Below are 72,089 nucleotides of genomic sequence, written 5' to 3'. Positions count from 1 at the left end.
AAGCAAACTCATACAAGCATGTCCCATTGGGAACTCACTGAATTCGCCTAGAAATTTTGATTCCATTCGTGAAAATTTTTCTATATCCCGAACAGTCCACTTATTACTACTGCGGCCTACTGGGAACTAACCGAATTCACCATGTTACTCAGATTCGGCTCACCAAATTTTGATAAATCTTGAAAAGTACACATAGTACAAGAGCAGGCGACTGGGAACTAACTGAATTCACAGAGAAACAGTGTTTCAGTTCGTTAAAACGTTGCTCTATCTTGAATAACAAGCTTATTACATGCGAATCCTATTGGGAACCTACTGAATTCACCATGATACTTAGATTCCGTTCCACAAAATGTTGCTCTATATTGAAAAGCAAACTCATACAAGCATGTCCCATTGGGAACTCACTGAATTCGCCTAGAAATTTTGATTCCATTCGTGAAAATTTTTCTATATCCCGAACAGTCCACTTATTACTACTGCGGCCTACTGGGAACTAACCGAATTCACCATGTTACTCAGATTCGGCTCACCAAATTTTGATAAATCTTGAAAAGTACACATAGTACAAGAGCAGGCGACTGGGAACTAACTGAATTCACAGAGAAACAGTGTTTCAGTTCGTTAAAACGTTGCTCTATCTTGAATAACAAGCTTATTACATGCGAATCCTATTGGGAACCTACTGAATTCACCATGATACTTAGATTCCGTTCCACAAAATGTTGCTCTATATTGAAAAGCAAACTCATACAAGCATGTCCCATTGGGAACTCACTGAATTCGCCTAGAAATTTTGATTCCATTCGTGAAAATTTTTCTATATCCCGAACAGTCCACTTATTACTACTGCGGCCTACTGGGAACTAACCGAATTCACCATGTTACTCAGATTCGGCTCACCAAATTTTGATAAATCTTGAAAAGTACACATAGTACAAGAGCAGGCGACTGGGAACTAACTGAATTCACAGAGAAACAGTGTTTCAGTTCGTTAAAACGTTGCTCTATCTTGAATAACAAGCTTATTACATGCGAATCCTATTAGGAACCTACTGAATTCACCATGATACTTAGATTCCGTTCCACAAAATGTTGCTCTATATTGAAAAGCAAACTCATACAAGCATGTCCCATTGGACTCACTGAATTCGCCTAGAAATTTTGATTCCATTCGTGAAAATTTTTCTATATCCCGAACAGTCCACTTATTACTACTGCGGCCTACTGGGAACCAACCGAATTCACCATGTTACTCAGATTCGGCTCACCAAATTTTGATTAATCTTGAAAAGTACACATAGTACAAGAGCAGGCGACTGGGAACTAACTGAATTCACAGAGAAACAGTGTTTCAGTTCGTTAAAACGTTGCTCTATCTTGAATAACAAGCTTATTACATGCGAATCCTATTGGGAACCTACTGAATTCACCATGATACTTAGATTCCGTTCCACAAAATGTTGCTCTGTATTGAAAAGCAAACTCATACAAGCATGTCCCATTGGGAACTCACTGAATTCGCCTAGAAATTTTGATTCCATTCGTGAAAATTTTTCTATATCCCGAACAGTCCACTTATTACTACTGCGGCCTACTGGGAACTAACCGAATTCACCATGTTACTCAGATTCGGCTCACCAAATTTTGATAAATCTTGAAAAGTACACATAGTACAAGAGCAGGCGACTGGGAACTAACTGAATTCACAGAGAAACAGTGTTTCAGTTCGTTAAAACGTTGCTCTATCTTGAATAACAAGCTTATTACATGCGAATCCTATTGGGAACCTACTGAATTCACCATGATACTTAGATTCCGTTCCACAAAATGTTGCTCTATATTGAAAAGCAAACTCATACAAGCATGTCCCATTGGGAACTCACTGAATTCGCCTAGAAATTTTGATTCCATTCGTGAAAATTTTTCTATATCCCGAACAGTCCACTTATTACTACTGCGGCCTACTGGGAACTAACCGAATTCACCATGTTACTCAGATTCGGCTCACCAAATTTTGATAAATCTTGAAAAGTACACATAGTACAAGAGCAGGCTACTGGGACCTAACTGAATTCACAGAGAAACAGTGTTTCAGTTCGTTAAAACGTTGCTCTATCTTGAATAACAAGCTTATTACATGCGAATCCTATTGGGAACCTACTGAATTCACCATGATACTTAGATTCCGTTCCACAAAATGTTGCTCTATATTGAAAAGCAAACTCATACAAGCATGTCCCATTGGGAACTCACTGAATTCGCCTAGAAATTTTGATTCCATTCGTGAAAATTTTTCTATATCCCGAACAGTCCACTTATTACTACTGCGGCCTACTGGGAACTAACCGAATTCACCATGTTACTCAGATTCGGCTCACCAAATTTTGATAAATCTTGAAAAGTACACATAGTACAAGAGCAGGCGACTGGGAACTAACTGAATTCACAGAGAAACAGTGTTTCAGTTCGTTAAAACGTTGCTCTATCTTGAATAACAAGCTTATTACATGCGAATCCTATTGGGAACCTACTGAATTCACCATGATACTTAGATTCCGTTCCACAAAATGTTGCTCTATATTGAAAAGCAAACTCATACAAGCATGTCCCATTGGGAACTCACTGAATTCGCCTAGAAATTTTGATTCCATTCGTGAAAATTTTTCTATATCCCGAACAGTCCACTTATTACTACTGCGGCCTACTGGGAACTAACCGAATTCACCATGTTACTCAGATTCGGCTCACCAAATTTTGATAAATCTTGAAAAGTACACATAGTACAAGAGCAGGCGACTGGGAACTAACTGAATTCACAGAGAAACAGTGTTTCAGTTCGTTAAAACGTTGCTCTATCTTGAATAACAAGCTTATTACATGCGAATCCTATTGGGAACCTACTGAATTCACCATGATACTTAGATTCCGTTCCACAAAATGTTGCTCTATATTGAAAAGCAAACTCATACAAGCATGTCCCATTGGGAACTCACTGAATTCGCCTAGAAATTTTGATTCCATTCGTGAAAATTTTTCTATATCCCGAACAGTCCACTTATTACTACTGCGGCCTACTGGGAACTAACCGAATTCACCATGTTACTCAGATTCGGCTCACCAAATTTTGATAAATCTTGAAAAGTACACATAGTACAAGAGCAGGCGACTGGGAACTAACTGAATTCACAGAGAAACAGTGTTTCAGTTCGTTAAAACGTTGCTCTATCTTGAATAACAAGCTTATTACATGCGAATCCTATTGGGAACCTACTGAATTCACCATGATACTTAGATTCCGTTCCACAAAATGTTGCTCTATATTGAAAAGCAAACTCATACAAGCATGTCCCATTGGGAACTCACTGAATTCGCCTAGAAATTTTGATTCCATTCGTGAAAATTTTTCTATATCCCGAACAGTCCACTTATTACTACTGCGGCCTACTGGGAACTAACCGAATTCACCATGTTACTCAGATTCGGCTCACCAAATTTTGATAAATCTTGAAAAGTACACATAGTACAAGAGCAGGCGACTGGGAACTAACTGAATTCACAGAGAAACAGTGTTTCAGTTCGTTAAAACGTTGCTCTATCTTGAATAACAAGCTTATTACATGCGAATCCTATTGGGAACCTACTGAATTCACCATGATACTTAGATTCCGTTCCACAAAATGTTGCTCTATATTGAAAAGCAAACTCATACAAGCATGTCCCATTGGGAACTCACTGAATTCGCCTAGAAATTTTGATTCCATTCGTGAAAATTTTTCTATATCCCGAACAGTCCACTTATTACTACTGCGGCCTACTGGGAACTAACCGAATTCACCATGTTACTCAGATTCGGCTCACCAAATTTTGATAAATCTTGAAAAGTACACATAGTACAAGAGCAGGCGACTGGGAACTAACTGAATTCACAGAGAAACAGTGTTTCAGTTCGTTAAAACGTTGCTCTATCTTGAATAACAAGCTTATTACATGCGAATCCTATTGGGAACCTACTGAATTCACCATGATACTTAGATTCCGTTCCACAAAATGTTGCTCTATATTGAAAAGCAAACTCATACAAGCATGTCCCATTGGGAACTCACTGAATTCGCCTAGAAATTTTGATTCCATTCGTGAAAATTTTTCTATATCCCGAACAGTCCACTTATTACTACTGCGGCCTACTGGGAACTAACCGAATTCACCATGTTACTCAGATTCGGCTCACCAAATTTTGATAAATCTTGAAAAGTACACATAGTACAAGAGCAGGCGACTGGGAACTAACTGAATTCACAGAGAAACAGTGTTTCAGTTCGTTAAAACGTTGCTCTATCTTGAATAACAAGCTTATTACATGCGAATCCTATTAGGAACCTACTGAATTCACCATGATACTTAGATTCCGTTCCACAAAATGTTGCTCTATATTGAAAAGCAAACTCATACAAGCATGTCCCATTGGACTCACTGAATTCGCCTAGAAATTTTGATTCCATTCGTGAAAATTTTTCTATATCCCGAACAGTCCACTTATTACTACTGCGGCCTACTGGGAACCAACCGAATTCACCATGTTACTCAGATTCGGCTCACCAAATTTTGATTAATCTTGAAAAGTACACATAGTACAAGAGCAGGCGACTGGGAACTAACTGAATTCACAGAGAAACAGTGTTTCAGTTCGTTAAAACGTTGCTCTATCTTGAATAACAAGCTTATTACATGCGAATCCTATTGGGAACCTACTGAATTCACCATGATACTTAGATTCCGTTCCACAAAATGTTGCTCTGTATTGAAAAGCAAACTCATACAAGCATGTCCCATTGGGAACTCACTGAATTCGCCTAGAAATTTTGATTCCATTCGTGAAAATTTTTCTATATCCCGAACAGTCCACTTATTACTACTGCGGCCTACTGGGAACTAACCGAATTCACCATGTTACTCAGATTCGGCTCACCAAATTTTGATAAATCTTGAAAAGTACACATAGTACAAGAGCAGGCGACTGGGAACTAACTGAATTCACAGAGAAACAGTGTTTCAGTTCGTTAAAACGTTGCTCTATCTTGAATAACAAGCTTATTACATGCGAATCCTATTGGGAACCTACTGAATTCACCATGATACTTAGATTCCGTTCCACAAAATGTTGCTCTATATTGAAAAGCAAACTCATACAAGCATGTCCCATTGGGAACTCACTGAATTCGCCTAGAAATTTTGATTCCATTCGTGAAAATTTTTCTATATCCCGAACAGTCCACTTATTACTACTGCGGCCTACTGGGAACTAACCGAATTCACCATGTTACTCAGATTCGGCTCACCAAATTTTGATAAATCTTGAAAAGTACACATAGTACAAGAGCAGGCTACTGGGACCTAACTGAATTCACAGAGAAACAGTGTTTCAGTTCGTTAAAACGTTGCTCTATCTTGAATAACAAGCTTATTACATGCGAATCCTATTGGGAACCTACTGAATTCACCATGATACTTAGATTCCGTTCCACAAAATGTTGCTCTATATTGAAAAGCAAACTCATACAAGCATGTCCCATTGGGAACTCACTGAATTCGCCTAGAAATTTTGATTCCATTCGTGAAAATTTTTCTATATCCCGAACAGTCCACTTATTACTACTGCGGCCTACTGGGAACTAACCGAATTCACCATGTTACTCAGATTCGGCTCACCAAATTTTGATAAATCTTGAAAAGTACACATAGTACAAGAGCAGGCGACTGGGAACTAACTGAATTCACAGAGAAACAGTGTTTCAGTTCGTGAAAACGTTGCTCTATCTTGAATAACAAGCTTATTACATGCGAATCCTATTGGGAACCTACTGAATTCACCATGATACTTAGATTCCGTTCCACAAAATGTTGCTCTATATTGAAAAGCAAACTCATACAAGCATGTCCCATTGGGAACTCACTGAATTCGCCTAGAAATTTTGATTCCATTCGTGAAAATTTTTCTATATCCCGAACAGTCCACTTATTACTACTGCGGCCTACTGGGAACTAACCGAATTCACCATGTTACTCAGATTCGGCTCACCAAATTTTGATAAATCTTGAAAAGTACACATAGTACAAGAGCAGGCGACTGGGAACTAACTGAATTCACAGAGAAACAGTGTTTCAGTTCGTTAAAACGTTGCTCTATCTTGAATAACAAGCTTATTACATGCGAATCCTATTGGGAACCTACTGAATTCACCATGATACTTAGATTCCGTTCCACAAAATGTTGCTCTATATTGAAAAGCAAACTCATACAAGCATGTCCCATTGGGAACTCACTGAATTCGCCTAGAAATTTTGATTCCATTCGTGAAAATTTTTCTATATCCCGAACAGTCCACTTATTACTACTGCGGCCTACTGGGAACTAACCGAATTCACCATGTTACTCAGATTCGGCTCACCAAATTTTGATAAATCTTGAAAAGTACACATAGTACAAGAGCAGGCGACTGGGAACTAACTGAATTCACAGAGAAACAGTGTTTCAGTTCGTTAAAACGTTGCTCTATCTTGAATAACAAGCTTATTACATGCGAATCCTATTAGGAACCTACTGAATTCACCATGATACTTAGATTCCGTTCCACAAAATGTTGCTCTATATTGAAAAGCAAACTCATACAAGCATGTCCCATTGGACTCACTGAATTCGCCTAGAAATTTTGATTCCATTCGTGAAAATTTTTCTATATCCCGAACAGTCCACTTATTACTACTGCGGCCTACTGGGAACCAACCGAATTCACCATGTTACTCAGATTCGGCTCACCAAATTTTGATTAATCTTGAAAAGTACACATAGTACAAGAGCAGGCGACTGGGAACTAACTGAATTCACAGAGAAACAGTGTTTCAGTTCGTTAAAACGTTGCTCTATCTTGAATAACAAGCTTATTACATGCGAATCCTATTGGGAACCTACTGAATTCACCATGATACTTAGATTCCGTTCCACAAAATGTTGCTCTGTATTGAAAAGCAAACTCATACAAGCATGTCCCATTGGGAACTCACTGAATTCGCCTAGAAATTTTGATTCCATTCGTGAAAATTTTTCTATATCCCGAACAGTCCACTTATTACTACTGCGGCCTACTGGGAACTAACCGAATTCACCATGTTACTCAGATTCGGCTCACCAAATTTTGATAAATCTTGAAAAGTACACATAGTACAAGAGCAGGCGACTGGGAACTAACTGAATTCACAGAGAAACAGTGTTTCAGTTCGTTAAAACGTTGCTCTATCTTGAATAACAAGCTTATTACATGCGAATCCTATTGGGAACCTACTGAATTCACCATGATACTTAGATTCCGTTCCACAAAATGTTGCTCTATATTGAAAAGCAAACTCATACAAGCATGTCCCATTGGGAACTCACTGAATTCGCCTAGAAATTTTGATTCCATTCGTGAAAATTTTTCTATATCCCGAACAGTCCACTTATTACTACTGCGGCCTACTGGGAACTAACCGAATTCACCATGTTACTCAGATTCGGCTCACCAAATTTTGATAAATCTTGAAAAGTACACATAGTACAAGAGCAGGCTACTGGGACCTAACTGAATTCACAGAGAAACAGTGTTTCAGTTCGTTAAAACGTTGCTCTATCTTGAATAACAAGCTTATTACATGCGAATCCTATTGGGAACCTACTGAATTCACCATGATACTTAGATTCCGTTCCACAAAATGTTGCTCTATATTGAAAAGCAAACTCATACAAGCATGTCCCATTGGGAACTCACTGAATTCGCCTAGAAATTTTGATTCCATTCGTGAAAATTTTTCTATATCCCGAACAGTCCACTTATTACTACTGCGGCCTACTGGGAACTAACCGAATTCACCATGTTACTCAGATTCGGCTCACCAAATTTTGATAAATCTTGAAAAGTACACATAGTACAAGAGCAGGCGACTGGGAACTAACTGAATTCACAGAGAAACAGTGTTTCAGTTCGTGAAAACGTTGCTCTATCTTGAATAACAAGCTTATTACATGCGAATCCTATTGGGAACCTACTGAATTCACCATGATACTTAGATTCCGTTCCACAAAATGTTGCTCTATATTGAAAAGCAAACTCATACAAGCATGTCCCATTGGGAACTCACTGAATTCGCCTAGAAATTTTGATTCCATTCGTGAAAATTTTTCTATATCCCGAACAGTCCACTTATTACTACTGCGGCCTACTGGGAACTAACCGAATTCACCATGTTACTCAGATTCGGCTCACCAAATTTTGATAAATCTTGAAAAGTACACATAGTACAAGAGCAGGCGACTGGGAACTAACTGAATTCACAGAGAAACAGTGTTTCAGTTCGTTAAAACGTTGCTCTATCTTGAATAACAAGCTTATTACATGCGAATCCTATTGGGAACCTACTGAATTCACCATGATACTTAGATTCCGTTCCACAAAATGTTGCTCTATATTGAAAAGCAAACTCATACAAGCATGTCCCATTGGGAACTCACTGAATTCGCCTAGAAATTTTGATTCCATTCGTGAAAATTTTTCTATATCCCGAACAGTCCACTTATTACTACTGCGGCCTACTGGGAACTAACCGAATTCACCATGTTACTCAGATTCGGCTCACCAAATTTTGATAAATCTTGAAAAGTACACATAGTACAAGAGCAGGCGACTGGGAACTAACTGAATTCACAGAGAAACAGTGTTTCAGTTCGTTAAAACGTTGCTCTATCTTGAATAACAAGCTTATTACATGCGAATCCTATTGGGAACCTACTGAATTCACCATGATACTTAGATTCCGTTCCACAAAATGTTGCTCTATATTGAAAAGCAAACTCATACAAGCATGTCCCATTGGGAACTCACTGAATTCGCCTAGAAATTTTGATTCCATTCGTGAAAATTTTTCTATATCCCGAACAGTCCACTTATTACTACTGCGGCCTACTGGGAACTAACCGAATTCACCATGTTACTCAGATTCGGCTCACCAAATTTTGATAAATCTTGAAAAGTACACATAGTACAAGAGCAGGCGACTGGGAACTAACTGAATTCACAGAGAAACAGTGTTTCAGTTCGTTAAAACGTTGCTCTATCTTGAATAACAAGCTTATTACATGCGAATCCTATTGGGAACCTACTGAATTCACCATGATACTTAGATTCCGTTCCACAAAATGTTGCTCTATATTGAAAAGCAAACTCATACAAGCATGTCCCATTGGGAACTCACTGAATTCGCCTAGAAATTTTGATTCCATTCGTGAAAATTTTTCTATATCCCGAACAGTCCACTTATTACTACTGCGGCCTACTGGAAACTAACCGAATTCACCATGTTACTCAGATTCGGCTCACCAAATTTTGATAAATCTTGAAAAGTACACATAGTACAAGAGCAGGCGACTGGGAACTAACTGAATTCACAGAGAAACAGTGTTTCAGTTCGTTAAAACGTTGCTCTATCTTGAATAACAAGCTTATTACATGCGAATCCTATTGGGAACCTACTGAATTCACCATCATACTTAGATTCCGTTCCACAAAATGTTGCTCTATATTGAAAAGCAAACTCATACAAGCATGTCCCATTGGGAACTCACTGAATTCGCCTAGAAATTTTGATTCCATTCGTGAAAATTTTTCTATATCCCGAACAGTCCACTTATTACTACTGCGGCCTACTGGGAACCAACCGAATTCACCATGTTACTCAGATTCGGCTCACCAAATTTTGATAAATCTTGAAAAGTACACCTAGTACAAGAGCAGGCGACTGGGAACTAACTGAATTCACAGAGAAACAGTGTTTCATTTCGTTAAAACGTTGCTCTATCTTGAATAACAAGCTTATTACATGCGAATCCTATTGGGAACCTACTGAATTCACCATGATACTTAGATTCCGTTCCACAAAATGTTGCTCTATATTGAAAAGCAAACTCATACAAGCATGTCCCATTGGGAACTCACTGAATTCGCCTAGAAATTTTGATTCCATTCGTGAAAATTTTTCTATATCCCGAACAGTCCACTTATTACTACTGCGGCCTACTGGGAACTAACCGAATTCACCATGTTACTCAGATTCAACTCACCAAATTTTCATAAATCTTGAAAAGTACACATAGTACAAGAGCAGGCGACTGGGAACTAACTGAATTCACAGAGAAACAGTGTTTCAGTTCGTTAAAACGTTGCTCTATCTTGAATAACAAGCTTATTACATGCGAATCCTATTGGGAACCTACTGAATTCACCATGATACTTAGATTCCGTTCCACAAAATGTTGCTCTATATTGAAAAGCAAACTCATACAAGCATGTCCCATTGGGAACTCACTGAATTCGCCTAGAAATTTTGATTCCATTCGTGAAAATTTTTCTATATCCCGAACAGTCCACTTATTACTACTGCGGCCTACTGGGAACTAACCGAATTCACCATGTTACTCAGATTCGGCTCACCAAATTTTGATAAATCTTGAAAACTACACATAGTACAAGAGCAGGCGACTGGGAACTAACTGAATTCACAGAGAAACAGTGTTTCAGTTCGTTAAAACGTTGCTCTATCTTGAATAACAAGCTTATTACATGCGAATCCTATTGGGAACCTACTGAATTCACCATGATACTTAGATTCCGTTCCACAAAATGTTGCTCTATATTGAAAAGCAAACTCATACAAGCATGTCCCATTGGGAACTCACTGAATTCGCCTAGAAATTTTGATTCCATTCGTGAAAATTTTTCTATATCCCGAACAGTCCACTTATTACTACTGCGGCCTACTGGGAACTAACCGAATTCACCATGTTACTCAGATTCGGCTCACCAAATTTTGATAAATCTTGAAAAGTACACATAGTACAAGAGCAGGCGACTGGGAACTAACTGAATTCACAGAGAAACAGTGTTTCAGTTCGTTAAAACGTTGCTCTATCTTGAATAACAAGCTTATTACATGCGAATCCTATTGGGAAACTACTGAATTCACCATGATACTTAGATTCCGTTCCACAAAATGTTGCTCTATAATGAAAAGCAAACTCATACAAGCATGTCCCATTGGGAACTCACTGAATTCGCCTAGAAATTTTGATTCCATTCGTGAAAATTTTTCTATATCCCGAACAGTCCACTTATTACTACTGCGGCCTACTGGGAACCAACCGAATTCACCATGTTACTCAGATTCGGCTCACCAAATTTTGATAAATCTTGAAAAGTACACATAGTACAAGAGCAGGCGACTGGGAACTAACTGAATTCACAGAGAAACAGTGTTTCAGTTCGTTAAAACGTTGCTCTATCTTGAATAACAAGCTTATTACATGCGAATCCTATTGGGAACCTACTGAATTCACCATGATACTTAGATTCCGTTCCACAAAATGTTGCTCTATATTGAAAAGCAAACTCATACAAGCATGTCCCATTGGGAACTCACTGAATTCGCCTAGAAATTTTGATTCCATTCGTGAAAATTTTTCTATATCCCGAACAGTCCACTTATTACTACTGCGGCCTACTGGGAACTAACCGAATTCACCATGTTACTCAGATTCGGCTCACCAAATTTTGATAAATCTTGAAAAGTACACATAGTACAAGAGCAGGCGACTGGGAACTAACTGAATTCACAGAGAAACAGTGTTTCAGTTCGTTAAAACGTTGCTCTATCTTGAATAACAAGCTTATTACATGCGAATCCTATTGGGAAACTACTGAATTCACCATGATACTTAGATTCCGTTCCACAAAATGTTGCTCTATAATGAAAAGCAAACTCATACAAGCATGTCCCATTGGGAACTCACTGAATTCGCCTAGAAATTTTGATTCCATTCGTGAAAATTTTTCTATATCCCGAACAGTCCACTTATTACTACTGCGGCCTACTGGGAACCAACCGAATTCACCATGTTACTCAGATTCGGCTCACCAAATTTTGATAAATCTTGAAAAGTACACATAGTACAAGAGCAGGCGACTGGGAACTAACTGAATTCACAGAGAAACAGTGTTTCAGTTCGTTAAAACGTTGCTCTATCTTGAATAACAAGCTTATTACATGCGAATCCTATTGGGAACCTACTGAATTCACCATGATACTTAGATTCCGTTCCACAAAATGTTGCTCTATATTGAAAAGCAAACTCATACAAGCATGTCCCATTGGGAACTCACTGAATTCGCCTAGAAATTTTGATTCCATTCGTGAAAATTTTTCTATATCCCGAACAGTCCACTTATTACTACTGCGGCCTACTGGGAACTAACCGAATTCACAATGTTACTCAGATTCGGCTCACCAAATTTTGATAAATCTTGAAAAGTACACATAGTACAAGAGCAGGCGACTGGGAACTAACTGAATTCACAGAGAAACAGTGTTTCATTTCGTTAAAACGTTGCTCTATCTTGAATAACAAGCTTATTACATGCGAATCCTATTGGGAACCTACTGAATTCACCATGATACTTAGATTCCGTTCCACAAAATGTTGCTCTATATTGAAAAGCAAACTCATACAAGCATGTCCCATTGGGAACTCACTGAATTCGCCTAGAAATTTTGATTCCATTCGTGAAAATTTTTCTATATCCCGAACAGTCCACTTATTACTACTGCGGCCTACTGGGAACTAACCGAATTCACCATGTTACTCAGATTCGGCTCACCAAATTTTGATAAATCTTGAAAAGTACACATAGTACAAGAGCAGGCGACTGGGAACTAACTGAATTCACAGAGAAACAGTGTTTCAGTTCGTTAAAACGTTGCTCTATCTTGAATAACAAGCTTATTACATGCGAATCCTATTGGGAACCTACTGAATTCACCATGATACTTAGATTCCGTTCCACAAAATGTTGCTCTATATTGAAAAGCAAACTCATACAAGCATGTCCCATTGGGAACTCACTGAATTCGCCTAGAAATTTTGATTCCATTCGTGAAAATTTTTCTATATCCCGAACAGTCCACTTATTACTACTGCGGCCTACTGGGAACTAACCGAATTCACAATGTTACTCAGATTCGGCTCACCAAATTTTGATAAATCTTGAAAAGTACACATAGTACAAGAGCAGGCGACTGGGAACTAACTGAATTCACAGAGAAACAGTGTTTCAGTTCGTTAAAACGTTGCTCTATCTTGAATAACAAGCTTATTACATGCGAATCCTATTGGGAACCTACTGAATTCACCATGATACTTAGATTCCGTTCCACAAAATGTTGCTCTATATTGAAAAGCAAACTCATACAAGCATGTCCCATTGGGAACTCACTGAATTCGCCTAGAAATTTTGATTCCATTCGTGAAAATTTTTCTATATCCCGAACAGTCCACTTATTACTACTGCGGCCTACTGGGAACTAACCGAATTCACCATGTTACTCAGATTCGGCTCACCAAATTTTGATAAATCTTGAAAAGTACACATAGTACAAGAGCAGGCGACTGGGAACTAACTGAATTCACAGAGAAACAGTGTTTCAGTTCGTTAAAACGTTGCTCTATCTTGAATAACAAGCTTATTACATGCGAATCCTATTGGGAACCTACTGAATTCACCATGATACTTAGATTCCGTTCCACAAAATGTTGCTCTATATTGAAAAGCAAACTCATACAAGCATGTCCCATTGGGAACTCACTGAATTCGCCTAGAAATTTTGATTCCATTCGTGAAAATTTTTCTATATCCCGAACAGTCCACTTATTACTACTGCGGCCTACTGGGAACTAACCGAATTCACCATGTTACTCAGATTCGGCTCACCAAATTTTGATAAATCTTGAAAAGTACACATAGTACAAGAGCAGGCGACTGGGAACTAACTGAATTCACAGAGAAACAGTGTTTCAGTTCGTTAAAACGTTGCTCTATCTTGAATAACAAGCTTATTACATGCGAATCCTATTGGGAACCTACTGAATTCACCATGATACTTAGATTCCGTTCCACAAAATGTTGCTCTATATTGAAAAGCAAACTCATACAAGCATGTCCCATTGGGAACTCACTGAATTCGCCTAGAAATTTTGATTCCATTCGTGAAAATTTTTCTATATCCCGAACAGTCCACTTATTACTACTGCGGCCTACTGGAAACTAACCGAATTCACCATGTTACTCAGATTCGGCTCACCAAATTTTGATAAATCTTGAAAAGTACACATAGTACAAGAGCAGGCGACTGGGAACTAACTGAATTCACAGAGAAACAGTGTTTCAGTTCGTTAAAACGTTGCTCTATCTTGAATAACAAGCTTATTACATGCGAATCCTATTGGGAACCTACTGAATTCACCATGATACTTAGATTCCGTTCCACAAAATGTTGCTCTATATTGAAAAGCAAACTCATACAAGCATGTCCCATTGGGAACTCACTGAATTCGCCTAGAAATTTTGATTCCATTCGTGAAAATTTTTCTATATCCCGAACAGTCCACTTATTACTACTGCGGCCTACTGGGAACCAACCGAATTCACCATGTTACTCAGATTCGGCTCACCAAATTTTGATAAATCTTGAAAAGTACACATAGTACAAGAGCAGGCGACTGGGAACTAACTGAATTCACAGAGAAACAGTGTTTCATTTCGTTAAAACGTTGCTCTATCTTGAATAACAAGCTTATTACATGCGAATCCTATTGGGAACCTACTGAATTCACCATGATACTTAGATTCCGTTCCACAAAATGTTGCTCTATATTGAAAAGCAAACTCATACAAGCATGTCCCATTGGGAACTCACTGAATTCGCCTAGAAATTTTGATTCCATTCGTGAAAATTTTTCTATATCCCGAACAGTCCACTTATTACTACTGCGGCCTACTGGGAACTAACCGAATTCACCATGTTACTCAGATTCAACTCACCAAATTTTCATAAATCTTGAAAAGTACACATAGTACAAGAGCAGGCGACTGGGAACTAACTGAATTCACAGAGAAACAGTGTTTCAGTTCGTTAAAACGTTGCTCTATCTTGAATAACAAGCTTATTACATGCGAATCCTATTGGGAACCTACTGAATTCACCATGATACTTAGATTCCGTTCCACAAAATGTTGCTCTATATTGAAAAGCAAACTCATACAAGCATGTCCCATTGGGAACTCACTGAATTCGCCTAGAAATTTTGATTCCATTCGTGAAAATTTTTCTATATCCCGAACAGTCCACTTATTACTACTGCGGCCTACTGGGAACTAACCGAATTCACCATGTTACTCAGATTCGGCTCACCAAATTTTGATAAATCTTGAAAAGTACACATAGTACAAGAGCAGGCGACTGGGAACTAACTGAATTCACAGAGAAACAGTGTTTCAGTTCGTTAAAACGTTGCTCTATCTTGAATAACAAGCTTATTACATGCGAATCCTATTGGGAACCTACTGAATTCACCATGATACTTAGATTCCGTTCCACAAAATGTTGCTCTATATTGAAAAGCAAACTCATACAAGCATGTCCCATTGGGAACTCACTGAATTCGCCTAGAAATTTTGATTCCATTCGTGAAAATTTTTCTATATCCCGAACAGTCCACTTATTACTACTGCGGCCTACTGGGAACTAACCGAATTCACCATGTTACTCAGATTCGGCTCACCAAATTTTGATAAATCTTGAAAAGTACACATAGTACAAGAGCAGGCGACTGGGAACTAACTGAATTCACAGAGAAACAGTGTTTCAGTTCGTTAAAACGTTGCTCTATCTTGAATAACAAGCTTATTACATGCGAATCCTATTGGGAACCTACTGAATTCACCATGATACTTAGATTCCGTTCCACAAAATGTTGCTCTATATTGAAAAGCAAACTCATACAAGCATGTCCCATTGGGAACTCACTGAATTCGCCTAGAAATTTTGATTCCATTCGTGAAAATTTTTCTATATCCCGAACAGTCCACTTATTACTACTGCGGCCTACTGGGAACTAACCGAATTCACCATGTTACTCAGATTCGGCTCACCAAATTTTGATAAATCTTGAAAAGTACACATAGTACAAGAGCAGGCGACTGGGAACTAACTGAATTCACAGAGAAACAGTGTTTCAGTTCGTTAAAACGTTGCTCTATCTTGAATAACAAGCTTATTACATGCGAATCCTATTGGGAACCTACTGAATTCACCATGATACTTAGATTCCGTTCCACAAAATGTTGCTCTATATTGAAAAGCAAACTCATACAAGCATGTCCCATTGGGAACTCACTGAATTCGCCTAGAAATTTTGATTCCATTCGTGAAAATTTTTCTATATCCCGAACAGTCCACTTATTACTACTGCGGCCTACTGGAAACTAACCGAATTCACCATGTTACTCAGATTCGGCTCACCAAATTTTGATAAATCTTGAAAAGTACACATAGTACAAGAGCAGGCGACTGGGAACTAACTGAATTCACAGAGAAACAGTGTTTCAGTTCGTTAAAACGTTGCTCTATCTTGAATAACAAGCTTATTACATGCGAATCCTATTGGGAACCTACTGAATTCACCATGATACTTAGATTCCGTTCCACAAAATGTTGCTCTATATTGAAAAGCAAACTCATACAAGCATGTCCCATTGGGAACTCACTGAATTCGCCTAGAAATTTTGATTCCATTCGTGAAAATTTTTCTATATCCCGAACAGTCCACTTATTACTACTGCGGCCTACTGGAAACTAACCGAATTCACCATGTTACTCAGATTCGGCTCACCAAATTTTGATAAATCTTGAAAAGTACACATAGTACAAGAGCAGGCGACTGGGAACTAACTGAATTCACAGAGAAACAGTGTTTCAGTTCGTTAAAACGTTGCTCTATCTTGAATAACAAGCTTATTACATGCGAATCCTATTGGGAACCTACTGAATTCACCATGATACTTAGATTCCGTTCCACAAAATGTTGCTCTATATTGAAAAGCAAACTCATACAAGCATGTCCCATTGGGAACTCACTGAATTCGCCTAGAAATTTTGATTCCATTCGTGAAAATTTTTCTATATCCCGAACAGTCCACTTATTACTACTGCGGCCTACTGGGAACCAACCGAATTCACCATGTTACTCAGATTCGGCTCACCAAATTTTGATAAATCTTGAAAAGTACACATAGTACAAGAGCAGGCGACTGGGAACTAACTGAATTCACAGAGAAACAGTGTTTCATTTCGTTAAAACGTTGCTCTATCTTGAATAACAAGCTTATTACATGCGAATCCTATTGGGAACCTACTGAATTCACCATGATACTTAGATTCCGTTCCACAAAATGTTGCTCTATATTGAAAAGCAAACTCATACAAGCATGTCCCATTGGGAACTCACTGAATTCGCCTAGAAATTTTGATTCCATTCGTGAAAATTTTTCTATATCCCGAACAGTCCACTTATTACTACTGCGGCCTACTGGGAACTAACCGAATTCACCATGTTACTCAGATTCAACTCACCAAATTTTCATAAATCTTGAAAAGTACACATAGTACAAGAGCAGGCGACTGGGAACTAACTGAATTCACAGAGAAACAGTGTTTCAGTTCGTTAAAACGTTGCTCTATCTTGAATAACAAGCTTATTACATGCGAATCCTATTGGGAACCTACTGAATTCACCATGATACTTAGATTCCGTTCCACAAAATGTTGCTCTATATTGAAAAGCAAACTCATACAAGCATGTCCCATTGGGAACTCACTGAATTCGCCTAGAAATTTTGATTCCATTCGTGAAAATTTTTCTATATCCCGAACAGTCCACTTATTACTACTGCGGCCTACTGGGAACTAACCGAATTCACCATGTTACTCAGATTCGGCTCACCAAATTTTGATAAATCTTGAAAAGTACACATAGTACAAGAGCAGGCGACTGGGAACTAACTGAATTCACAGAGAAACAGTGTTTCAGTTCGTTAAAACGTTGCTCTATCTTGAATAACAAGCTTATTACATGCGAATCCTATTGGGAACCTACTGAATTCACCATGATACTTAGATTCCGTTCCACAAAATGTTGCTCTATATTGAAAAGCAAACTCATACAAGCATGTCCCATTGGGAACTCACTGAATTCGCCTAGAAATTTTGATTCCATTCGTGAAAATTTTTCTATATCCCGAACAGTCCACTTATTACTACTGCGGCCTACTGGGAACTAACCGAATTCACCATGTTACTCAGATTCGGCTCACCAAATTTTGATAAATCTTGAAAAGTACACATAGTACAAGAGCAGGCGACTGGGAACTAACTGAATTCACAGAGAAACAGTGTTTCAGTTCGTTAAAACGTTGCTCTATCTTGAATAACAAGCTTATTACATGCGAATCCTATTGGGAACCTACTGAATTCACCATGATACTTAGATTCCGTTCCACAAAATGTTGCTCTATATTGAAAAGCAAACTCATACAAGCATGTCCCATTGGGAACTCACTGAATTCGCCTAGAAATTTTGATTCCATTCGTGAAAATTTTTCTATATCCCGAACAGTCCACTTATTACTACTGCGGCCTACTGGGAACTAACCGAATTCACCATGTTACTCAGATTCGGCTCACCAAATTTTGATAAATCTTGAAAAGTACACATAGTACAAGAGCAGGCGACTGGGAACTAACTGAATTCACAGAGAAACAGTGTTTCAGTTCGTTAAAACGTTGCTCTATCTTGAATAACAAGCTTATTACATGCGAATCCTATTGGGAACCTACTGAATTCACCATGATACTTAGATTCCGTTCCACAAAATGTTGCTCTATATTGAAAAGCAAACTCATACAAGCATGTCCCATTGGGAACTCACTGAATTCGCCTAGAAATTTTGATTCCATTCGTGAAAATTTTTCTATATCCCGAACAGTCCACTTATTACTACTGCGGCCTACTGGAAACTAACCGAATTCACCATGTTACTCAGATTCGGCTCACCAAATTTTGATAAATCTTGAAAAGTACACATAGTACAAGAGCAGGCGACTGGGAACTAACTGAATTCACAGAGAAACAGTGTTTCAGTTCGTTAAAACGTTGCTCTATCTTGAATAACAAGCTTATTACATGCGAATCCTATTGGGAACCTACTGAATTCACCATGATACTTAGATTCCGTTCCACAAAATGTTGCTCTATATTGAAAAGCAAACTCATACAAGCATGTCCCATTGGGAACTCACTGAATTCGCCTAGAAATTTTGATTCCATTCGTGAAAATTTTTCTATATCCCGAACAGTCCACTTATTACTACTGCGGCCTACTGGAAACTAACCGAATTCACCATGTTACTCAGATTCGGCTCACCAAATTTTGATAAATCTTGAAAAGTACACATAGTACAAGAGCAGGCGACTGGGAACTAACTGAATTCACAGAGAAACAGTGTTTCAGTTCGTTAAAACGTTGCTCTATCTTGAATAACAAGCTTATTACATGCGAATCCTATTGGGAACCTACTGAATTCACCATGATACTTAGATTCCGTTCCACAAAATGTTGCTCTATATTGAAAAGCAAACTCATACAAGCATGTCCCATTGGGAACTCACTGAATTCGCCTAGAAATTTTGATTCCATTCGTGAAAATTTTTCTATATCCCGAACAGTCCACTTATTACTACTGCGGCCTACTGGAAACTAACCGAATTCACCATGTTACTCAGATTCGGCTCACCAAATTTTGATAAATCTTGAAAAGTACACATAGTACAAGAGCAGGCGACTGGGAACTAACTGAATTCACAGAGAAACAGTGTTTCAGTTCGTTAAAACGTTGCTCTATCTTGAATAACAAGCTTATTACATGCGAATCCTATTGGGAACCTACTGAATTCACCATGATACTTAGATTCCGTTCCACAAAATGTTGCTCTATATTGAAAAGCAAACTCATACAAGCATGTCCCATTGGGAACTCACTGAATTCGCCTAGAAATTTTGATTCCATTCGTGAAAATTTTTCTATATCCCGAACAGTCCACTTATTACTACTGCGGCCTACTGGGAACTAACCGAATTCACCATGTTACTCAGATTCAACTCACCAAATTTTCATAAATCTTGAAAAGTACACATAGTACAAGAGCAGGCGACTGGGAACTAACTGAATTCACAGAGAAACAGTGTTTCAGTTCCTTAAAACGTTGCTCTATCTTGAATAACAAGCTTATTACATGCGAATCCTATTGGGAACCTACTGAATTCACCATGATACTTAGATTCCGTTCCACAAAATGTTGCTCTATATTGAAAAGCAAACTCATACAAGCATGTCCCATTGGGAACTCACTGAATTCGCCTAGAAATTTTGATTCCATTCGTGAAAATTTTTCTATATCCCGAACAGTCCACTTATTACTACTGCGGCCTACTGGGAACCAACCGAATTCACCATGTTACTCAGATTCGGCTCACCAAATTTTGATAAATCTTGAAAAGTACACATAGTACAAGAGCAGGCGACTGGGAACTAACTGAATTCACAGAGAAACAGTGTTTCATTTCGTTAAAACGTTGCTTTATCTTGAATAACAAGCTTATTACATGCGAATCCTATTGGGAACCTACTGAATTCACCATGATACTTAGATTCCGTTCCACAAAATGTTGCTCTATATTGAAAAGCAAACTCATACAAGCATGTCCCATTGGGAACTCACTGAATTCGCCTAGAAATTTTGATTCCATTCGTGAAAATTTTTCTATATCCCGAACAGTCCACTTATTACTACTGCGGCCTAAAGGAACTAACCGAATTCACCATGTTACTCAGATTCAACTCACCAAATTTTCATAAATCTTGAAAAGTACACATAGTACAAGAGCAGGCGACTGGGAACTAACTGAATTCACAGAGAAACAGTGTTTCAGTTCGTTAAAACGTTGCTCTATCTTGAATAACAAGCTTATTACATGCGAATCCTATTGGGAACCTACTGAATTCACCATGATACTTAGATTCCGTTCCACAAAATGTTGCTCTATATTGAAAAGCAAACTCATACAAGCATGTCCCATTGGGAACTCACTGAATTCGCCTAGAAATTTTGATTCCATTCGTGAAAATTTTTCTATATCCCGAACAGTCCACTTATTACTACTGCGGCCTACTGGGAACTAACCGAATTCACCATGTTACTCAGATTCGGCTCACCAAATTTTGATAAATCTTGAAAAGTACACATAGTACAAGAGCAGGCGACTGGGAACTAACTGAATTCACAGAGAAACAGTGTTTCAGTTCGTTAAAACGTTGCTCTATCTTGAATAACAAGCTTATTACATGCGAATCCTATTGGGAACCTACTGAATTCACCATGATACTTAGATTCCGTTCCACAAAATGTTGCTCTATATTGAAAAGCAAACTCATACAAGCATGTCCCATTGGGAACTCACTGAATTCGCCTAGAAATTTTGATTCCATTCGTGAAAATTTTTCTATATCCCGAACAGTCCACTTATTACTACTGCGGCCTACTGGGAACTAACCGAATTCACCATGTTACTCAGATTCGGCTCACCAAATTTTGATAAATCTTGAAAAGTACACATAGTACAAGAGCAGGCGACTGGGAACTAACTGAATTCACAGAGAAACAGTGTTTCAGTTCGTTAAAACGTTGCTCTATCTTGAATAACAAGCTTATTACATGCGAATCCTATTGGGAACCTACTGAATTCACCATGATACTTAGATTCCGTTCCACAAAATGTTGCTCTATATTGAAAAGCAAACTCATACAAGCATGTCCCATTGGGAACTCACTGAATTCGCCTAGAAATTTTGATTCCATTCGTGAAAATTTTTCTATATCCCGAACAGTCCACTTATTACTACTGCGGCCTACTGGGAACTAACCGAATTCACCATGTTACTCAGATTCGGCTCACCAAATTTTGATAAATCTTGAAAAGTACACATAGTACAAGAGCAGGCTACTGGGAACTAACTGAATTCACAGAGAAACAGTGTTTCAGTTCGTTAAAACGTTGCTCTATCTTGAATAACAAGCTTATTACATGCGAATCCTATTGGGAACCTACTGAATTCACCATGATACTTAGATTCCGTTCCACAAAATGTTGCTCTATATTGAAAAGCAAACTCATACAAGCATGTCCCATTCGGGACTCACTGAATTCGCCTAGAAATTTTGATTCCATTCGTGAAAATTTTTCTATATCCCGAACAGTCCACTTATTACTACTGCGGCCTACTGGGAACCAACCGAATTCACCATGTTACTCAGATTCGGCTCACCAAATTTTGATAAATCTTGAAAAGTACACATAGTACAAGAGCAGGCGACTGGGAACTAACTGAATTCACAGAGAAACAGTGTTTCAGTTCGTTAAAACGTTGCTCTATCTTGAATAACAAGCTTATTACATGCGAATCCTATTGGGAACCTACTGAATTCACCATGATACTTAGATTCCGTTCCACAAAATGTTGCTCTATATTGAAAAGCAAACTCATACAAGCATGTCCCATTGGGAACTCACTGAATTCGCCTAGAAATTTTGATTCCATTCGTGAAAATTTTTCTATATCCCGAACAGTCCACTTATTACTACTGCGGCCTACTGGGAACTAACCGAATTCACCATGTTACTCAGATTCGGCTCACCAAATTTTGATAAATCTTGAAAAGTACACATAGTACAAGAGCAGGCTACTGGGAACTAACTGAATTCACAGAGAAACAGTGTTTCAGTTCGTTAAAACGTTGCTCTATCTTGAATAACAAGCTTATTACATGCGAATCCTATTGGGAACCTACTGAATTCACCATGATACTTAGATTCCGTTCCACAAAATGTTGCTCTATATTGAAAAGCAAACTCATACAAGCATGTCCCATTGGGGACTCACTGAATTCGCCTAGAAATTTTGATTCCATTCGTGAAAATTTTTCTATATCCCGAACAGTCCACTTATTACTACTGCGGCCTACTGGGAACCAACCGAATTCACCATGTTACTCAGATTCGGCTCACCAAATTTTGATAAATCTTGAAAAGTACACATAGTACAAGAGCAGGCTACTGGGAACTAACTGAATTCACAGAGAAACAGTGTTTCAGTTCGTTAAAACGTTGCTCTATCTTGAATAACAAGCTTATTACATGCGAATCCTATTGGGAACCTACTGAATTCACCATGATACTTAGATTCCGTTCCACAAAATGTTGCTCTATATTGAAAAGCAAACTCATACAAGCATGTCCCATTGGGGACTCACTGAATTCGCCTAGAAATTTTGATTCCATTCGTGAAAATTTTTCTATATCCCGAACAGTCCACTTATTACTACTGCGGCCTACTGGGAACCAACCGAATTCACCATGTTACTCAGATTCGGCCACCAAATTTTGATAAATCTTGAAAAGTACACATAGTACAAGAGCAGGCTACTGGGAACTAACTGAATTCACAGAGAAACAGTGTTTCAGTTCGTTAAAACGTTGCTCTATCTTGAATAACAAGCTTATTACATGCGAATCCTATTGGGAACCTACTGAATTCACCATGATACTTAGATTCCGTTCCACAAAATGTTGCTCTATATTGAAAAGCAAACTCATACAAGCATGTCCCATTGGGAACTCACTGAATTCGCCTAGAAATTTTGATTCCATTCGTGAAAATTTTTCTATATCCCGAACAGTCCACTTATTACTACTGCGGCCTACTGGGAACTAACCGAATTCACCATGTTACTCAGATTCGGCTCAGCAAATTTTGATAAATCTTGAAAAGTACACATAGTACAAGAGCAGGCGACTGGGAACTAACTGAATTCACAGAGAAACAGTGTTTCAGTTCGTTAAAACGTTGCTCTATCTTGAATAACAAGCTTATTACATGCGAATCCTATTGGGAACCTACTGAATTCACCATGATACTTAGATTCCGTTCCACAAAATGTTGCTCTATATTGAAAAGCAAACTCATACAAGCATGTCCCATTGGGAACTCACTGAATTCGCCTAGAAATTTTGATTCCATTCGTGAAAATTTTTCTATATCCCGAACAGTCCACTTATTACTACTGCGGCCTACTGGGAACTAACCGAATTCACCATGTTACTCAGATTCGGCTCACCAAATTTTGATAAATCTTGAAAAGTACACATAGTACAAGAGCAGGCTACTGGGAACTAACTGAATTCACAGAGAAACAGTGTTTCAGTTCGTTAAAACGTTGCTCTATCTTGAATAACAAGCTTATTACATGCGAATCCTATTGGGAACCTACTGAATTCACCATGATACTTAGATTCCGTTCCACAAAATGTTGCTCTATATTGAAAAGCAAACTCATACAAGCATGTCCCATTGGGGACTCACTGAATTCGCCTAGAAATTTTGATTCCATTCGTGAAAATTTTTCTATATCCCGAACAGTCCACTTATTACTACTGCGGCCTACTGGGAACCAACCGAATTCACCATGTTACTCAGATTCGGCTCACCAAATTTTGATAAATCTTGAAAAGTACACATAGTACAAGAGCAGGCGACTGGGAACTAACTGAATTCACAGAGAAACAGTGTTTCAGTTCGTTAAAACGTTGCTCTATCTTGAATAACAAGCTTATTACATGCGAATCCTATTGGGAACCTACTGAATTCACCATGATACTTAGATTCCGTTCCACAAAATGTTGCTCTATATTGAAAAGCAAACTCATACAAGCATGTCCCATTGGGAACTCACTGAATTCGCCTAGAAATTTTGATTCCATTCGTGAAAATTTTTCTATATCCCGAACAGTCCACTTATTACTACTGCGGCCTACTGGGAACTAACCGAATTCACCATGTTACTCAGATTCGGCTCACCAAATTTTGATAAATCTTGAAAAGTACACATAGTACAAGAGCAGGCTACTGGGAACTAAATGAATTCACAGAGAAACAGTGTTTCAGTTCGTTAAAACGTTGCTCTATCTTGAATAACAAGCTTATTACATGCGAATCCTATTGGGAACCTACTGAATTCACCATGATACTTAGATTCCGTTCCACAAAATGTTGCTCTATATTGAAAAGCAAACTCATACAAGCATGTCCCATTGGGGACTCACTGAATTCGCCTAGAAATTTTGATTCCATTCGTGAAAATTTTTCTATATCCCGAACAGTCCACTTATTACTACTGCGGCCTACTGGGAACCAACCGAATTCACCATGTTACTCAGATTCGGCTCACCAAATTTTGATAAATCTTGAAAAGTACACATAGTACAAGAGCAGGCGACTGGGAACTAACTGAATTCACAGAGAAACAGTGTTTCAGTTCGTTAAAACGTTGCTCTATCTTGAATAACAAGCTTATTACATGCGAATCCTATTGGGAACCTACTGAATTCACCATGATACTTAGATTCCGTTCCACAAAATGTTGCTCTATATTGAAAAGCAAACTCATACAAGCATGTCCCATTGGGAACTCACTGAATTCGCCTAGAAATTTTGATTCCATTCGTGAAAATTTTTCTATATCCCGAACAGTCCACTTGTTACTACTGCGGCCTACTGGGAACTAACCGAATTCACCATGTTACTCAGATTCGGCTCACCAAATTTTGATTTATCTTGAAAAGTACACATAGTACAAGAGCAGGCGACTGGGAACTAACTGAATTCACAGAGAAACAGTGTTTTAGTTCGTTAAAACGTTGCTCTATCTTGAATAACAAGCTTATTACATGCGAATCCTATTGGGAACCTACTGAATTCACCATGATACTTTGATTCCGTTCCACAAAATGTTGCTCTATATTGAAAAGCAAACTCATACAAGCATGTCCCATTGGGAACTCACTGAAATCGCCTAGAAATTTTGATTCCATTCGTGAAAATTTTTCTATATCCCGAACAGTCCACTTATTACTACTGCGGCCTACTGGGAACCAACCGAATTCACGATGTTACTCAGATTCGGCTCACCAAATTTTGATTAATCTTGAAAAGTACACATAGTACAAGAGCAGGCGACTGGGAACTAACTGAATTCACAGAGAAACAGTGTTTCAGTTCGTTAAAACGTTGCTCTATCTTGAATAACAAGCTTATTACATGCGAATCCTATTGGGAACCTACTGAATTCACCATGATACTTAGATTCCGTTCCACAAAATGTTGCTCTATATTGAAAAGCAAACTCATACAAGCATTTCCCATTGGGAACTCACTGAATTCGCCTAGAAATTTTGATTCCATTCGTGAAAATTTTTCTATATCCCGAACAGTCCACTTATTACTACTGCGGCCTACTGGGAACTAACCGAATTCACCATGTTACTCAGATTCGGCTCACCAAATTTTGATAAATCTTGAAAAGTACACATAGTACAAGAGCAGGCGACTGGGAACTAACTGAATTCACAGAGAAACAGTGTTTCAGTTCGTTAAAACGTTGCTCTAATTTGAATAACAAGCTTATTACATGCGAATCCTATTGGGAACCTACTGAATTCACCATGATACTTAGATTCCGTTCCACAAAATGTTGCTCTATATTGAAAAGCAAACTCATACAAGCATGTCCCATTGGGAACTCACTGAATTCGCCTAGAAATTTTGATTCCATTCGTGAAAATTTTTCTATATCCCGAACAGTCCACTTATTACTACTGCGGCCTACTGGGAACTAACCGAATTCACCATGTTACTCAGATTCGGCTCACCAAATTTTGATAAATCTTGAAAAGTACACATAGTACAAGAGCAGGCGACTGGGAACTAACTGAATTCACAGAGAAACAGTGTTTCAGTTCGTTAAAACGTTGCTCTATCTTGAATAACAAGCTTATTACATGCGAATCCTATTGGGAACCTACTGAATTCACCATGATACTTAGATTCCGTTCCACAAAATGTTGCTCTATATTGAAAAGCAAACTCATACAAGCATGTCCCATTGGGAACTCACTGAATTCGCCTAGAAATTTTGATTCCATTCGTGAAAATTTTTCTATATCCCGAACAGTCCACTTATTACTACTGCGGCCTACTGGGAACCAACCGAATTCACGATGTTACTCAGATTCGGCTCACCAAATTTTGATTAATCTTAAAAAGTACACAGAGTACAAGAGCAGGCGACTGGGAACTAACTGAATTCACAGAGAAACAGTGTTTCAGTTCGTTAAAACGTTGCTCTATCTTGAATAACAAGCTTATTACATGCGAATCCTATTGGGAACCTACTGAATTCACCATGATACTTAGATTCCGTTCCACAAAATGTTGCTCTATATTGAAAAGCAAACTCATACAAGCATTTCCCATTGGGAACTCACTGAATTCGCCTAGAAATTTTGATTCCATTCGTGAAAATTTTTCTATATCCCGAACAGTCCACTTATTACTACTGCGGCCTACTGGGAACTAACCGAATTCACCATGTTACTCAGATTCGGCTCACCAAATTTTGATAAATCTTGAAAAGTACACATAGTACAAGAGCAGGCGACTGGGAACTAACTGAATTCACAGAGAAACAGTGTTTCAGTTCGTTAAAACGTTGCTCTATCTTGAATAACAAGCTTATTACATGCGAATCCTATTGGGAACCTACTGAATTCACCATGATACTTAGATTCCGTTCCACAAAATGTTGCTCTATATTGAAAAGCAAACTCATACAAGCATGTCCCATTGGGAACTCACTGAATTCGCCTAGAAATTTTGATTCCATTCGTGAAAATTTTTCTATATCCCGAACAGTCCACTTATTACTACTGCGGCCTACTGGGAACTAACCGAATTCACCATGTTACTCAGATTCGGCTCACCAAATTTTGATAAATCTTGAAAAGTACACATAGTACAAGAGCAGGCGACTGGGAACTAACTGAATTCACAGAGAAACAGTGTTTCAGTTCGTTAAAACGTTGCTCTATCTTGAATAACAAGCTTATTACATGCGAATCCTATTGGGAACCTACTGAATTCACCATGATACTTAGATTCCGTTCCACAAAATGTTGCTCTATATTGAAAAGCAAACTCATACAAGCATGTCCCATTGGGAACTCACTGAATTCGCCTAGAAATTTTGATTCCATTCGTGAAAATTTTTCTATATCCCGAACAGTCCACTTATTACTACTGCGGCCTACTGGGAACTAACCGAATTCACCATGTTACTCAGATTCGGCTCACCAAATTTTGATAAATCTTGAAAAGTACACATAGTACAAGAGCAGGCGACTGGGAACTAACTGAATTCACAGAGAAACAGTGTTTCAGTTCGTTAAAACGTTGCTCTACTTGAATAACAAGCTTATTACATGCGAATCCTATTGGGAACCTACTGAATTCACCATGATACTTAGATTCCGTTCCACAAAATGTTGCTCTATATTGAAAAGCAAACTCATACAAGCATGTCCCATTGGGAACTCACTGAATTCGCCTAGAAATTTTGATTCCATTCGTGAAAATTTTTCTATATCCCGAACAGTCCACTTATTACTACTGCGGCCTACTGGGAACCAACCGAATTCACGATGTTACTCAGATTCGGCTCACCAAATTTTGATTAATCTTGAAAAGTACACAGAGTACAAGAGCAGGCGACTGGGAACTAACTGAATTCACAGAGAAACAGTGTTTCAGTTCGTTAAAACGTTGCTCTATCTTGAATAACAAGCTTATTACATGCGAATCCTATTGGGAACCTACTGAATTCACCATGATACTTAGATTCCGTTCCACAAAATGTTGCTCTATATTGAAAAGCAAACTCATACAAGCATTTCCCATTGGGAACTCACTGAATTCGCCTAGAAATTTTGATTCCATTCGTGAAAATTTTTCTATATCCCGAACAGTCCACTTATTACTACTGCGGCCTACTGGGAACTAACCGAATTCACCATGTTACTCAGATTCGGCTCACCAAATTTTGATAAATCTTGAAAAGTACACATAGTACAAGAGCAGGCGACTGGGAACTAACTGAATTCACAGAGAAACAGTGTTTCAGTTCGTTAAAACGTTGCTCTATCTTGAATAACAAGCTTATTACATGCGAATCCTATTGGGAACCTACTGAATTCACCATGATACTTAGATTCCGTTCCACAAAATGTTGCTCTATATTGAAAAGCAAACTCATACAAGCATGTCCCATTGGGAACTCACTGAATTCGCCTAGAAATTTTGATTCCATTCGTGAAAATTTTTCTATATCCCGAACAGTCCACTTATTACTACTGCGGCCTACTGGGAACCAACCGAATTCACCATGTTACTCAGATTCGGCTCACCAAATTTTGATAAATCTTGAAAAGTACACATAGTACAAGAGCAGGCGACTGGGAACTAACTGAATTCACAGAGAAACAGTGTTTCAGTTCGTTAAAACGTTGCTCTATCTTGAATAACAAGCTTATTACATGCGAATCCTATTGGGAACCTACTGAATTCACCATGATACTTAGATTCCGTTCCACAAAATGTTGCTCTATATTGAAAAGCAAACTCATACAAGCATGTCCCATTGGGAACTCACTGAATTCGCCTAGAAATTTTGATTCCATTCGTGAAAATTTTTCTATATCCCGAACAGTCCACTTATTACTACTGCGGCCTACTGGGAACTAACCGAATTCACCATGTTACTCAGATTCGGCTCACCAAATTTTGATAAATCTTGAAAAGTACACATAGTACAAGAGCAGGCGACTGGGAACTAACTGAATTCACAGAGAAACAGTGTTTCAGTTCGTTAAAACGTTGCTCTATCTTGAATAACAAGCTTATTACATGCGAATCCTATTGGGAACCTACTGAATTCACCATGATACTTAGATTCCGTTCCACAAAATGTTGCTCTATATTGAAAAGCAAACTCATACAAGCATGTCCCATTGGGAACTCACTGAATTCGCCTAGAAATTTTGATTCCATTCGTGAAAATTTTTCTATATCCCGAACAGTCCACTTATTACTACTGCGGCCTACTGGGAACCAACCGAATTCACCATGTTACTCAGATTCGGCTCACCAAATTTTGATAAATCTTGAAAAGTACACATAGTACAAGAGCAGGCGACTGGGAACTAACTGAATTCACAGAGAAACAGTGTTTCAGTTCGTTAAAACGTTGCTCTATCTTGAATAACAAGCTTATTACATGCGAATCCTATTGGGAACCTACTGAATTCACCATGATACTTAGATTCCGTTCCACAAAATGTTGCTCTATATTGAAAAGCAAACTCATACAAGCATGTCCCATTGGGAACTCACTGAATTCGCCTAGAAATTTTGATTCCATTCGTGAAAATTTTTCTATATCCCGAACAGTCCACTTATTACTACTGCGGCCTACTGGGAACTAACCGAATTCACCATGTTACTCAGATTCGGCTCACCAAATTTTGATAAATCTTGAAAAGTACACATAGTACAAGAGCAGGCGACTGGGAACTAACTGAATTCACAGAGAAACAGTGTTTCAGTTCGTTAAAACGTTGCTCTATCTTGAATAACAAGCTTATTACATGCGAATCCTATTGGGAACCTACTGAATTCACCATGATACTTAGATTCCGTTCCACAAAATGTTGCTCTATATTGAAAAGCAAACTCATACAAGCATGTCCCATTGGGAACTCACTGAATTCGCCTAGAAATTTTGATTCCATTCGTGAAAATTTTTCTATATCCCGAACAGTCCACTTATTACTACTGCGGCCTACTGGGAACCAACCGAACTCACCATGTTACTCAGATTCGGCTCACCAAATTTTGATAAATCTTGAAAAGTACACATAGTACAAGAGCAGGCTACTGGGAACTAACTGAATTCACAGAGAAACAGTGTTTCAGTTCGTTAAAACGTTGCTCTATCTTGAATAACAAGCTTATTACATGCGAATCCTATTGGGAACCTACTGAATTCACCATGATACTTAGATTCCGTTCCACAAAATGTTGCTCTATATTGAAAAGCAAACTCATACAAGCATGTCCCATTGGGAACTCACTGAATTCGCCTAGAAATTTTGATTCCATTCGTGAAAATTTTTCTATATCCCGAACAGTCCACTTATTACTACTGCGGCCTACTGGGAACTAACCGAATTCACCATGTTACTCAGATTCGGCTCACCAAATTTTGATAAATCTTGAAAAGTACACATAGTACAAGAGCAGGCGACTGGGAACTAACTGAATTCACAGAGAAACAGTGTTTCAGTTCGTTAAAACGTTGCTCTATCTTGAATAACAAGCTTATTACATGCGAATCCTATTGGGAACCTACTGAATTCACCATGATACTTAGATTCCGTTCCACAAAATGTTGCTCTATATTGAAAAGCAAACTCATACAAGCATGTCCCATTGGGAACTCACTGAATTCGCCTAGAAATTTTGATTCCATTCGTGAAAATTTTTCTATATCCCGAACAGTCCACTTATTACTACTGCGGCCTACTGGGAACTAACCGAATTCACCATGTTACTCAGATTCGGCTCACCAAATTTTGATAAATCTTGAAAAGTACACATAGTACAAGAGCAGGCGACTGGGAACTAACTGAATTCACAGAGAAACAGTGTTTCAGTTCGTTAAAACGTTGCTCTATCTTGAATAACAAGCTTATTACATGCGAATCCTATTGGGAACCTACTGAATTCACCATGATACTTAGATTCCGTTCCACAAAATGTTGCTCTATATTGAAAAGCAAACTCATACAAGCATGTCCCATTGGGAACTCACTGAATTCGCCTAGAAATTTTGATTCCATTCGTGAAAATTTTTCTATATCCCGAACAGTCCACTTATTACTACTGCGGCCTACTGGGAACTAACCGAATTCACCATGTTACTCAGATTCGGCTCACCAAATTTTGATAAATCTTGAAAAGTACACATAGTACAAGAGCAGGCTACTGGGAACTAAATGAATTCACAGAGAAACAGTGTTTCAGTTCGTTAAAACGTTGCTCTATCTTGAATAACAAGCTTATTACATGCGAATCCTATTGGGAACCTACTGAATTCACCATGATACTTAGATTCCGTTCCACAAAATGTTGCTCTATATTGAAAAGCAAACTCATACAAGCATGTCCCATTGGGGACTCACTGAATTCGCCTAGAAATTTTGATTCCATTCGTGAAAATTTTTCTATATCCCGAACAGTCCACTTATTACTACTGCGGCCTACTGGGAACCAACCGAATTCACCATGTTACTCAGATTCGGCTCACCAAATTTTGATAAATCTTGAAAAGTACACATAGTACAAGAGCAGGCGACTGGGAACTAACTGAATTCACAGAGAAACAGTGTTTCAGTTCGTTAAAACGTTGCTCTATCTTGAATAACAAGCTTATTACATGCGAATCCTATTGGGAACCTACTGAATTCACCATGATACTTAGATTCCGTTCCACAAAATGTTGCTCTATATTGACAAGCAAACTCATACAAGCATGTCCCATTGGGAACTCACTGAATTCGCCTAGAAATTTTGATTCCATTCGTGAAAATTTTTCTATATCCCGAACAGTCCACTTGTTACTACTGCGGCCTACTGGGAACTAACCGAATTCACCATGTTACTCAGATTCGGCTCACCAAATTTTGATTTATCTTGAAAAGTACACATAGTACAAGAGCAGGCGACTGGGAACTAACTGAATTCACAGAGAAACAGTGTTTCAGTTCGTTAAAACGTTGCTCTATCTTGAATAACAAGCTTATTACATGCGAATCCTATTGGGAACCTACTGAATTCACCATGATACTTTGATTCCGTTCCACAAAATGTTGCTCTATATTGAAAAGCAAACTCATACAAGCATGTCCCATTGGGAACTCACTGAAAGCGCCTAGAAATTTTGATTCCATTCGTGAAAATTTTTCTATATCCCGAACAGTCCACTTATTACTACTGCGGCCTACTGGGAACCAACCGAATTCACGATGTTACTCAGATTCGGCTCACCAAATTTTGATTAATCTTGAAAAGTACACATAGTACAAGAGCAGGCGACTGGGAACTAACTGAATTCACAGAGAAACAGTGTTTCAGTTCGTTAAAACGTTGCTCTATCTTGAATAACAAGCTTATTACATGCGAATCCTATTGGGAACCTACTGAATTCACCATGATACTTAGATTCCGTTCCACAAAATGTTGCTCTATATTGAAAAGCAAACTCATACAAGCATTTCCCATTGGGAACTCACTGAATTCGCCTAGAAATTTTGATTCCATTCGTGAAAATTTTTCTATATCCCGAACAGTCCACTTATTACTACTGCGGCCTACTGGGAACTAACCGAATTCACCATGTTACTCAGATTCGGCTCACCAAATTTTGATAAATCTTGAAAAGTACACATAGTACAAGAGCAGGCGACTGGGAACTAACTGAATTCACAGAGAAACAGTGTTTCAGTTCGTTAAAACGTTGCTCTATCTTGAATAACAAGCTTATTACATGCGAATCCTATTGGGAACCTACTGAATTCACCATGATACTTAGATTCCGTTCCACAAAATGTTGCTCTATATTGAAAAGCAAACTCATACAAGCATGTCCCATTGGGAACTCACTGAATTCGCCTAGAAATTTTGATTCCATTCGTGAAAATTTTTCTATATCCCGAACAGTCCACTTATTACTACTGCGGCCTACTGGGAACTAACCGAATTCACCATGTTACTCAGATTCGGCTCACCAAATTTTGATAAATCTTGAAAAGTACACATAGTACAAGAGCAGGCGACTGGGAACTAACTGAATTCACAGAGAAACAGTGTTTCAGTTCGTTAAAACGTTGCTCTATCTTGAATAACAAGCTTATTACATGCGAATCCTATTGGGAACCTACTGAATTCACCATGATACTTAGATTCCGTTCCACAAAATGTTGCTCTATATTGAAAAGCAAACTCATACAAGCATGTCCCATTGGGAACTCACTGAATTCGCCTAGAAATTTTGATTCCATTCGTGAAAATTTTTCTATATCCCGAACAGTCCACTTATTACTACTGCGGCCTACTGGGAACTAACCGAATTCACCATGTTACTCAGATTCGGCTCACCAAATTTTGATAAATCTTGAAAAGTACACATAGTACAAGAGCAGGCGACTGGGAACTAACTGAATTCACAGAGAAACAGTGTTTCAGTTCGTTAAAACGTTGCTCTATCTTGAATAACAAGCTTATTACATGCGAATCCTATTGGGAACCTACTGAATTCACCATGATACTTAGATTCCGTTCCACAAAATGTTGCTCTATATTGAAAAGCAAACTCATACAAGCATGTCCCATTGGGAACTCACTGAATTCGCCTAGAAATTTTGATTCCATTCGTGAAAATTTTTCTATATCCCGAACAGTCCACTTATTACTACTGCGGCCTACTGGGAACTAACCGAATTCACCATGTTACTCAGATTCGGCTCACCAAATTTTGATAAATCTTGAAAAGTACACATAGTACAAGAGCAGGCGACTGGGAACTAACTGAATTCACAGAGAAACAGTGTTTCAGTTCGTTAAAACGTTGCTCTATCTTGAATAACAAGCTTATTACATGCGAATCCTATTGGGAACCTACTGAATTCACCATGATACTTAGATTCCGTTCCACAAAATGTTGCTCTATATTGAAAAGCAAACTCATACAAGCATGTCCCATTGGGAACTCACTGAATTCGCCTAGAAATTTTGATTCCATTCGTGAAAATTTTTCTATATCCCGAACAGTCCACTTATTACTACTGCGGCCTACTGGGAACTAACCGAATTCACCATGTTACTCAGATTCGGCTCACCAAATTTTGATAAATCTTGAAAAGTACACATAGTACAAGAGCAGGCGACTGGGAACTAACTGAATTCACAGAGAAACAGTGTTTCAGTTCGTTAAAACGTTGCTCTATCTTGAATAACAAGCTTATTACATGCGAATCCTATTGGGAACCTACTGAATTCACCATGATACTTAGATTCCGTTCCACAAAATGTTGCTCTATATTGAAAAGCAAACTCATACAAGCATGTCCCATTGGGAACTCACTGAATTCGCCTAGAAATTTTGATTCCATTCGTGAAAATTTTTCTATATCCCGAACAGTCCACTTATTACTACTGCGGCCTACTGGGAACCAACCGAATTCACCATGTTACTCAGATTCGGCTCACCAAATTTTGATAAATCTTGAAAAGTACACATAGTACAAGAGCAGGCGACTGGGAACTAACTGAATTCACAGAGAAACAGTGTTTCAGTTCGTTAAAACGTTGCTCTATCTTGAATAACAAGCTTATTACATGCGAATCCTATTGGGAACCTACTGAATTCACCATGATACTTAGATTCCGTTCCACAAAATGTTGCTCTATATTGAAAAGCAAACTCATACAAGCATGTCCCATTGGGAACTCACTGAATTCGCCTAGAAATTTTGATTCCATTCGTGAAAATTTTTCTATATCCCGAACAGTCCACTTATTACTACTGCGGCCTACTGGGAACTAACCGAATTCACCATGTTACTCAGATTCGGCTCACCAAATTTTGATAAATCTTGAAAAGTACACATAGTACAAGAGCAGGCGACTGGGAACTAACTGAATTCACAGAGAAACAGTGTTTCAGTTCGTTAAAACGTTGCTCTATCTTGAATAACAAGCTTATTACATGCGAATCCTATTGGGAACCTACTGAATTCACCATGATACTTAGATTCCGTTCCACAAAATGTTGCTCTATATTGAAAAGCAAACTCATACAAGCATGTCCCATTGGGAACTCACTGAATTCGCCTAGAAATTTTGATTCCATTCGTGAAAATTTTTCTATATCCCGAACAGTCCACTTATTACTACTGCGGCCTACTGGGAACCAACCGAATTCACCATGTTACTCAGATTCGGCTCACCAAATTTTGATAAATCTTGAAAAGTACACATAGTACATGAGCAGGCGACTGGGAACTAACTGAATTCACAGAGAAACAGTGTTTCAGTTCGTTAAAACGTTGCTCTATCTTGAATAACAAGCTTATTACATGCGAATCCTATTGGGAACCTACTGAATTCACCATGATACTTAGATTCCGTTCCACAAAATGTTGCTCTATATTGAAAAGCAAACTCATACAAGCATGTCCCATTGGGAACTCACTGAATTCGCCTAGAAATTTTGATTCCATTCGTGAAAATTTTTCTATATCCCGAACAGTCCACTTATTACTACTGCGGCCTACTGGGAACTAACCGAATTCACCATGTTACTCAGATTCGGCTCACCAAATTTTGATAAATCTTGAAAAGTACACATAGTACAAGAGCAGGCGACTGGGAACTAACTGAATTCACAGAGAAACAGTGTTTCAGTTCGTTAAAACGTTGCTCTATCTTGAATAACAAGCTTATTACATGCGAATCCTATTGGGAACCTACTGAATTCACCATGATACTTAGATTCCGTTCCACAAAATGTTGCTCTATATTGAAAAGCAAACTCATACAAGCATTTCCCATTGGGAACTCACTGAATTCGCCTAGAAATTTTGATTCCATTCGTGAAAATTTTTCTATATCCCGAACAGTCCACTTATTACTACTGCGGCCTACTGGGAACTAACCGAATTCACCATGTTACTCAGATTCGGCTCACCAAATTTTGATAAATCTTGAAAAGTACACATAGTACAAGAGCAGGCGACTGGGAACTAACTGAATTCACAGAGAAACAGTGTTTCAGTTCGTTAAAACGTTGCTCTATCTTGAATAACAAGCTTATTACATGCGAATCCTATTGGGAACCTACTGAATTCACCATGATACTTAGATTCCGTTCCACAAAATGTTGCTCTATATTGAAAAGCAAACTCATACAAGCATGTCCCATTGGGAACTCACTGAATTCGCCTAGAAATTTTGATTCCATTCGTGAAAATTTTTCTATATCCCGAACAGTCCACTTATTACTACTGCGGCCTACTGGGAACTAACCGAATTCACCATGTTACTCAGATTCGGCTCACCAAATTTTGATAAATCTTGAAAAGTACACATAGTACAAGAGCAGGCGACTGGGAACTAACTGAATTCACAGAGAAACAGTGTTTCAGTTCGTTAAAACGTTGCTCTATCTTGAATAACAAGCTTATTACATGCGAATCCTATTGGGAACCTACTGAATTCACCATGATACTTAGATTCCGTTCCACAAAATGTTGCTCTATATTGAAAAGCAAACTCATACAAGCATGTCCCATTGGGAACTCACTGAATTCGCCTAGAAATTTTGATTCCATTCGTGAAAATTTTTCTATATCCCGAACAGTCCACTTATTACTACTGCGGCCTACTGGGAACTAACCGAATTCACCATGTTACTCAGATTCGGCTCACCACATTTTGATAAATCTTGAAAAGTACACATAGTACAAGAGCAGGCGACTGGGAACTAACTGAATTCACAGAGAAACAGTGTTTCAGTTCGTTAAAACGTTGCTCTATCTTGAATAACAAGCTTATTACATGCGAATCCTATTGGGAACCTACTGAATTCACCATGATACTTAGATTCCGTTCCACAAAATGTTGCTCTATATTGAAAAGCAAACTCATACAAGCATGTCCCATTGGGAACTCACTGAATTCGCCTAGAAATTTTGATTCCATTCGTGAAAATTTTTCTATATCCCGAACAGTCCACTTATTACTACTGCGGCCTACTGGGAACTAACCGAATTCACCATGTTACTCAGATTCGGCTCACCAAATTTTGATAAATCTTGAAAAGTACACATAGTACAAGAGCAGGCGACTGGGAACTAACTGAATTCACAGAGAAACAGTGTTTCAGTTCGTTAAAACGTTGCTCTATCTTGAATAACAAGCTTATTACATGCGAATCCTATTGGGAACCTACTGAATTCACCATGATACTTAGATTCCGTTCCACAAAATGTTGCTCTATATTGAAAAGCAAACTCATACAAGCATGTCCCATTGGGAACTCACTGAATTCGCCTAGAAATTTTGATTCCATTCGTGAAAATTTTTCTATATCCCGAACAGTCCACTTATTACTACTGCGGCCTACTGGGAACCAACCGAATTCACCATGTTACTCAGATTCGGCTCACCAAATTTTGATAAATCTTGAAAAGTACACATAGTACAAGAGCAGGCGACTGGGAACTAACTGAATTCACAGAGAAACAGTGTTTCAGTTCGTTAAAACGTTGCTCTATCTTGAATAACAAGCTTATTACATGCGAATCCTATTGGGAACCTACTGAATTCACCATGATACTTAGATTCCGTTCCACAAAATGTTGCTCTATATTGAAAAGCAAACTCATACAAGCATGTCCCATTGGGAACTCACTGAATTCGCCTAGAAATTTTGATTCCATTCGTGAAAATTTTTCTATATCCCGAACAGTCCACTTATTACTACTGCGGCCTACTGGGAACCAACCGAATTCACCATGTTACTCAGATTCGGCTCACCAAATTTTGATAAATCTTGAAAAGTACACATAGTACAAGAGCAGGCGACTGGGAACTAACTGAATTCACAGAGAAACAGTGTTTCAGTTCGTTAAAACGTTGCTCTATCTTGAATAACAAGCTTATTACATGCGAATCCTATTGGGAACCTACTGAATTCACCATGATACTTAGATTCCGTTCCACAAAATGTTGCTCTATATTGAAAAGCAAACTCATACAAGCATGTCCCATTGGGAACTCACTGAATTCGCCTAGAAATTTTGATTCCATTCGTGAAAATTTTTCTATATCCCGAACAGTCCACTTATTACTACTGCGGCCTACTGGGAACCAACCGAATTCACCATGTTACTCAGATTCGGCTCACCAAATTTTGATAAATCTTGAAAAGTACACATAGTACAAGAGCAGGCGACTGGGAACTAACTGAATTCACAGAGAAACAGTGTTTCAGTTCGTTAAAACGTTGCTCTATCTTGAATAACAAGCTTATTACATGCGAATCCTATTGGGAACCTACTGAATTCACCATGATACTTAGATTCCGTTCCACAAAATGTTGCTCTATATTGAAAAGCAAACTCATACAAGCATGTCCCATTGGGAACTCACTGAATTCGCCTAGAAATTTTGATTCCATTCGTGAAAATTTTTCTATATCCCGAACAGTCCACTTATTACTACTGCGGCCTACTGGGAACTAACCGAATTCACCATGTTACTCAGATTCGGCTCACCAAATTTTGATAAATCTTGAAAAGTACACATAGTACAAGAGCAGGCGACTGGGAACTAACTGAATTCACAGAGAAACAGTGTTTCAGTTCGTTAAAACGTTGCTCTATCTTGAATAACAAGCTTATTACATGCGAATCCTATTGGGAACCTACTGAATTCACCATGATACTTAGATTCCGTTCCACAAAATGTTGCTCTATATTGAAAAGCAAACTCATACAAGCATGTCCCATTGGGAACTCACTGAATTCGCCTAGAAATTTTGATTCCATTCGTGAAAATTTTTCTATATCCCGAACAGTCCACTTATTACTACTGCGGCCTACTGGGAACCAACCGAATTCACCATGTTACTCAGATTCGGCTCACCAAATTTTGATAAATCTTGAAAAGTACACATAGTACAAGAGCAGGCGACTGGGAACTAACTGAATTCACAGAGAAACAGTGTTTCAGTTCGTTAAAACGTTGCTCTATCTTGAATAACAAGCTTATTACATGCGAATCCTATTGGGAACCTACTGAATTCACCATGATACTTAGATTCCGTTCCACAAAATGTTGCTCTATATTGAAAAGCAAACTCATACAAGCATGTCCCATTGGGAACTCACTGAATTCGCCTAGAAATTTTGATTCCATTCGTGAAAATTTTTCTATATCCCGAACAGTCCACTTATTACTACTGCGGCCTACTGGGAACTAACCGAATTCACCATGTTACTCAGATTCGGCTCACCAAATTTTGATAAATCTTGAAAAGTACACATAGTACAAGAGCAGGCGACTGGGAACTAACTGAATTCACAGAGAAACAGTGTTTCAGTTCGTTAAAACGTTGCTCTATCTTGAATAACAAGCTTATTACATGCGAATCCTATTGGGAACCTACTGAATTCACCATGATACTTAGATTCCGTTCCACAAAATGTTGCTCTATATTGAAAAGCAAACTCATACAAGCATGTCCCATTGGGAACTCACTGAATTCGCCTAAAAATTTTGATTCCATTCGTGAAAATTTTTCTATATCCCGAACAGTCCACTTATTACTACTGCGGCCTACTGGGAACTAACCGAATTCACCATGTTACTCAGATTCGGCTCACCACATTTTGATAAATCTTGAAAAGTACACATAGTACAAGAGCAGGCGACTGGGAACTAACTGAATTCACAGAGAAACAGTGTTTCAGTTCGTTAAAACGTTGCTCTATCTTGAATAACAAGCTTATTACATGCGAATCCTATTGGGAACCTACTGAATTCACCATGATACTTAGATTCCGTTCCACAAAATGTTGCTCTATATTGAAAAGCAAACTCATACAAGCATGTCCCATTGGGAACTCACTGAATTCGCCTAGAAATTTTGATTCCATTCGTGAAAATTTTTCTATATCCCGAACAGTCCACTTATTACTACTGCGGCCTACTGGGAACTAACCGAATTCACCATGTTACTCAGATTCGGCTCACCAAATTTTGATAAATCTTGAAAAGTACACATAGTACAAGAGCAGGCGACTGGGAACTAACTGAATTCACAGAGAAACAGTGTTTCAGTTCGTTAAAACGTTGCTCTATCTTGAATAACAAGCTTATTACATGCGAATCCTATTGGGAACCTACTGAATTCACCATGATACTTAGATTCCGTTCCACAAAATGTTGCTCTATATTGAAAAGCAAACTCATACAAGCATGTCCCATTGGGAACTCACTGAATTCGCCTAGAAATTTTGATTCCATTCGTGAAAATTTTTCTATATCCCGAACAGTCCACTTATTACTACTGCGGCCTACTGGGAACCAACCGAACTCACCATGTTACTCAGATTCGGCTCACCAAATTTTGATAAATCTTGAAAAGTACACATAGTACAAGAGCAGGCGACTGGGAACTAACTGAATTCACAGAGAAACAGTGTTTCAGTTCGTTAAAACGTTGCTCTATCTTGAATAACAAGCTTATTACATGCGAATCCTATTGGGAACCTACTGAATTCACCATGATACTTAGATTCCGTTCCACAAAATGTTGCTCTATATTGAAAAGCAAACTCATACAAGCATGTCCCATTGGGAACTCACTGAATTCGCCTAGAAATTTTGATTCCATTCGTGAAAATTTTTCTATATCCCGAACAGTCCACTTATTACTACTGCGGCCTACTGGGAACCAACCGAATTCACCATGTTACTCAGATTCGGCTCACCAAATTTTGATTAATCTTGAAAAGTACACAGAGTACAAGAGCAGGCGACTGGGAACTAACTGAATTCACAGAGAAACAGTGTTTCAGTTCGTTAAAACGTTGCTCTATCTTGAATAACAAGCTTATTACATGCGAATCCTATTGGGAACCTACTGAATTCACCATGATACTTAGATTCCGTTCCACAAAATGTTGCTCTATATTGAAAAGCAAACTCATACAAGCATTTCCCATTGGGAACTCACTGAATTCGCCTAGAAATTTTGATTCCATTCGTGAAAATTTTTCTATATCCCGAACAGTCCACTTATTACTACTGCGGCCTACTGGGAACTAACCGAATTCACCATGTTACTCAGATTCGGCTCACCAAATTTTGATAAATCTTGAAAAGTACACATAGTACAAGAGCAGGCGACTGGGAACTAACTGAATTCACAGAGAAACAGTGTTTCAGTTCGTTAAAACGTTGCTCTATCTTGAATAACAAGCTTATTACATGCGAATCCTATTGGGAACCTACTGAATTCACCATGATACTTAGATTCCGTTCCACAAAATGTTGCTCTATATTGAAAAGCAAACTCATACAAGCATGTCCCATTGGGAACTCACTGAATTCGCCTAGAAATTTTGATTCCATTCGTGAAAATTTTTCTATATCCCGAACAGTCCACTTATTACTACTGCGGCCTACTGGGAACCAACCGAACTCACCATGTTACTCAGATTCGGCTCACCAAATTTTGATAAATCTTGAAAAGTACACATAGTACAAGAGCAGGCGACTGGGAACTAACTGAATTCACAGAGAAACAGTGTTTCAGTTCGTTAAAACGTTGCTCTATCTTGAATAACAAGCTTATTACATGCGAATCCTATTGGGAACCTACTGAATTCACCATGATACTTAGATTCCGTTCCACAAAATGTTGCTCTATATTGAAAAGCAAACTCATACAAGCATGTCCCATTGGGAACTCACTGAATTCGCCTAGAAATTTTGATTCCATTCGTGAAAATTTTTCTATATCCCGAACAGTCCACTTATTACTACTGCGGCCTACTGGGAACTAACCGAATTCACCATGTTACTCAGATTCGGCTCACCAAATTTTGATAAATCTTGAAAAGTACACATAGTACAAGAGCAGGCGACTGGGAACTAACTGAATTCACAGAGAAATAGTGTTTCAGTTCGTTAAAACGTTGCTCTATCTTGAATAACAAGCTTATTACATGCGAATCCTATTGGGAACCTACTGAATTCACCATGATACTTAGATTCCGTTCCACAAAATGTTGCTCTATATTGAAAAGCAAACTCATACAAGCATGTCCCATTGGGAACTCACTGAATTCGCCTAGAAATTTTGATTCCATTCGTGAAAATTTTTCTATATCCCGAACAGTCCACTTATTACTACTGCGGCCTACTGGGAACCAACCGAACTCACCATGTTACTCAGATTCGGCTCACCAAATTTTGATAAATCTTGAAAAGTACACATAGTACAAGAGCAGGCGACTGGGAACTAACTGAATTCACAGAGAAACAGTGTTTCAGTTCGTTAAAACGTTGCTCTATCTTGAATAACAAGCTTATTACATGCGAATCCTATTGGGAACCTACTGAATTCACCATGATACTTAGATTCCGTTCCACAAAATGTTGCTCTATATTGAAAAGCAAACTCATACAAGCATGTCCCATTGGGAACTCACTGAATTCGCCTAGAAATTTTGATTCCATTCGTGAAAATTTTTCTATATCCCGAACAGTCCACTTATTACTACTGCGGCCTACTGGGAACCAACCGAATTCACCATGTTACTCAGATTCGGCTCACCAAATTTTGATAAATCTTGAAAAGTACACATAGTACAAGAGCAGGCGACTGGGAACTAACTGAATTCACAGAGAAACAGTGTTTCAGTTCGTTAAAACGTTGCTCTATCTTGAATAACAAGCTTATTACATGCGAATCCTATTGGGAACCTACTGAATTCACCATGATACTTAGATTCCGTTCCACAAAATGTTGCTCTATATTGAAAAGCAAACTCATACAAGCATGTCCCATTGGGAACTCACTGAATTCGCCTAGAAATTTTGATTCCATTCGTGAAAATTTTTCTATATCCCGAACAGTCCACTTATTACTACTGCGGCCTACTGGGAACTAACCGAATTCACCATGTTACTCAGATTCGGCTCACCAAATTTTGATAAATCTTGAAAAGTACACATAGTACAAGAGCAGGCGACTGGGAACTAACTGAATTCACAGAGAAACAGTGTTTCAGTTCGTTAAAACGTTGCTCTATCTTGAATAACAAGCTTATTACATGCGAATCCTATTGGGAACCTACTGAATTCACCATGATACTTAGATTCCGTTCCACAAAATGTTGCTCTATATTGAAAAGCAAACTCATACAAGCATGTCCCATTGGGAACTCACTGAATTCGCCTAGAAATTTTGATTCCATTCGTGAAAATTTTTCTATATCCCGAACAGTCCACTTATTACTACTGCGGCCTACTGGGAACCAACCGAATTCACCATGTTACTCAGATTCGGCTCACCAAATTTTGATAAATCTTGAAAAGTACACATAGTACAAGAGCAGGCGACTGGGAACTAACTGAATTCACAGAGAAACAGTGTTTCAGTTCGTTAAAACGTTGCTCTATCTTGAATAACAAGCTTATTACATGCGAATCCTATTGGGAACCTACTGAATTCACCATGATACTTAGATTCCGTTCCACAAAATGTTGCTCTATATTGAAAAGCAAACTCATACAAGCATGTCCCATTGGGAACTCACTGAATTCGCCTAGAAATTTTGATTCCATTCGTGAAAATTTTTCTATATCCCGAACAGTCCACTTATTACTACTGCGGCCTACTGGGAACTAACCGAATTCACCATGTTACTCAGATTCGGCTCACCAAATTTTGATAAATCTTGAAAAGTACACATAGTACAAGAGCAGGCGACTGGGAACTAACTGAATTCACAGAGAAACAGTGTTTCAGTTCGTTAAACGTTGCTCTATCTTGAATAACAAGCTTATTACATGCGAATCCTATTGGGAACCTACTGAATTCACCATGATACTTAGATTCCGTTCCACAAAATGTTGCTCTATATTGAAAAGCAAACTCATACAAGCATGTCCCATTGGGAACTCACTGAATTCGCCTAGAAATTTTGATTCCATTCGTGAAAATTTTTCTATATCCCGAACAGTCCACTTATTACTACTGCGGCCTACTGGGAACTAACCGAATTCACCATGTTACTCAGATTCGGCTCACCACATTTTGATAAATCTTGAAAAGTACACATAGTACAAGAGCAGGCGACTGGGAACTAACTGAATTCACAGAGAAACAGTGTTTCAGTTCGTTAAAACGTTGCTCTATCTTGAATAACAAGCTTATTACATGCGAATCCTATTGGGAACCTACTGAATTCACCATGATACTTAGATTCCGTTCCACAAAATGTTGCTCTATATTGAAAAGCAAACTCATACAAGCATGTCCCATTGGGAACTCACTGAATTCGCCTAGAAATTTTGATTCCATTCGTGAAAATTTTTCTATATCCCGAACAGTCCACTTATTACTACTGCGGCCTACTGGGAACTAACCGAATTCACCATGTTACTCAGATTCGGCTCACCAAATTTTGATAAATCTTGAAAAGTACACATAGTACAAGAGCAGGCGACTGGGAACTAACTGAATTCACAGAGAAACAGTGTTTCAGTTCGTTAAAACGTTGCTCTATCTTGAATAACAAGCTTATTACATGCGAATCCTATTGGGAACCTACTGAATTCACCATGATACTTAGATTCCGTTCCACAAAATGTTGCTCTATATTGAAAAGCAAACTCATACAAGCATGTCCCATTGGGAACTCACTGAATTCGCCTAGAAATTTTGATTTCATTCGTGAAAATTTTTCTATATCCCGAACAGTCCACTTATTACTACTGCGGCCTACTGGGAACCAACCGAACTCACCATGTTACTCAGATTCGGCTCACCAAATTTTGATAAATCTTAAAAAGTACACATAGTACAAGAGCAGGCTACTGGGAACTAACTGAATTCACAGAGAAACAGTGTTTCAGTTCGTTAAAACGTTGCTCTATCTTGAATAACAAGCTTATTACATGCGAATCCTATTGGGAACCTACTGAATTCACCATGATACTTAGATTCCGTTCCACAAAATGTTGCTCTATATTGAAAAGCAAACTCATACAAGCATGTCCCATTGGGAACTCACTGAATTCGCCTAGAAATTTTGATTCCATTCGTGAAAATTTTTCTATATCCCGAACAGTCCACTTATTACTACTGCGGCCTACTGGGAACTAACCGAATTCACCATGTTACTCAGATTCGGCTCACCAAATTTTGATAAATCTTGAAAAGTACACATAGTACAAGAGCAGGCTACTGGGAACTAACTGAATTCACAGAGAAACAGTGTTTCAGTTCGTTAAAACGTTGCTCTATCTTGAATAACAAGCTTATTACATGCGAATCCTATTGGGAACCTACTGAATTCACCATGATACTTAGATTCCGTTCCACAAAATGTTGCTCTATATTGAAAAGCAAACTCATACAAGCATGTCCCATTGGGAACTCACTGAATTCGCCTAGAAATTTTGATTCCATTCGTGAAAATTTTTCTATATCCCGAACAGTCCACTTATTACTACTGCGGCCTACTGGGAACTAACCGAATTCACCATGTTACTCAGATTCGGCTCACCAAATTTTGATTAATCTTGAAAAGTACACATAGTACAAGAGCAGGCGACTGGGAACTAACTGAATTCACAGAGAAACAGTGTTTCAGTTCGTTAAAACGTTGCTCTATCTTGAATAACAAGCTTATTACATGCGAATCCTATTGGGAACCTACTGAATTCACCATGATACTTAGATTCCGTTCCACAAAATGTTGCTCTATATTGAAAAGCAAACTCATACAAGCATGTCCCATTGGGAACTCACTGAATTCGCCTAGAAATTTTGATTCCATTCGTGAAAATTTTTCTATATCCCGAACAGTCCACTTATTACTACTGCGGCCTACTGGGAACTAACCGAATTCACCATGTTACTCAGATTCGGCTCACCAAATTTTGATAAATCTTGAAAAGTACACATAGTACAAGAGCAGGCGACTGGGAACTAACTGAATTCACAGAGAAACAGTGTTTCAGTTCGTTAAAACGTTGCTCTATCTTGAATAACAAGCTTATTACATGCGAATCCTATTGGGAACCTACTGAATTCACCATGATACTTAGATTCCGTTCCACAAAATGTTGCTCTATATTGAAAAGCAAACTCATACAAGCATGTCCCATTGGGAACTCACTGAATTCGCCTAGAAATTTTGATTCCATTCGTGAAAATTTTTCTATATCCCGAACAGTCCACTTATTACTACTGCGGCCTCCTGGGAACTAACCGAATTCACCATGTTACTCAGATTCGGCTCACCAAATTTTGATAAATCTTGAAAAGTACACATAGTACAAGAGCAGGCATCTGGGAACTAACTGAATTCACAGAGAAACAGTGTTTCAGTTCGTTAAAACGTTGCTCTATCTTGAATAACAAGCTTATTACATGCGAATCCTATTGGGAACCTACTGAATTCACCATGATACTTAGATTCCGTTCCACAAAATGTTGCTCTATATTGAAAAGCAAACTCATACAAGCATGTCCCATTGGGAACTCACTGAATTCGCCTAGAAATTTTGATTCCATTCGTGAAAATTTTTCTATATCCCGAACAGTCCACTTATTACTACTGCGGCCTACTGGGAACTAACCGAATTCACCATGTTACTCAGATTCGGCTCACCAAATTTTGATAAATCTTGAAAAGTACACATAGTACAAGAGCAGGCGACTGGGAACTAACTGAATTCACAGAGAAACAGTGTTTCAGTTCGTTAAAACGTTGCTCTATCTTGAATAACAAGCTTATTACATGCGAATCCTATTGGGAACCTACTGAATTCACCATGATACTTAGATTCCGTTCCACAAAATGTTGCTCTATATTGAAAAGCAAACTCATACAAGCATGTCCCATTGGGAACTCACTGAATTCGCCTAGAAATTTTGATTCCATTCGTGAAAATTTTTCTATATCCCGAACAGTCCACTTATTACTACTGCGGCCTACTGGGAACTAACCGAATTCACCATGTTACTCAGATTCGGCTCACCAAATTTTGATAAATCTTGAAAAGTACACATAGTACAAGAGCAGGCGACTGGGAACTAACTGAATTCACAGAGAAACAGTGTTTCAGTTCGTTAAAACGTTGCTCTATCTTGAATAACAAGCTTATTACATGCGAATCCTATTGGGAACCTACTGAATTCACCATGATACTTAGATTCCGTTCCACAAAATGTTGCTCTATATTGAAAAGCAAACTCATACAAGCATGTCCCATTGGGAACTCACTGAATTCGCCTAGAAATTTTGATTCCATTCGTGAAAATTTTTCTATATCCCGAACAGTCCACTTATTACTACTGCGGCCTCCTGGGAACTAACCGAATTCACCATGTTACTCAGATTCGGCTCACCAAATTTTGATAAATCTTGAAAAGTACACATAGTACAAGAGCAGGCATCTGGGAACTAACTGAATTCACAGAGAAACAGTGTTTCAGTTCGTTAAAACGTTGCTCTATCTTGAATAACAAGCTTATTACATGCGAATCCTATTGGGAACCTACTGAATTCACCATGATACTTAGATTCCGTTCCACAAAATGTTGCTCTATATTGAAAAGCAAACTCATACAAGCATGTCCCATTGGGAACTCACTGAATTCGCCTAGAAATTTTGATTCCATTCGTGAAAATTTTTCTATATCCCGAACAGTCCACTTATTACTACTGCGGCCTACTGGGAACTAACCGAATTCACCATGTTACTCAGATTCGGCTCACCAAATTTTGATAAATCTTGAAAAGTACACATAGTACAAGAGCAGGCGACTGGGAACTAACTGAATTCACAGAGAAACAGTGTTTCAGTTCGTTAAAACGTTGCTCTATCTTGAATAACAAGCTTATTACATGCGAATCCTATTGGGAACCTACTGAATTCACCATGATACTTAGATTCCGTTCCACAAAATGTTGCTCTATATTGAAAAGCAAACTCATACAAGCATGTCCCATTGGGAACTCACTGAATTCGCCTAGAAATTTTGATTCCATTCGTGAAAATTTTTCTATATCCCGAACAGTCCACTTATTACTACTGCGGCCTACTGGGAACTAACCGAATTCACCATGTTACTCAGATTCGGCTCACCAAATTTTGATAAATCTTGAAAAGTACACATAGTACAAGAGCAGGCGACTGGGAACTAACTGAATTCACAGAGAAACAGTGTTTCAGTTCGTTAAAACGTTGTTCTATCTTGAATAACAAGCTTATTACATGCGAATCCTATTGGGAACCTACTGAATTCACCATGATACTTAGATTCCGTTCCACAAAATGTTGCTCTATATTGAAAAGCAAACTCATACAAGCATGTCCCATTGGGAACTCACTGAATTCGCCTAGAAATTTTGATTCCATTCGTGAAAATTTTTCTATATCCCGAACAGTCCACTTATTACTACTGCGGCCTACTGGGAACCAACCGAATTCACCATGTTACTCAGATTCGGCTCACCAAATTTTGATAAATCTTGAAAAGTACACATAGTACAAGAGCAGGCTACTGGGAACTAACTGAATTCACAGAGAAACAGTGTTTCAGTTCGTTAAAACGTTGCTCTATCTTGAATAACAAGCTTATTACATGCGAATCCTATTGGGAACCTACTGAATTCACCATGATACTTAGATTCCGTTCCACAAAATGTTGCTCTATATTGAAAAGCAAACTCATACAAGCATGTCCCATTGGGAACCCACTGAATTCGCCTAGAAATTTTGATTCCATTCGTGAAAATTTTTCTATATCCCGAACAGTCCACTTATTACTACTGCGGCCTACTGGGAACCAACCGAATTCACCATGTTACTCAGATTCGGCTCACCAAATTTTGATAAATCTTGAAAAGTACACATAGTACAAGAGCAGGCTACTGGGAACTAACTGAATTCACAGAGAAACAGTGTTTCAGTTCGTTAAAACGTTGCTCTATCTTGAATAACAAGCTTATTACATGCGAATCCTATTGGGAACCTACTGAATTCACCATGATACTTAGATTCCGTTCCACAAAATGTTGCTCTATATTGAAAAGCAAACTCATACAAGCATGTCCCATTGGGAACTCACTGAATTCGCCTAGAAATTTTGATTCCATTCGTGAAAATTTTTCTATATCCCGAACAGTCCACTTATTACTACTGCGGCCTACTGGGAACTAACCGAATTCACCATGTTACTCAGATTCGGCTCACCAAATTTTGATAAATCTTGAAAAGTACACATAGTACAAGAGCAGGCTACTGGGAACTAACTGAATTCACAGAGAAACAGTGTTTCAGTTCGTTAAAACGTTGCTCTATCTTGAATAACAAGCTTATTACATGCGAATCCTATTGGGAACCTACTGAATTCACCATGATACTTAGATTCCGTTCCACAAAATGTTGCTCTATATTGAAAAGCAAACTCATACAAGCATGTCCCATTGGGAACTCACTGAATTCGCCTAGAAATTTTGATTCCATTCGTGAAAATTTTTCTATATCCCGAACAGTCCACTTATTACTACTGCGGCCTACTGGGAACCAACCGAATTCACCATGTTACTCAGATTCGGCTCACCAAATTTTGATAAATCTTGAAAAGTACACATAGTACAAGAGCAGGCGACTGGGAACTAACTGAATTCACAGAGAAACAGTGTTTCAGTTCGTTAAAACGTTGCTCTATCTTGAATAACAAGCTTATTACATGCGAATCCTATTGGGAACCTACTGAATTCACCATGATACTTAGATTCCGTTCCACAAAATGTTGCTCTATATTGAAAAGCAAACTCATACAAGCATGTCCCATTGGGAACTCACTGAATTCGCCTAGAAATTTTGATTCCATTCGTGAAAATTTTTCTATATCCCGAACAGTCCACTTATTACTACTGCGGCCTACTGGGAACCAACCGAATTCACCATGTTACTCAGATTCGGCTCACCAAATTTTGATAAATCTTGAAAAGTACACATAGTACAAGAGCAGGCGACTGGGAACTAACTGAATTCACAGAGAAACAGTGTTTCAGTTCGTTAAAACGTTGCTCTATCTTGAATAACAAGCTTATTACATGCGAATCCTATTGGGAACCTACTGAATTCACCATGATACTTAGATTCCGTTCCACAAAATGTTGCTCTATATTGAAAAGCAAACTCATACAAGCATGTCCCATTGGGAACTCACTGAATTCGCCTAGAAATTTTGATTCCATTCGTGAAAATTTTTCTATATCCCGAACAGTCCACTTATTACTATTGCGGCCTACTGGGAACTAACCGAATTCACCATGTTACTCAGATTCAGCTCACCAAATTTTGATAAATCTTGAAAAGTACACATAGTACAAGAGCAGGCGACTGGGAACTAACTGAATTCACAGAGAAACAGTGTTTCAGTTCGTTAAAACGTTGCTCTATCTTGAATAACAAGCTTATTACATGCGAATCCTATTGGGAACCTACTGAATTCACCATGATACTTAGTTTCCGTTCCACAAAATGTTGCTCTATATTGAAAAGCAAACTCATACAAGCATGTCCCATTGGGAACTCACTGAATTCGCCTAGAAATTTAGATTCCATTCGTGAAAATTTTTCTTTATCCCGAACAGTCCACTTATTACTACTGCGGCCTACTGGGAACTAACCGAATTCACCATGTTACTCAGATTCGGCTCACCAAATTTTGATAAATCTTAAAAAGTACACATAGTACAAGAGCAGGCGACTGGGAACTAACTGAATTCACAGAGAAACAGTGTTTCAGTTCGTTAAAACGTTGCTCTATCTTGAATAACAAGCTTATTACATGCGAATCCTATTGGGAACCTACTGAATTCACCATGATACTTAGATTCCGTTCCACAAAATGTTGCTCTATATTGAAAAGCAAACTCATACAAGCATGTCCCATTGGGAACTCACTGAATTCGCCTAGAAATTTTGATTCCATTCGTGAAAATTTTTCTATATCCCGAACAGTCCACTTATTACTACTGCGGCCTACTGGGAACTAACCGAATTCACCATGTTACTCAGATTCGGCTCACCAAATTTTGATTAATCTTGAAAAGTACACATAGTACAACAGCAGGCGACTGGGAACTAACTGAATTCACAGAGAAACAGTGTTTCAGTTCGTTAAAACGTTGCTCTATCTTGAATAACAAGCTTATTACATGCGAATCCTATTGGGAACCTACTGAATTCACCATGATACTTAGATTCCGTTCCACAAAATGTTGCGCTATATTGAAAAGCAAACTCATACAAGCATGTCCCATTGGGAACTCACTGAATTCGCCTAGAAATTTTGATTCCATTCGTGAAAATTTTTCTATATCCCGAACAGTCCACTTATTACTACTGCGGCCTACTGGGAACTAACCGAATTCACCATGTTACTCAGATTCGGCTCACCAAATTTTGATTAATCTTGAAAAGTACACATAGTACAAGAGCAGGCGACTGGGAACTAACTGAATTCACAGAGAAACAGTGTTTCAGTTCGTTAAAACGTTGCTCTATCTTGAATAACAAGCTTATTACATGCGAATCCTATTGGGAACCTACTGAATTCACCATGATACTTAGATTCCGTTCCACAAAATGTTGCTCTATATTGAAAAGCAAACTCATACAAGCATGTCCCATTGGGAACTCACTGAATTCGCCTAGAAATTTTGATTCCATTCGTGAAAATTTTTCTATATCCCGAACAGTCCACTTATTACTACTGCGGCCTACTGGGAACTAACCGAATTCACCATGTTACTCAGATTCGGCTCACCAAATTTTGATAAATCTTGAAAAGTACACATAGTACAAGAGCAGGCGACTGGGAACTAACTGAATTCACAGAGAAACAGTGTTTCAGTTCGTTAAAACGTTGCTCTATCTTGAATAACAAGCTTATTACATGCGAATCCTATTGGGAACCTACTGAATTCACCATGATACTTAGATTCCGTTCCACAAAATGTTGCTCTATATTGAAAAGCAAACTCATACAAGCATGTCCCATTGGGAACTCACTGAATTCGCCTAGAAATTTTGATTCCATTCGTGAAAATTTTTCTATATCCCGAACAGTCCACTTATTACTACTGCGGCCTACTGGGAACTAACCGAATTCACCATGTTACTCAGATTCGGCTCACCAAATTTTGATAAATCTTGAAAAGTACACATAGTACAAGAGCAGGCGACTGGGAACTAACTGAATTCACAGAGAAACAGTGTTTCAGTTCGTTAAAACGTTGCTCTATCTTGAATAACAAGCTTATTACATGCGAATCCTATTGGGAACCTACTGAATTCACCATGATACTTAGATTCCGTTCCACAAAATGTTGCTCTATATTGAAAAGCAAACTCATACAAGCATGTCCCATTGGGAACTCACTGAATTCGCCTAGAAATTTTGATTCCATTCGTGAAAATTTTTCTATATCCCGAACAGTCCACTTATTACTACTGCGGCCTACTGGGAACTAACCGAATTCACCATGTTACTCAGATTCGGCTCACCAAATTTTGATAAATCTTGAAAAGTACACATAGTACAAGAGCAGGCGACTGGGAACTAACTGAATTCACAGAGAAACAGTGTTTCAGTTCGTTAAAACGTTGCTCTATCTTGAATAACAAGCTTATTACATGCGAATCCTATTGGGAACCTACTGAATTCACCATGATACTTAGATTCCGTTCCACAAAATGTTGCTCTATATTGAAAAGCAAACTCATACAAGCATGTCCCATTGGGAACTCACTGAATTCGCCTAGAAATTTTGATTCCATTCGTGAAAATTTTTCTATATCCCGAACAGTCCACTTATTACTACTGCGGCCTACTGGGAACTAACCGAATTCACCATGTTACTCAGATTCGGCTCACCAAATTTTGATAAATCTTGAAAAGTACACATAGTACAAGAGCAGGCTACTGGGAACTAACTGAATTCACAGAGAAACAGTGTTTCAGTTCGTTAAAACGTTGCTCTATCTTGAATAACAAGCTTATTACATGCGAATCCTATTGGGAACCTACTGAATTCACCATGATACTTAGATTCCGTTCCACAAAATGTTGCTCTATATTGAAAAGCAAACTCATACAAGCATGTCCCATTGGGAACTCACTGAATTCGCCTAGAAATTTTGATTCCATTCGTGAAAATTTTTCTATATCCCGAACAGTCCACTTATTACTACTGCGGCCTACTGGGAACCAACCGAATACACCATGTTACTCAGATTCGGCTCACCAAATTTTGATAAATCTTGAAAAGTACACATAGTACAAGAGCAGGCTACTGGGAACTAACTGAATTCACAGAGAAACAGTGTTTCAGTTCGTTAAAACGTTGCTCTATCTTGAATAACAAGCTTATTACATGCGAATCCTATTGGGAACCTACTGAATTCACCATGATACTTAGATTCCGTTCCACAAAATGTTGCTCTATATTGAAAAGCAAACTCATACAAGCATGTCCCATTGGGAACTCACTGAATTCGCCTAGAAATTTTGATTCCATTCGTGAAAATTTTTCTATATCCCGAACAGTCCACTTATTACTACTGCGGCCTACTGGGAACTAACCGAATTCACCATGTTACTCAGATTCGGCTCACCAAATTTTGATAAATCTTGAAAAGTACACATAGTACAAGAGCAGGCGACTGGGAACTAACTGAATTCACAGAGAAACAGTGTTTCAGTTCGTTAAAACGTTGCTCTATCTTGAATAACAAGCTTATTACATGCGAATCGTATTGGGAACCTACTGAATTCACCATGATACTTAGATTCCGTTCCACAAAATGTTGCTCTATATTGAAAAGCAAACTCATACAAGCATGTCCCATTGGGAACTCACTGAATTCGCCTAGAAATTTTGATTCCATTCGTGAAAATTTTTCTATATCCCGAACAGTCCACTTATTACTACTGCGGCCTACTGGGAACTAACCGAATTCACCATGTTACTCAGATTCGGCTCACCAAATTTTGATAAATCTTGAAAAGTACACATAGTACAAGAGCAGGCTACTGGGAACTAACTGAATTCACAGAGAAACAGTGTTTCAGTTCGTTAAAACGTTGCTCTATCTTGAATAACAAGCTTATTACATGCGAATCCTATTGGGAACCTACTGAATTCACCATGATACTTAGATTCCGTTCCACAAAATGTTGCTCTATATTGAAAAGCAAACTCATACAAGCATGTCCCATTGGGAACTCACTGAATTCGCCTAGAAATTTTGATTCCATTCGTGAAAATTTTTCTATATCCCGAACAGTCCACTTATTACTACTGCGGCCTACTGGGAACCAACCGAATTCACCATGTTACTCAGATTCGGCTCACCAAATTTTGATAAATCTTGAAAAGTACACATAGTACAAGAGCAGGCTACTGGGAACTAACTGAATTCACAGAGAAACAGTGTTTCAGTTCGTTAAAACGTTGCTCTATCTTGAATAACAAGCTTATTACATGTGAATCCTATTGGGAACCCACTGAATTCACCATGATACTTAGATTCCGTTCCACAAAATGTTGCTCTATATTGAAAAGCAAACTCATACAAGCATGTCCCATTGGGAACTCACTGAATTCGCCTAGAAATTTTGATTCCATTCGTGAAAATTTTTCTATATCCCGAACAGTCCACTTATTACTACTGCGGCCTACTGGGAACTAACCGAATTCACCATGTTACTCAGATTCGGCTCACCAAATTTTGATAAATCTTGAAAAGTACACATAGTACAAGAGCAGGCGACTGGGAACTAACTGAATTCACAGAGAAACAGTGTTTCAGTTCGTTAAAACGTTGCTCTATCTTGAATAACAAGCTTATTACATGCGAATCCTATTGGGAACCTACTGAATTCACCATGATACTTAGATTCCGTTCCACAAAATGTTGCTCTATATTGAAAAGCAAACTCATACAAGCATGTCCCATTGGGAACTCACTGAATTCGCCTAGAAATTTTGATTCCATTCGTGAAAATTTTTCTATATCCCGAACAGTCCACTTATTACTACTGCGGCCTACTGGGAACCAACCGAATTCACCATGTTACTCAGATTCGGCTCACCAAATTTTGATAAATCTTGAAAAGTACACATAGTACAAGAGCAGGCGACTGGGAACTAACTGAATTCACAGAGAAACAGTGTTTCAGTTCGTTAAAACGTTGCTCTATCTTGAATAACAAGCTTATTACATGCGAATCCTATTGGGAACCTACTGAATTCACCATGATACTTAGATTCCGTTCCACAAAATGTTGCTCTATATTGAAAAGCAAACTCATACAAGCATGTCCCATTGGGAACTCACTGAATTCGCCTAGAAATTTTGATTCCATTCGTGAAAATTTTTCTATATCCCGAACAGTCCACTTATTACTACTGCGGCCTACTGGGAACTAACCGAATTCACCATGTTACTCAGATTCGGCTCACCAAATTTTGATAAATCTTGAAAAGTACACATAGTACAAGAGCAGGCGACTGGGAACTAACTGAATTCACAGAGAAACAGTGTTTCAGTTCGTTAAAACGTTGCTCTGTCTTGAATAACAAGCTTATTACATGCGAATCCTATTGGGAACCTACTGAATTCACCATGATACTTAGATTCCGTTCTACAAAATGTTGCTCTATATTGAAAAGCAAACTCATACAAGCATGTCCCATTGGGAACTCACTGAATTCGCCTAGAAATTTTGATTCCATTCGTGAAAATTTTTCTATATCCCGAACAGTCCACTTATTACTACTGCGGCCTACTGGGAACTAACCGAATTCACCATGTTACTCAGATTCGGCTCACCAAATTTTGATAAATCTTGAAAAGTACACATAGTACAAGAGCAGGCTACTGGGAACTAACTGAATTCACAGAGAAACAGTGTTTCAGTTCGTTAAAACGTTGCTCTATCTTGAATAACAAGCTTATTACATGCGAATCCTATTGGGAACCTACTGAATTCACCATGATACTTAGATTCCGTTCCACAAAATGTTGCTCTATATTGAAAAGCAAACTCATACAAGCATGTCCCATTGGGAACTCACTGAATTCGCCTAGAAATTTTGATTCCATTCGTGAAAATTTTTCTATATCCCGAACAGTCCACTTATTACTACTGCGGCCTACTGGGAACCAACCGAATTCACCATGTTACTCAGATTCGGCTCACCAAATTTTGATAAATCTTGAAAAGTACACATAGTACAAGAGCAGGCGACTGGGAACTAACTGAATTCACAGAGAAACAGTGTTTCAGTTCGTTAAAACGTTGCTCTATCTTGAATAACAAGCTTATTACATGCGAATCCTATTGGGAACCTACTGAATTCACCATGATACTTAGATTCCGTTCCACAAAATGTTGCTCTATATTGAAAAGCAAACTCATACAAGCATGTCCCATTGGGAACTCACTGAATTCGCCTAGAAATTTTGATTCCATTCGTGAAAATTTTTCTATATCCCGAACAGTCCACTTATTACTACTGCGGCCTACTGGGAACTAACCGAATTCACCATGTTACTCAGATTCGGCTCACCAAATTTTGATAAATCTTGAAAAGTACACATAGTACAAGAGCAGGCGACTGGGAACTAACTGAATTCACAGAGAAACAGTGTTTCAGTTCGTTAAAACGTTGCTCTATCTTGAATAACAAGCTTATTATATGCGAATCCTATTGGGAACCTACTGAATTCACCATGATACTTAGATTCCGTTCCACAAAATGTTGCTCTATATTGAAAAGCAAACTCATACAAGCATGTCCCATTGGGAACTCACTGAATTCGCCTAGAAATTTTGATTCCATTCGTGAAAATTTTTCTATATCCCGAACAGTCCACTTATTACTATTGCGGCCTACTGGGAACTAACCGAATTCACCATGTTACTCAGATTCAGCTCACCAAATTTTGATAAATCTTGAAAAGTACACATAGTACAAGAGCAGGCGACTGGGAACTAACTGAATTCACAGAGAAACAGTGTTTCAGTTCGTTAAAACGTTGCTCTATCTTGAATAACAAGCTTATTACATGCGAATCCTATTGGGAACCTACTGAATTCACCATGATACTTAGTTTCCGTTCCACAAAATGTTGCTCTATATTGAAAAGCAAACTCATACAAGCATGTCCCATTGGGAACTCACTGAATTCGCCTAGAAATTTAGATTCCATTCGTGAAAATTTTTCTTTATCCCGAACAGTCCACTTATTACTACTGCGGCCTACTGGGAACTAACCGAATTCACCATGTTACTCAGATTCGGCTCACCAAATTTTGATAAATCTTGAAAAGTACACATAGTACAAGAGCAGGCGACTGGGAACTAACTGAATTCACAGAGAAACAGTGTTTCAGTTCGTTAAAACGTTGCTCTATCTTGAATAACAAGCTTATTACATGCGAATCCTATTGGGAACCTACTGAATTCACCATGATACTTCGATTCCGTTCCACAAAATGTTGCTCTATATTGAAAAGCAAACTCATACAATCATGTCCCATTGGGAACTCACTGAATTCGCCTAGAAATTTTGATTCCATTCGTGAAAATTTTTCTATATCCCGAACAGTCCACTTATTACTACTGCGGCCTACTGGGAACTAACCGAATTCACCATGTTACTCAGATTCGGCTCACCAAATTTTGATTAATCTTGAAAAGTACACATAGTACAACAGCAGGCGACTGGGAACTAACTGAATTCACAGAGAAACAGTGTTTCAGTTCGTTAAAACGTTGCTCTATCTTGAATAACAAGCTTATTACATGCGAATCCTATTGGGAACCTACTGAATTCACCATGATACTTAGATTCCGTTCCACAAAATGTTGCGCTATATTGAAAAGCAAACTCATACAAGCATGTCCCATTGGGAACTCACTGAATTCGCCTAGAAATTTTGATTCCATTCGTGAAAATTTTTCTATATCCCGAACAGTCCACTTATTACTACTGCGGCCTACTGGGAACTAACCGAATTCACCATGTTACTCAGATTCGGCTCACCAAATTTTGATTAATCTTGAAAAGTACACATAGTACAAGAGCAGGCGACTGGGAACTAACTGAATTCACAGAGAAACAGTGTTTCAGTTCGTTAAAACGTTGCTCTATCTTGAATAACAAGCTTATTACATGCGAATCCTATTGGGAACCTACTGAATTCACCATGATACTTAGATTCCGTTCCACAAAATGTTGCTCTATATTGAAAAGCAAACTCATACAAGCATGTCCCATTGGGAACTCACTGAATTCGCCTAGAAATTTTGATTCCATTCGTGAAAATTTTTCTATATCCCGAACAGTCCACTTATTACTACTGCGGCCTACTGGGAACTAACCGAATTCACCATGTTACTCAGATTCGGCTCACCAAATTTTGATAAATCTTGAAAAGTACACATAGTACAAGAGCAGGCGACTGGGAACTAACTGAATTCACAGAGAAACAGTGTTTCAGTTCGTTAAAACGTTGCTCTATCTTGAATAACAAGCTTATTACATGCGAATCCTATTGGGAACCTACTGAATTCACCATGATACTTAGATTCCGTTCCACAAAATGTTGCTCTATATTGAAAAGCAAACTCATACAAGCATGTCCCATTGGGAACTCACTGAATTCGCCTAGAAATTTTGATTCCATTCGTGAAAATTTTTCTATATCCCGAACAGTCCACTTATTACTACTGCGGCCTACTGGGAACTAACCGAATTCACCATGTTACTCAGATTCGGCTCACCAAATTTTGATAAATCTTGAAAAGTACACATAGTACAAGAGCAGGCGACTGGGAACTAACTGAATTCACAGAGAAACAGTGTTTCAGTTCGTTAAAACGTTGCTCTATCTTGAATAACAAGCTTATTACATGCGAATCCTATTGGGAACCTACTGAATTCACCATGATACTTAGATTCCGTTCCACAAAATGTTGCTCTATATTGAAAAGCAAACTCATACAAGCATGTCCCATTGGGAACTCACTGAATTCGCCTAGAAATTTTGATTCCATTCGTGAAAATTTTTCTATATCCCGAACAGTCCACTTATTACTACTGCGGCCTACTGGGAACTAACCGAATTCACCATGTTACTCAGATTCGGCTCACCAAATTTTGATAAATCTTGAAAAGTACACATAGTACAAGAGCAGGCGACTGGGAACTAACTGAATTCACAGAGAAACAGTGTTTCAGTTCGTTAAAACGTTGCTCTATCTTGAATAACAAGCTTATTACATGCGAATCCTATTGGGAACCTACTGAATTCACCATGATACTTAGATTCCGTTCCACAAAATGTTGCTCTATATTGAAAAGCAAACTCATACAAGCATGTCCCATTGGGAACTCACTGAATTCGCCTAGAAATTTTGATTCCATTCGTGAAAATTTTTCTATATCCCGAACAGTCCACTTATTACTACTGCGGCCTACTGGGAACTAACCGAATTCACCATGTTACTCAGATTCGGCTCACCAAATTTTGATAAATCTTGAAAAGTACACATAGTACAAGAGCAGGCTACTGGGAACTAACTGAATTCACAGAGAAACAGTGTTTCAGTTCGTTAAAACGTTGCTCTATCTTGAATAACAAGCTTATTACATGCGAATCCTATTGGGAACCTACTGAATTCACCATGATACTTAGATTCCGTTCCACAAAATGTTGCTCTATATTGAAAAGCAAACTCATACAAGCATGTCCCATTGGGAACTCACTGAATTCGCCTAGAAATTTTGATTCCATTCGTGAAAATTTTTCTTTATCCCGAACAGTCCACTTATTACTACTGCGGCCTACTGGGAACCAACCGAATACACCATGTTACTCAGATTCGGCTCACCAAATTTTGATAAATCTTGAAAAGTACACATAGTACAAGAGCAGGCTACTGGGAACTAACTGAATTCACAGAGAAACAGTGTTTCAGTTCGTTAAAACGTTGCTCTATCTTGAATAACAAGCTTATTACATGCGAATCCTATTGGGAACCTACTGAATTCACCATGATACTTAGATTCCGTTCCACAAAATGTTGCTCTATATTGAAAAGCAAACTCATACAAGCATGTCCCATTGGGAACTCACTGAATTCGCCTAGAAATTTTGATTCCATTCGTGAAAATTTTTCTATATCCCGAACAGTCCACTTATTACTACTGCGGCCTACTGGGAACTAACCGAATTCACCATGTTACTCAGATTCGGCTCACCAAATTTTGATAAATCTTGAAAAGTACACATAGTACAAGAGCAGGCTACTGGGAACTAACTGAATTCACAGAGAAACAGTGTTTCAGTTCGTTAAAACGTTGCTCTATCTTGAATAACAAGCTTATTACATGCGAATCCTATTGGGAACCTACTGAATTCACCATGATACTTAGATTCCGTTCCACAAAATGTTGCTCTATATTGAAAAGCAAACTCATACAAGCATGTCCCATTGGGAACTCACTGAATTCGCCTAGAAATTTTGTTTCCATTCGTGAAAATTTTTCTATATCCCGAACAGTCCACTTATTACTACTGCGGCCTACTGGGAACCAACCGAATTCACCATGTTACTCAGATTCGGCTCACCAAATTTTGATAAATCTTGAAAAGTACACATAGTACAAGAGCAGGCGACTGGGAACTAACTGAATTCACAGAGAAACAGTGTTTCAGTTCGTTAAAACGTTGCTCTATCTTGAATAACAAGCTTATTACATGCGAATCCTATTGGGAACCTACTGAATTCACCATGATACTTAGATTCCGTTCCACAAAATGTTGCTCTATATTGAAAAGCAAACTCATACAAGCATGTCCCATTGGGAACTCACTGAATTCGCCTAGAAATTTTGATTCCATTCGTGAAAATTTTTCTATATCCCGAACAGTCCACTTATTACTACTGCGGCCTACTGGGAACTAACCGAATTCACCATGTTACTCAGATTCGGCTCACCAAATTTTGATAAATCTTGAAAAGTACACATAGTACAAGAGCAGGCGACTGGGAACTAACTGAATTCACAGAGAAACAGTGTTTCAGTTCGTTAAAACGTTGCTCTATCTTGAATAACAAGCTTATTATATGCGAATCCTATTGGGAACCTACTGAATTCACCATGATACTTAGATTCCGTTCCACAAAATGTTGCTCTATATTGAAAAGCAAACTCATACAAGCATGTCCCATTGGGAACTCACTGAATTCGCCTAGAAATTTTGATTCCATTCGTGAAAATTTTTCTATATCCCGAACAGTCCACTTATTACTACTGCGGCCTACTGGGAACTAACCGAATTCACCATGTTACTCAGATTCAGCTCACCAAATTTTGATAAATCTTGAAAAGTACACATAGTACAAGAGCAGGCGACTGGGAACTAACTGAATTCACAGAGAAACAGTGTTTCAGTTCGTTAAAACGTTGCTCTATCTTGAATAACAAGCTTATTACATGCGAATCCTATTGGGAACCTACTGAATTCACCATGATACTTAGTTTCCGTTCCACAAATGTTGCTCTATATTGAAAAGCAAACTCATACAAGCATGTCCCATTGGGAACTCACTGAATTCGCCTAGAAATTTTGATTCCATTCGTGAAAATTTTTCTTTATCCCGAACAGTCCACTTATTACTACTGCGGCCTACTGGGAACTAACCGAATTCACCATGTTACTCAGATTCGGCTCACCAAATTTTGATAAATCTTGAAAAGTACACATAGTACAAGAGCAGGCGACTGGGAACTAACTGAATTCACAGAGAAACAGTGTTTCAGTTCGTTAAAACGTTGCTCTATCTTGAATAACAAGCTTATTACATGCGAATCCTATTGGGAACCTACTGAATTCACCATGATACTTAGATTCCGTTCCACAAAATGTTGCTCTATATTGAAAAGCAAACTCATACAAGCATGTCCCATTGGGAACTCACTGAATTCGCCTAGAAATTTTGATTCCATTCGTGAAAATTTTTCTATATCCCGAACAGTCCACTTATTACTACTGCGGCCTACTGGGAACTAACCGAATTCACCATGTTACTCAGATTCGGCTCACCAAATTTTGATAAATCTTGAAAAGTACACATAGTACAAGAGCAGGCGACTGGGAACTAACTGAATTCACAGAGAAACAGTGTTTCAGTTCGTTAAAACGTTGCTCTATCTTGAATAACAAGCTTATTACATGCGAATCCTATTGGGAACCTACTGAATTCACCATGATACTTAGATTCCGTTCCACAAAATGTTGCTCTATATTGAAAAGCAAACTCATACAAGCATGTCCCATTGGGAACTCACTGAATTCGCCTAGAAATTTTGATTCCATTCGTGAAAATTTTTCTATATCCCGAACAGTCCACTTATTACTACTGCGGCCTACTGGGAACTAACCGAATTCAACATGTTACTCAGATTCGGCTCACCAAATTTTGATAAATCTTGAAAAGTACACATAGTACAAGAGCAGGCGACTGGGAACTAACTGAATTCACAGAGAAACAGTGTTTCAGTTCGTTAAAACGTTGCTCTATCTTGAATAACAAGCTTATTACATGCGAATCCTATTGGGAACCTACTGAATTCACCATGATACTTAGATTCCGTTCCACAAAATGTTGCTCTATATTGAAAAGCAAACTCATACAAGCATGTCCCATTGGGAACTCACTGAATTCGCCTAGAAATTTTGATTCCATTCGTGAAAATTTTTCTATATCCCGAACAGTCCACTTATTACTACTGCGGCCTACTGGGAACTAACCGAATTCACCATGTTACTCAGATTCGGCTCACCAAATTTTGATAAATCTTGAAAAGTACACATAGTACAAGAGCAGGCGACTGGGAACTAACTGAATTCACAGAGAAACAGTGTTTCAGTTCGTTAAAACGTTGCTCTATCTTGAATAACAAGCTTATTACATGCGAATCCTATTGGGAACCTACTGAATTCACCATGATACTTAGATTCCGTTCCACAAAATGTTGCTCTATATTGAAAAGCAAACTCATACAAGCATGTCCCATTGGGAACTCACTGAATTCGCCTAGAAATTTTGATTCCATTCGTGAAAATTTTTCTATATCCCGAACAGTCCACTTATTACTACTGCGGCCTACTGGGAACTAACCGAATTCAACATGTTACTCAGATTCGGCTCACCAAATTTTGATAAATCTTGAAAAGTACACATAGTACAAGAGCAGGCTACTGGGAACTAACTGAATTCACAGAGAAACAGTGTTTCAGTTCGTTAAAACGTTGCTCTATCTTGAATAACAAGCTTATTACATGCGAATCCTATTGGGAACCTACTGAATTCACCATGATACTTAGATTCCGTTCCACAAAATGTTGCTCTATATTGAAAAGCAAACTCATACAAGCATGTCCCATTGGGAACTCACTGAATTCGGCTAGAAATTTTGATTCCATTCGTGAAAATTTTTCTATATCCCGAACAGTCCACTTATTACTACTGCGGCCTACTGGGAACCAACCGAATTCACCATGTTACTCAGATTCGGCTCACCAAATTTTGATAAATCTTGAAAAGTACACATAGTACAAGAGCAGGCTACTGGGAACTAACTGAATTCACAGAGAAACAGTGTTTCAGTTCGTTAAAACGTTGCTCTATCTTGAATAACAAGCTTATTACATGCGAATCCTATTGGGAACCTACTGAATTCACCATGATACTTAGATTCCGTTCCACAAAATGTTGCTCTATATTGAAAAGCAAACTCATACAAGCATGTCCCATTGGGAACTCACTGAATTCGCCTAGAAATTTTGATTCCATTCGTGAAAATTTTTCTATATCCCGAACAGTCCACTTATTACTACTGCGGCCTACTGGGAACTAACCGAATTCACCATGTTACTCAGATTCGGCTCACCAAATTTTGATAAATCTTGAAAAGTACACATAGTACAAGAGCAGGCGACTGGGAACTAACTGAATTCACAGAGAAACAGTGTTTCAGTTCGTTAAAACGTTGCTCTATCTTGAATAACAAGCTTATTACATGCGAATCCTATTGGGAACCTACTGAATTCACCATGATACTTAGATTCCGTTCCACAAAATGTTGCTCTATATTGAAAAGCAAACTCATACAAGCATGTCCCATTGGGAACTCACTGAATTCGCCTAGAAATTTTGATTCCATTCGTGAAAATTTTTCTATATCCCGAACAGTCCACTTATTACTACTGCGGCCTACTGGGAACCAACCGAATTCACCATGTTACTCAGATTCGGCTCACCAAATTTTGATAAATCTTGAAAAGTACACATAGTACAAGAGCAGGCTACTGGGAACTAACTGAATTCACAGAGAAACAGTGTTTCAGTTCGTTAAAACGTTGCTCTATCTTGAATAACAAGCTTATTACATGTGAATCCTATTGGGAACCCACTGAATTCACCATGATACTTAGATTCCGTTCCACAAAATGTTGCTCTATATTGAAAAGCAAACTCATACAAGCATGTCCCATTGGGAACTCACTGAATTCGCCTAGAAATTTTGATTCCATTCGTGAAAATTTTTCTATATCCCGAACAGTCCACTTATTACTACTGCGGCCTACTGGGAACTAACCGAATTCACCATGTTACTCAGATTCGGCTCACCAAATTTTGATAAATCTTGAAAAGTACACATAGTACAAGAGCAGGCGACTGGGAACTAACTGAATTCACAGAGAAACAGTGTTTCAGTTCGTTAAAACGTTGCTCTATCTTGAATAACAAGCTTATTACATGCGAATCCTATTGGGAACCTACTGAATTCACCATGATACTTAGATTCCGTTCCACAAAATGTTGCTCTATATTGAAAAGCAAACTCATACAAGCATGTCCCATTGGGAACTGACTGAATTCGCCTAGAAATTTTGATTCCATTCGTGAAAATTTTTCTATATCCCGAACAGTCCACTTATTACTACTGCGGCCTACTGGGAACCAACCGAATTCACCATGTTACTCAGATTCGGCTCACCAAATTTTGATAAATCTTGAAAAGTACACATAGTACAAGAGCAGGCGACTGGGAACTAACTGAATTCACAGAGAAACAGTGTTTCAGTTCGTTAAAACGTTGCTCTATCTTGAATAACAAGCTTATTACATGCGAATCCTATTGGGAACCTACTGAATTCACCATGATACTTAGATTCCGTTCCACAAAATGTTGCTCTATATTGAAAAGCAAACTCATACAAGCATGTCCCATTGGGAACTCACTGAATTCGCCTAGAAATTTTGATTCCATTCGTGAAAATTTTTCTATATCCCGAACAGTCCACTTATTACTACTGCGGCCTACTGGGAACTAACCGAATTCACCATGTTACTCAGATTCGGCTCACCAAATTTTGATAAATCTTGAAAAGTACACATAGTACAAGAGCAGGCGACTGGGAACTAACTGAATTCACAGAGAAACAGTGTTTCAGTTCGTTAAAACTTTGCTCTATCTTGAATAACAAGCTTATTACATGCGAATCCTATTGGGAACCTACTGAATTCACCATGATACTTAGATTCCGTTCCACAAAATGTTGCTCTATATTGAAAAGCAAACTCATACAAGCATGTCCCATTGGGAACTCACTGAATTCGCCTAGAAATTTTGATTCCATTCGTGAAAATTTTTCTATATCCCGAACAGTCCACTTATTACTACTGCGGCCTACTGGGAACTAACCGAATTCACCATGTTACTCAGATTCGGCTCACCAAATTTTGATAAATCTTGAAAAGTACACATAGTACAAGAGCAGGCGACTGGGAACTAACTGAATTCACAGAGAAACAGTGTTTCAGTTCGTTAAAACGTTGCTCTATCTTGAATAACAAGCTTATTACATGCGAATCCTATTGGGAACCTACTGAATTCACCATGATACTTAGATTCCGTTCCACAAAATGTTGCTCTATATTGAAAAGCAAACTCATACAAGCATGTCCCATTGGGAACTCACTGAATTCGCCTAGAAATTTTGATTCCATTCGTGAAAATTTTTCTATATCCCGAACAGTCCACTTATTACTACTGCGGCCTACTGGGAACTAACCGAATTCACCATGTTACTCAGATTCGGCTCACCAAATTTTGATAAATCTTGAAAAGTACACATAGTACAAGAGCAGGCGACTGGGAACTAACTGAATTCACAGAGAAACAGTGTTTCAGTTCGTTAAAACGTTGCTCTATCTTGAATAACAAGCTTATTACATGCGAATCCTATTGGGAACCTACTGAATTCACCATGATACTTAGATTCCGTTCCACAAAATGTTGCTCTATATTGAAAAGCAAACTCATACAAGCATGTCCCATTGGGAACTCACTGAATTCGCCTAAAAATTTTGATTCCATTCGTGAAAATTTTTCTATATCCCGAACAGTCCACTTATTACTACTGCGGCCTACTGGGAACTAACCGAATTCACCATGTTACTCAGATTCGGCTCACCACATTTTGATAAATCTTGAAAAGTACACATAGTACAAGAGCAGGCTACTGGGAACTAACTGAATTCACAGAGAAACAGTGTTTCAGTTCGTTAAAACGTTGCTCTATCTTGAATAACAAGCTTATTACATGCGAATCCTATTGGGAACCTACTGAATTCACCATGATACTTAGATTCCGTTCCACAAAATGTTGCTCTATATTGAAAAGCAAACTCATACAAGCATGTCCCATTGGGAACTCACTGAATTCGCCTAGAAATTTTGATTCCATTCGTGAAAATTTTTCTATATCCCGAACAGTCCACTTATTACTACTGCGGCCTACTGGGAACTAACCGAATTCACCATGTTACTCAGATTCGGCTCACCAAATTTTGATAAATCTTGAAAAGTACACATAGTACAAGAGCAGGCGACTGGGAACTAACTGAATTCACAGAGAAACAGTGTTTCAGTTCGTTAAAACGTTGCTCTATCTTGAATAACAAGCTTATTACATGCGAATCCTATTGGGAACCTACTGAATTCACCATGATACTTAGATTCCGTTCCACAAAATGTTGCTCTATATTGAAAAGCAAACTCATACAAGCATGTCCCATTGGGAACTCACTGAATTCGCCTAGAAATTTTGATTCCATTCGTGAAAATTTTTCTATATCCCGAACAGTCCACTTATTACTACTGCGGCCTACTGGGAACCAACCGAACTCACCATGTTACTCAGATTCGGCTCACCAAATTTTGATAAATCTTGAAAAGTACACATAGTACAAGAGCAGGCTACTGGGAACTAACTGAATTCACAGAGAAACAGTGTTTCAGTTCGTTAAAACGTTGCTCTATCTTGAATAACAAGCTTATTACATGCGAATCCTATTGGGAACCTACTGAATTCACCATGATACTTAGATTCCGTTCCACAAAATGTTGCTCTATATTGAAAAGCAAACTCATACAAGCATGTCCCATTGGGAACTCACTGAATTCGCCTAGAAATTTTGATTCCATTCGTGAAAATTTTTCTATATCCCGAACAGTCCACTTATTACTACTGCGGCCTACTGGGAACCAACCGAATTCACCATGTTACTCAGATTCGGCTCACCAAATTTTGATTAATCTTGAAAAGTACACAGAGTACAAGAGCAGGCGACTGGGAACTAACTGAATTCACAGAGAAACAGTGTTTCAGTTCGTTAAAACGTTGCTCTATCTTGAATAACAAGCTTATTACATGCGAATCCTATTGGGAACCTACTGAATTCACCATGATACTTAGATTCCGTTCCACAAAATGTTGCTCTATATTGAAAAGCAAAGTCATACAAGCATTTCCCATTGGGAACTCACTGAATTCGCCTAGAAATTTTGATTCCATTCGTGAAAATTTTTCTATATCCCGAACAGTCCACTTATTACTACTGCGGCCTACTGGGAACTAACCGAATTCACCATGTTACTCAGATTCGGCTCACCAAATTTTGATAAATCTTGAAAAGTACACATAGTACAAGAGCAGGCGACTGGGAACTAACTGAATTCACAGAGAAACAGTGTTTCAGTTCGTTAAAACGTTGCTCTATCTTGAATAACAAGCTTATTACATGCGAATCCTATTGGGAACCTACTGAATTCACCATGATACTTAGATTCCGTTCCACAAAATGTTGCTCTATATTGAAAAGCAAACTCATACAAGCATGTCCCATTGGGAACTCACTGAATTCGCCTAGAAATTTTGATTCCATTCGTGAAAATTATTCTATATCCCGAACAGTCCACTTATTACTACTGCGGCCTACTGGGAACTAACCGAATTCACCATGTTACTCAGATTCGGCTCACCAAATTTTGATAAATCTTGAAAAGTACACATAGTACAAGAGCAGGCGACTGGGAACTAACTGAATTCACAGAGAAACAGTGTTTCAGTTCGTTAAAACGTTGCTCTATCTTGAATAACAAGCTTATTACATGCGAATCCTATTGGGAACCTACTGAATTCACCATGATACTTAGATTCCGTTCCACAAAATGTTGCTCTATATTGAAAAGCAAACTCATACAAGCATGTCCCATTGGGAACTCACTGAATTCGCCTAGAAATTTTGATTCCATTCGTGAAAATTTTTCTATATCCCGAACAGTCCACTTATTACTACTGCGGCCTACTGGGAACTAACCGAATTCACCATGTTACTCAGATTCGGCTCACCAAATTTTGATAAATCTTGAAAAGTACACATAGTACAAGAGCAGGCGACTGGGAACTAACTGAATTCACAGAGAAATAGTGTTTCTGTTCGTTAAAACGTTGCTCTATCTTGAATAACAAGCTTATTACATGCGAATCCTATTGGGAACCTACTGAATTCACCATGATACTTAGATTCCGTTCCACAAAATGTTGCTCTATATTGAAAAGCAAACTCATACAAGCATGTCCCATTGGGAACTCACTGAATTCGCCTAGAAATTTTGATTCCATTCGTGAAAATTTTTCTATATCCCGAACAGTCCACTTATTACTACTGCGGCCTACTGGGAACCAACCGAATTCACCATGTTACTCAGATTCGGCTCACCAAATTTTGATAAATCTTGAAAAGTACACATAGTACAAGAGCAGGCGACTGGGAACTAACTGAATTCACAGAGAAACAGTGTTTCAGTTCGTTAAAACGTTGCTCTATCTTGAATAACAAGCTTATTACATGCGAATCCTATTGGGAACCTACTGAATTCACCATGATACTTAGATTCCGTTCCACAAAATGTTGCTCTATATTGAAAAGCAAACTCATACAAGCATGTCCCATTGGGAACTCACTGAATTCGCCTAGAAATTTTGATTCCATTCGTGAAAATTTTTCTATATCCCGAACAGTCCACTTATTACTACTGCGGCCTACTGGGAACCAACCGAATTCACCATGTTACTCAGATTCGGCTCACCAAATTTTGATAAATCTTGAAAAGTACACATAGTACAAGAGCAGGCGACTGGGAACTAACTGAATTCACAGAGAAACAGTGTTTCAGTTCGTTAAAACGTTGCTCTATCTTGAATAACAAGCTTATTACATGCGAATCCTATTGGGAACCTACTGAATTCACCATGATACTTAGATTCCGTTCCACAAAATGTTGCTCTATATTGAAAAGCAAACTCATACAAGCATGTCCCATTGGGAACTCACTGAATTCGCCTAGAAATTTTGATTCCATTCGTGAAAATTTTTCTATATCCCGAACAGTCCACTTATTACTACTGCGGCCTACTGGGAACTAACCGAATTCACCATGTTACTCAGATTCGGCTCACCAAATTTTGATAAATCTTGAAAAGTACACATAGTACAAGAGCAGGCGACTGGGAACTAACTGAATTCACAGAGAAACAGTGTTTCAGTTCGTTAAAACGTTGCTCTATCTTGAATAACAAGCTTATTACATGCGAATCCTATTGGGAACCTACTGAATTCACCATGATACTTAGATTCCGTTCCACAAAATGTTGCTCTATATTGAAAAGCAAACTCATACAAGCATGTCCCATTGGGAACTCACTGAATTCGCCTAGAAATTTTGATTCCATTCGTGAAAATTTTTCTATATCCCGAACAGTCCACTTATTACTACTGCGGCCTACTGGGAACTAACCGAATTCACCATGTTACTCAGATTCGGCTCACCAAATTTTGATAAATCTTGAAAAGTACACATAGTACAAGAGCAGGCGACTGGGAACTAACTGAATTCACAGAGAAACAGTGTTTCAGTTCGTTAAAACGTTGCTCTATCTTGAATAACAAGCTTATTACATGCGAATCCTATTGGGAACCTACTGAATTCACCATGATACTTAGATTCCGTTCCACAAAATGTTGCTCTATATTGAAAAGCAAACTCATACAAGCATGTCCCATTGGGAACTCACTGAATTCGCCTAGAAATTTTGATTCCATTCGTGAAAATTTTTCTATATCCCGAACAGTCCACTTATTACTATTGCGGCCTACTGGGAACTAACCGAATTCACCATGTTACTCAGATTCGGCTCACCAAATTTTGATAAATCTTGAAAAGTACACATAGTACAAGAGCAGGCGACTGGGAACTAACTGAATTCACAGAGAAACAGTGTTTCAGTTCGTTAAAACGTTGCTCTATCTTGAATAACAAGCTTATTACATGCGAATCCTATTGGGAACCTACTGAATTCACCATGATACTTAGATTCCGTTCCACAAAATGTTGCTCTATATTGAAAAGCAAACTCATACAAGCATGTCCCATTGGGAACTCACTGAATTCGCCTAAAAATTTTGATTCCATTCGTGAAAATTTTTCTATATCCCGAACAGTCCACTTATTACTACTGCGGCCTACTGGGAACTAACCGAATTCACCATGTTACTCAGATTCGGCTCACCACATTTTGATAAATCTTGAAAAGTACACATAGTACAAGAGCAGGCGACTGGGAACTAACTGAATTCACAGAGAAACAGTGTTTCAGTTCGTTAAAACGTTGCTCTATCTTGAATAACAAGCTTATTACATGCGAATCCTATTGGGAACCTACTGAA

The sequence above is a fragment of the Rattus norvegicus genome, chromosome 5 (genome assembly GCF_036323735.1).
Source record: "Rattus norvegicus strain BN/NHsdMcwi chromosome 5, GRCr8, whole genome shotgun sequence".
Lineage (NCBI taxonomy): Eukaryota > Metazoa > Chordata > Mammalia > Rodentia > Muridae > Rattus > Rattus norvegicus.
The sequence above is the reverse complement of the archived record's forward strand: the minus strand, read 5'-3'. Positions refer to the sequence as shown.